Source organism: Nesoenas mayeri (assembly GCF_963082525.1).
Source record: "Nesoenas mayeri genome assembly, chromosome: 5".
Classification (NCBI taxonomy): Eukaryota; Metazoa; Chordata; class Aves; order Columbiformes; family Columbidae; genus Nesoenas; species Nesoenas mayeri.
In genome coordinates this window covers 52,847,207-52,918,229 of record NC_137548.1, presented here as the reverse complement: position 1 = coordinate 52,918,229, position 71,023 = coordinate 52,847,207, and the positions used below count along the sequence as shown (strand labels likewise).

At 47.4% G+C, this 71,023-nt stretch overlaps 2 protein-coding genes across 3 annotated transcripts; one reads left to right on the top strand and one right to left on the bottom strand.

Moving 5' to 3' along the window:
• Nucleotides 1-10,335: 10,335 nt before the first annotated feature.
• TSPAN32 (tetraspanin 32) lies at nt 10,336-41,389 on the bottom strand. Of its 2 annotated transcripts, none has more exons than XM_080346064.1 (8): nt 41,258-41,389; nt 39,108-39,222; nt 37,736-37,833; nt 30,894-30,968; nt 17,754-17,855; nt 16,076-16,168; nt 14,421-14,504; nt 10,336-12,253 (listed from the first exon to the last, which is right to left on the bottom strand). In XM_080346064.1, exons 1-8 carry the CDS (start codon nt 41,321-41,323, stop codon nt 12,158-12,160), a joined length of 729 nt encoding a protein of 242 aa, XP_080202190.1. In that variant the 5' UTR covers nt 41,324-41,389; the 3' UTR covers nt 10,336-12,157. The 2 variants fall into 2 exon arrangements, with proteins under 2 accessions (XP_080202190.1, XP_080202189.1); XM_080346063.1 differs by lacking the exon at nt 41,258-41,389 and adding an exon at nt 40,858-40,983.
• Nucleotides 41,390-49,139: 7,750 nt separating this feature from the next.
• ASCL2 (achaete-scute family bHLH transcription factor 2) lies at nt 49,140-49,891 on the top strand (the record flags this gene model as incomplete). The annotated part of the gene is made up of 1 exon (XM_080345600.1): nt 49,140-49,891. The coding sequence occupies exon 1, from the start codon at nt 49,373-49,375 to the stop codon at nt 49,889-49,891; it is 519 nt and encodes a 172-aa protein (XP_080201726.1). The 5' UTR covers nt 49,140-49,372.
• Between the last annotated feature and the right edge of the window lie 21,132 nt (nt 49,892-71,023).

Genomic DNA, 71,023 nt, shown 5'->3' with positions numbered 1-71,023 from the left:
TGAAGAGCAGGCAGTCCCAGCGGCAATCACAGCCACAAAGTTGGCATTGAAACTGCTTCTGAGGAGCTCAGGATTGCCTTTTTCTTTTTTTTTTGGTCACTCTAGATTTCTCTAGATTTTCTTTCCTTTCTGCCTTTTTAATTTTCTTTTATGTTGAGAAGTGAAGGAAAACAGAAAATGAGAAATAAAACATTTTCATACCCTCCAAAAATTGTATTAGCAAACAATCTGGTTTGGAGCCAACATAGTCCCATTTCTGGGACCCTCTTTCAGGCTGTGTTGGAGCATGTGCTGCCCAGGGCTCAGGTACAGGGCTCTGGCAGGGGGAGGAGGAACACAGCCCCACTGTCTCCTACATCAAGAAGCTCTCAGTTACAGATTAAACCCTACTGGGTCTAAACTCAGTTCACTCATCTCACTGTACCAACAAAGTCCTCTCCAAAACTTGGAAGTGGAAAAGGATATCAAGATTTGTCCTTTTTTTTTTTTTTTTAAAGCAGCTCAACTGGGTCCATTTGAAAAAATTGACTTTATTGTAGAGAAAGAAAAAAAAATCACACCACTGTGGCACAGTGTCAAGATAACTTATACCGTTTCCTAAGATTACATATGATTTCAGATGTTGTATATTCATTTGTCATGCTGTACTTCTTGCTGTACAGTCCATAAAATATCAGAGCTGCATTTCAAAGACTCTCAGTGGCTTTATCAGCTCTTTATAAAATGCTGCTGTATAAATAAGTAAAACTAATTTGCACAAATTCAGTCTGTGTATCGGTGTCACATGCCGGTATCAAGTGTAAGCGCTATGAATACGGCTGATGACTTCCCTCTTTAGAAGATGGGCTTGGTTGGAGTGCTCAGCAGTGCATTCTGCTAAGGCATAGTCATTTATAGAGCAGCCAGCTGCATGCAGGTCTGTGATGTAGTCTCAAGCCTTGCATCACTGAAAGAAAAAAGTCAAAAAAAAAAAAAAAGAAAAAAAAAAAGAAAAAAAAATACCCCAAATAGCACACCCCTGCCCTGGAGCTGCCATTTGAATTTGCTTTGGCAATTGGGTTTGCAGGCAGAGCAAAGCAGCAGAGAGGGGAGGCACATGCAGTGTTTTTCCTCTGTCTGCTGGGCTTGAGGTCGTTTCTTCTTTGAAAAGGGCTTGATTGCTTCTTTTCTTGTGGACCTGTTTATGAAAGTCAGTATCATGGTTGTGGTTTCTGGTGTCACTAACATCTACGGGTATGAGTCACCAGGGTCCGTTAGAGCAGATGCGACTGGAGCTGCCTCCCAGCCCCAGGGTCAGTGAGCAGCCCCTACCAGCAGCACCCAGTTCCCACGGCTTCCAGCCTGCTTCTCCCAGGGAGGTGCCCACCAGCCTTGCAGTATCTCCACCTTAAAAACCCTTGTGTTTTATAAAAAGCGATGGAGGCGGATGAGGGTAGAGAACTGACCCACATCCTCCTACCTGGTACTCATGCCTGGAGAGCTGGCACCCAGAGTGTGAAAAAATTAGCACTAAGGTAGGCTCTACACACCCAACACCCAGGCTCTGGGTAATTTGGGAGAGTAGATGGGGATCTCTTGTCTACTGAGAACCATGGGATGGCCACTGACGTGGTACTGTGGCTGCACGTCTTGAATTTGTGTGGCAATCACCCTGACCTCCTCACAGCCAGTGCAAAAATGATGGACAAGTTGTAGTAATAAAATGCATATAATTTTGCAAGTGAGGTCTTATTTAGCTTTTAACCATTGCTTCCTATTTTCTGTGGTAAATATGACAGAAGTAGGCTGCATTTCCAATGTACTTGTGATCACAGTATCACAGTATGTTCTGGATTGGAAGGGACCTCAAAAGATCATCTAGTCCAATCCCCCTGCTGGAGCAGGAACACCTAAGTGAGGTTGCACAGGAACATGTCCAGGTGGGTCTTGAATGTCTCCAGAGAAGGAGACTCCACAACCCCCCTGGGCAGCCTGTTCCAGTGCTCTGTCACCCTTACTGAGAAGAAGTTTTTTCTCAAATTTAAGTGGAACCTCTTGTGTTCCAGCTTGATCCCATTGCCCCTTGTCCTATCATTGTTTGCCAACGAGAAGAGCCTGGCTCCATCCTCATGGCACTCACCTTTTATATATTTATAAACATTAATAAGGTCACCCCTCAGTCTCCTCTTCTCCAAACTAAAGAGACCCAGCTCCCTCAGCCTTTCCTCATAAGGGAGGTGCTCCACTCCCTTAATCATCTTGGTTGCCCTACGCTGGACCCTCTCCAGCAGTTCCTTGTCCTTCTTGAACTGAGGGGCCCAGAACTGGACACAATATTCCAGATGGGGTCTCACCAGGGCAGAGTAGAGGGGAAGGAGGATCTCTCTTGATCTACTAACCACCCCCCTTCTAATACATCCCAGGATGCCATTGGCCTTCCTGGCCACAAGGGCACAGTGCTGGCTCATGGTCATCCTGTTGTCCACCAGGATCCCCAGGTCCCTTTCCCCTACACTGCTCTCTAATATGTAATTTCCCAACCGATACTGGAACCTGGGGTTGTTCCTGCCCAGATGCAGGACTCTAAACTTTTCCTTGTTAAATTTCATTAGGTTATTCCCCGCCCAACTCTCCAGCCTGTCTAGGTCTCGCTGGATGGCAGCACAGCCTTCTGGCGTGTCAGCCACTCCTCCCAGCTTAGTGTCATCAGCAAACTTGCTGATAGTACACTCTATTCCCTCGTCTAAGTCGTTAATGAATATATTGAATAATACTGGCCCCAGTACTGACCCCTGAGGTACTCCACTAGATACTGGTTTCCAACTAGACTCCGCACCATTGACTACCACTCTCTGGCTTCTCTCCTTAAGCCAGTTTGTAACCCACCTCACTACTCTATTGTCTAGACCACACCTCTGCAACTTAGCAACTAGGATGCTGTGGGAGACTGTGTCAAAGGCTTTACTGAAGTCAAGGTAGACCACATCCACGGCTCTGCCATCATCCATCCACCTTGTAACATTCTCATAAAAGGCTATGAGGTTGGTCAAGCATGACTTACCCTTGGTAAAGCCATGCTGACTGCCCCTAATAACCTTCTTATCCTTGATATGCCTTGAGATAGCACCAAGGACAAGTTGTTCCATTACTTTCCCAGGGACAGAGGTGAGGCTGACCGGTCTATAGTTACCCGGGTCCTCCTTCTTGCCCTTTTTGAAGATTGGAGTGACATTTGCTTTCCTCCAGTCCTCGGGCACCTCTCCCGTTTCCCAAGACTTGGCAAAGATGATGGAGAGCGGTCCAGCAATGACCTCAGCCAGCTCCCTCAGCACCCGCGGATGCATCCCATCTGGACCCATGGATTTATGGATGTCCAGTCTATTTAATTGCTCCTTAACCCAGTCCTCATCAACTAAAGCAAGCTCCTCCATTGACCTGGCTTCATCTGGGGTCTCAGGGGTACAGGGCTCCCCAGGACAGCCTCCGGCAGAGTAGACAGAGACAAAGAAGGCATTCAGTAATTCTGCCTTCTCTGTATCTTCCGCCACCAGGGCACCCACCCCATTCCTCAGTGGGCCTACATTGCCTCTGGTATTAGTTTTATCCGCTATGTATTTGAAAAAGTTCTTTTTGCTGTCCTTGACCCCTCTCGCCAGCTGTAATTCTAAGGAGGCCTTGGCTATCCTAGCTGCCTTCCTACATCCTCTAACAGCAGCCTTATATTCTTCCCAAGTGGCCAGCCCCTGCTTCCATGACCTGTAAACTCTGCTCTTCTGCTTGAGCATACCCAATAGATTCCTATTCAACCACGCAGGCCTCCTGGCTCCCTTCCTTGACTTCCTACGTGTGGGGATGCTCTGATCCTGAGCGCGGAAGAAGCAATCTCTGAATGCAATCCAGCTCTCTTGGGCCCCTTTTCCTTCAAGCAGTCTTGCCCATGGGATTTCCCCCAGCAATTGCTTGAAAAGGCCAAAGTTAGCCCTGCTAAAGTCCAGGGTTGCAATTCTACTTGCTATTCTGTTCCTGCCACACAAGATGCTGAACTCCACCATCTCGTGGTCACTGTAACCCAGGCAGCCCTCAACCTTTACTGCTTCGACCAGACCCTCCTTGTTAGTGAGGATGAGATCCAGCAGTGCACCTCTCCTAGTCGGCTCCTCCACCATCTGCATGAGGAAGTTATCATCAATGCACTGGAGGAACCTCCTGGACTGTGGCTGGCTGGCTGAATGGTCCTTCCAGCAAACATCAGGGAGGTTAAAATCACCCACAACAACCAGGGCATGTGACTGCGAGGCCACTCTCAGCTGCCCATAGAAGGCCTCATCAACTTCCTCAGCCTGATCTGGTGGCCTGTAACAGACGCCCACAACAGTGTCACCCCTGCCAGCCTGCCCCTTGATCCTGACCCATACACTCTCAACTCGCTCATCATCCACTCCTGGGCAGAATTTAGTACATTGTAGTTGCTCTCTCACATAGAGAGCAACTCCACCACCACGCCTGGCTGGCCTGTCTTTTCTGAAAAGGGCATAGCCATCCATGACCACATTCCAGTCATGTGAACTGTCCCACCATGTTTCTGTAATTGCCACCAGGTCATAATCTCCCAGCCGAACATAGGATTCTAACTCCTCCTGCTTATTCCCCATGCTGCGCGCATTGGTGTACAGGCATTTCAAGGAGCGAGCAGAGCACTCCCATTTCTCCCTAGGAGCATAGGAGGCCACCTGGTCCTCATCAGTTCTAGAATGCTGCCCCACTGGGACAAGCCCAGCTACAACCCCATCCCCCTTCGAGCCTAGTTTAAAGCTCTCCAAATGAGCCCAGCTAATTCCTGCCCCAGCATTCTTTTGCCCCTCTGAGATAAACCTTTCCCACGTGACACTGTCCGGATTGGTGTCTTATAGAACCAACCATTATCAAAAAATCCAAAGCCCTGCCTGTAGCACCACTCTTGGAGCCAACCATTTAGATAATGAATTTTCCTATTCCATCCCACATCGTCACTTGAAGATGGAAGGAGTGAAGAAAAGATCACTTGAGCCCCTGAGTCTTTCACCATCCTTCCCAAGACCTTGAAATCATTCTTCATTGCCCTCAGACTACGGGAAGCAGCTTCCTCCCCATCTGTCTGGAAGACCAGCAGCGGGTAGTAGTCTGTCGGGTGCACCAGTCTTGGGAGCTCTCTAGCAATATCCTTGATCCGGGCTCCAGGTAGACTACAAACTTCTCTAAGATGAGGGTCAACTCTGCATATTGGGCCCTCTGTTCCTTTCAGAAGGGAATTTCCTATTACTATCACCCTTCTTTCTTTCTTAATAGAGGCAGTCTTAAGTTGTGGAGTCAACCACCTCTTCCTATGTGATCTTGTAGGCAGGCTTGGCACTGCCTCCTCACCTACCTCTTCTTCCAGATCCAAGGCCTCAAACCTATTATGGAGGGGCACCTGAGGAGACAAAGCAGGCAGGGAGGGGGGCTGCCCGTGACGCCGAATTGGAATACGCTTCCAACCCTCGTCGTCTTTTAGGTCCCCTACCTCTGCCCGACAGCAACAAGGGTGGGGCCGTCTCAGTACTTCCGCCTCTTTCCGAGAGGGCAGGAGGTCCATCTCCTTTTGGGGGGTACCTCCCTGGGACCTTTCCGACTGGCACGTCAGGGTGTTACTCCACCAGTCAATCTCCCTTTCGCACTCATCATATTAAAAAAAACAAACCAAAACAAAGAAACAACAGCAGCATCACCAAAAATCTTTAAATAGGGCATTTTGGAGTTGCATGAAAAGAAGGTCAGAAATCCATCCTGCAGGAGACTAATAGTCCCAGAACACAGAAGAGTAACTTCCTAGGCAGCCAACACCACGGAATACTGTTTCTCAAGGCAGGGACCTAAGCAAGGGCAACCTGCAGGGCAAGAACTGGCCTATGGCAGTGGGAAGGTGAAGCTCCATCACCCTAGGACACACCAGTCTGCACACCTGGAGAGCCAGCCAGTGCTTTCATTTTGAGTAATTTAAACTAATACTAAGAATCTCAATCATGTGTCTAAGAGGACAGTTTTTCACTGTCCCCATGGGAGCAGCTCGTGCCTCCTCATCCGAAAACCCCTGTGCCTGGCTCTGCAAATTCAGCCAAAGTGTCGCGATAGCCTGGGGGTCATGTTTGCCTTGCAGACTTCAGAGGGGAGTTGTGGCAAGCAGAGACTTGTAGCTGTGCCTGAATTTTCTGTTTCTAATAAATTCAACAAATGGTTCCCATCTGTGCTGTCTGTCTCTCTGCCATCTTTAAATATTTATATCAATGTATCTATGGTGATAGGTCAGGTTATATAAGGAGGAGGAGGAACAGGGGGGCAGTGGGGAAGAATAGCATCAGCTCCCACTAGAGCTACGGCAAACCTGAGTGGGTTTCCCCACTCCACACAGGCACTCCCTCTTCACTGCTCACCAGCCCAGAAAGTGAACACTCATTTTTCTCAGAGCATCAGAGAGGGCCAAACCACAGCTGGGTTTAGCTGTGCTTTGCGAGATGCCATGTGGGAGAGCAAGAGCCCAGCCCATTGATGCAGAGAGCTGCCATTGTATAATCAATGTATAATTCATTAGTAAGTGAATAAAGACTGGAATAGCTTATTGCTGATGTAACGAGGCTAAAAAGAAAGCGAGCATGATCGTAAGCAAGCTGGTGCACATGGGGGTTAAACACTTAGTGATGCTAAGAGGAGAGAGGGGGGATTTTGCTGTGGGACAACATAAACAATCCAGCTAGCTGGCTGCCAGCGAATCCAGGGAGGGCGATGCAGGGATACGCATCTGCCTGGCAAAAAAGCTGAGAAGGACCTTTCCTTTCCACTTGTTGGAGTCTAAGGGAATAGCACCTGGCAGACAGGAGGGCGTTAGCTCTGGGTGGGCATCTCAGGCCTTGGCTGAAAGCGTTTCTCCCAAGATGTGCCGATTCCTCGCAAGTTGAGTGACCACCTTGTATCTCTTGCAGATAAAGAGATTTTTTTTATTTTTTTTTTTTCCTCACGATCTTCCTGGCTGGGGTAGATATGTAGCTTGCCACCAGGCATTGACTTGTCTAGCAGACCCCCAAGATGCCGGATGACTAAAGACAGCACTGAGTTTATGCTGGGAGCGGGAGAGACAGCATGACGGGGAGCAGAGCAGCCTCATCATCAGGCCTGTGACTGGTCATGGGTTTGGCAGCAATGGCTGAAAGCTGCAAAACATGCATGGCCTGTGTTTTTCCAAAACAGTCTCCGAGGCTCTCATCTCTTCACTTCCACACTCTCCTCCACTGTCCCAACCCTGTAATGGCTCCCAGCAGACAACGCTGATCTTTGCTGCTGGTTGCTCAGCCTCCCAGAAGAGGAATTATGCAGTTAAGAAAAAAAATCCTTTTCACCCCAGTATAGCATTTTACTAAAAGAGAGAACTGCAATGACACTTCATGTGAAAATTGCAGGGTGTGTGTCATCTGATTGTGTATTCAAAGCAGCTTCAGACCTTACCTGCCTTCAGCTGTGCTGGTGGAGATCTGCATGGAGCACCTACCACCTCTGACTGCATTTCTAGAGGAGAATTATAGCCAGCTGCTTTTGCAAATGCCTGCTTTTGCACCTGGTTAAAAAATAATGTCTATCAACTATTTTATATGTCTGCAGCTCAGAAATGCAGCTCTGCCTTGGCAGGAGGTTCCTTACCACCCCAGCACTGCAAAGATCTATCTGATTTTGCCAGTTCCTAAGGTTTTGGAAGGACTTGGTCAGCAGTATCTCCCTCCTTCAGGATCTTGCTGCAAGCATGACCCGGAGTTGCACAGCAAAGGGGCTGTGGCATGAGGAAGTTGTGTTTTGATGGCAGTGGGAACTGGCAGACACACAGTCAACAGGGCAGGAAATAACAAAACATTTTGGAGCCAAGCCAGCACACCACAACGCTGAGATTCCCACTCTGCTCACAACTGAATCCCTCTAGAGAAACAGTGAACTGCTTATCCTGTGCTTTCTACAACTTGTCTGAGTTCCTCAGGTTTTTCCCAGGTACTAAAGAACCCAGTCTGCAGAAACCTTGAGCATCCTTGGCTGCTGTGCAAAGCTGCACCCTGCTCACCTGCAATTCTGCATGAGCAGGACATTGAAACAGTGGTATCTGCTGCCATCGGAGTAGGTGCTGGTAACTCTGCTCTGGTTCATAAACAAGCTGTAGTCACACAACCCATGGGCATGCCGGGGCCCCACGTAAGGCCTCAGGGGAAATTAATGCTCTTGCTGGCAGGACCCAAGTGATGCGTGGGCAGCGAATGATGAAGAGCAGCACAAAAGGGTTCTTGTCACTGCCACTGGTTGATGCTCTTGAACCCTGTAGGTAATCGTCTGGCCTCAGGCTGCTACCGCTTCTTGTGTCTTCAGATAGGACTTGGGGTTTGTCTAAAATCAAAGGAAAAGCATAACTCACGAGGACAAGCTAACTCATATCCATAGAGAGATCAAACTGCAATTGCCCAGTTGACCTCAGTGGAACTAATAGATAGTTGTTGGAGCTTAATTGACAACAAAATGGAGCCAATTCACAATTAAATACTTTACTTTGCACCTTTGGTCTCTCTTAATTTTTTTTTCCCTCCTACATAAACAGTGATTTCTTTCCTACCAGTTTGAGTGTTGATATGCTTATAACAACCAGCTTCCGCTTCTGCAAGCCCTGGGAAGGCTCGCTGGCTCTACAGGTGTTTCCTAGCTTGGCTGCCAGCTTTGCATCCCTACTATTCAGCTCTGTGCTCTTATCCCAACAAAATCTCTCTCTTGCTCTTTCAACACCAGGTAAATCTCAGCAGCGCTTACAAATATGTTCCTGGGGTTTTGCTCTGGTTACACAAGAGCTGTAATTTGCCCATAGCAAGCAGCAAAGTAGAGACTAGTAAGTGCAAACTGCAGGACAGGGATTTTTTTGTTGGCATGGGTGTAAAAAACCCCTCACAACAGACACCTACCTCTCAGCTTCCATCCTGGGCACTGCCATTTCTACAACTGCGAACATAAAGGTAACACTATACTTTTTTGCAACAGGTTTCTAAAATTTGAGGAGTCAGAGGTATCTGCTTTCCTATTCTTGAAAACGACAGCAGGATGCCATTGCGGGCAGCAGGAGGATCCCACAGCACGAGCCCTGCTAGAGGACAATGTCTGGCTGGGCATCACTCTGCCACCCAGCCATTCAGGCTGCTGCTCCTCGCAGGGGAACTCCAGCAGTGGGTGAAATGGGAATAAAGATCATGAGATGGCCAGTGCGTACATACAGAACAAGTCTGGGTTTTTTTGTTTGTTTTCTTTAATTATAGTTTTTTGGAGTATTTTGAAAGAAAGAAAACTACCTTAACCCCATAGTTGGCTATCAGAGGAAGGAAGGGGCTTCTGGCTCTCTGAGACAAGAAATTGCACAATGTTTCCAATCTGCTGCTTATTGGGAAGAAGAAATTACCACTCTCCAGATATATTATCCCTTTGTGAGATTATTTGGTGCAGGTCATGTTCTTATCCCTGCCACGCTCACAACAGAAATCATTACAGAGGTGTGAAAACAGGAGCTATGCACACCTGCACAGCCAGTGCTGGAAAGGCACCTGCTGCTTTTGGTGAAGTTGCAGTGATCACAAGGGGTTCAAGGGAAATGAGACCTGGGGGAGGGGGATATAACACACTTTCAGGTTTCTTTATCATATATCTACTACTCCTGTCCCTAATCATCCCTTTCCATTAAAAATTGACCTGGGAAGGAGGAGCACCCAAAGCTTTAGCAGTCCTGGTGATGAGGCTTTAACAGAGATCTTTTCTACCTGACTTTAAAGTTTATGAGGCTTAACCAGGTAACCCACACTGATAACATACACTCCACTCATTTGCTCAGTCTCCAGTGTTTTTTTACGTGGTAGAACACTATCAGTTGTCCTGCCAACACAGAGCTGTGGGCAAAACTTAACTACCTAGTGCTTAAAAAGTGAAACACTAGAGATTTACTTCATATAAACACTCTGCTCTTTACTGCTTACATTTGTCCTCAAGTTTTTTTTCCTGCCCCTGCTTGCATCACTCCTCACAAGGTACATGCCTGCTCTGCCAGCAGCTGGACAAGGGTAGGATGCGGCTGATGAGTGGCTCCTTTTCCTCCAAAGGATCAACACCATCTTCTCCCTCTTGGGTGCTGCTGGGCTAGGTGACCACCAGCTGCCCAGGGAATATCTCTTACTAGCACATGAAGGATTACCGCAGGCTTTCCATGACACAAACCTCCAAGCAATGCAGGCAGCCTCATGCATGGCAGAAAAAGAGAAGGAATGATGGCCTTTTGCAAGGAATTCATCTTTATTGAAGCAACCATGAGTCACATGAGCTGCCAGCTGGCCTGAGGAATAACAATAGCAGTGACCTGGACAATAGCAGCTGGAGCTCACAATGGAGATTGTTTATCTCCAGAGAGCAATATACTTTATAGTATATATATATACAAAAATGAATTTTTCCCTACTGCTAGAAAGCAGGTATGTTGGCAAGTGTATATCACCACTAAATCCCTACAAGACTGAGGCATGTTGGTGACTGCCAGGAGGTAGCTTGAGTAACACTTGGAGCAGCCTGAATTTGATTCTGCTTCCAGCAAAGTCAATGGTGAAGCTCCACTGGTCTCAAGGGAGAGGGATTGGGAGCAATAGCGCTTTCCCCTTCCTCAACACAGTTCTTTCCAATGCAAGATATTTGCAGCCATGTTAAGATGCTAACCAAGATAGGGAAGGTGCTGTGGGCTATACTGCTGTTCTTGTACACGAAGCAAGCCCACAGCTGAGTACTAGGACCAGTCCTGAACATCAGTATGGGGTTTTCCATGTTCATCTTAATAAACAGCTGCTACTTACTGTTTTTCATGTCTAAAAGCCACAATGGTGGAGAGGGGTGAGAGCTGGTTCTGGTTCAACAGACATTTCACATAGCCATGTAGATGACAGCAGGTGCTAAATCTGTTGCAGTGATGGGTTTCAGCTCAGAAGTTGCTCTGCCTCCTTGCAATGAGGGCAAAGCACACCAGGAAGCTGTTGTTTGAGCTAGATGGAGAGCGGAGTTCTTCAGCTGATTGAGGCTTTTTAGATTTCTGTTTGTTATTGATAAGGTGATCAAAAGAGGACGTGTAGTTGGATGTTGTATTGTTTGACTTGGCTGGAGATCAGTCCTATTCTCTTACAGATTTAAAGTTCAGTACTGTGTGTATGTGTGATATCAAAGTCCTTTTGTGCTGCACAGCAGCACAGTGGGTTAGTAAAGCTAGATAAACACACAGCTAAGGCTGGAAGTTGAACAAGCTCCTATGAAATCAGTGTGGTATCATGGCCTCGGAGGCTGACTAAATCCTAAGAATTAAAAATTAATAGTGTATTGCATTAGCAAGGAGGAGTAACAGAGGGGATATGTTCTTCTGCTGGTCATTTGTTTAAAAGCTCATGCACTGATCTTTTTTCTGATCTCTATCAAAAGCTATATAAATCTGTCAATATTTGAAAACAACGGAAAAACAGTCGATGGTCATTGGATGCCTACATACTCAAGCATGATCAGAAACATGCCCGAAGTCAATCATTACGAGTGTCCAAGCTAGGAGAGCGCATTTCCCATCAGAAATGGCACACTTTTTGTCTTTGTACTTGCTGATAGCACAAGATTGGTCCTGGGCTGTGATCTAAAGCCATCTTCCTAGTAACATGGCATCTTTGGGGGTCATGGGGAACTGCTTAGATGACAGTGCAGGAGAAGTTTGGTTTAATGCTGCCATTTTTAGTAGGCTTTTCTCTCTGATTTTTTTTTCTTTTTCCCCAAGGGGCTGTTTGTGTCCTGCTTACAGAGCTACAGCATCTGTGTCCCCTAGTGAGGGGCTCTGTCCCTCTGAGCCCAGGTGCATGTCTCAGTCCTTGCCCATTTTTGGCAAGATGTGGGACTCCTCCTCCGCAGAGCATTGTCCACCCCGACCAGCTCAGAAATGCACGACAGCCAGTAGTGCAGGAAGGGGAAACGAGTGACGTCCCACTGTCTGCCCCCACACACCACCTTCCCAGGGGACTTTGTGGGTGACTTCAGACTTCTTCCTGTGCCAAGAGCTGGCTCTACCTGGTAGGGATGCCCAGGCAGTGGCTTTCTACCTTTCTCGCAGGATGTATTTGCCTTTACGGTCCAGGTTGTTGCTGAAGTGGATGGAAAACCAGAGGAATGAAGTGAGAATCATCCCATAAACCTAAAAGGAAATAAATTAGACAGGCACACAATTAAATGCTGAACTGATCATGATGCTCCATCTGTGCAAATAAGCAATCATAAAAGCTCCCTGTTAGTCTACTTGGCACTTCTGAATTTACGTATCAGGATGCTACCTTTTTCTTAAAACAGAGATGTTTTTCAGTAAAACCGTGAACACCAATTCCAACATGGGAGAAAAAAACCCACAGCATGCGGTTAAAACATCTGATTGGAATTAACATAGTACGGCTCAAACCCGGTCCTAAAAATACCAAGAAACAAGATGAAACCAGGAAATTCAGATTTCAAATTCCTGGCACAAAAACATTCCCCTATGTGAACAAACATATCTCTCTTGTAATAGCCTATTGCAGAAATAACACAAGGGAGAAAACAAAACAAAACAAAACAAACCTCATGTACTGTTTGGAGTAAAAAAACTCAACAAAACAAAAAACCCTAACAAAACCCAAACCCCACCCCAGGCATTTGCATGGTAGTGAATGCAGAGGACAGTATGCTTCCTCTGTATTGCGATATTTTGCCTGGTATCATAAATCAGGATTTACACAGGCAACATATCAAAGATAAGGCTACTGTGGGAAGGATAATGAGGGCTGCAACAACGTGCTCTTTCCTAAGAGCCTGTCTTAACGTGCAAGCGCCTTTGCCTGTGGCTTGATCTGGGGACATGTGTGCATTGTTGGTCAAGGGACAGTGACATCAGAGCAGCTATAGTGCACTTCCTTTGCACCCTGCCGTCACAATAGTGAACCGTGCAGCGAGATTTCCTCTCACAGACACTTCAAAAGACAGCTGCCTTATCTGACTATAGCATCAAGCTGTGAAGAAAAGATATAGATAATAAAAATGCTCCCAATTTTGTCTGTATATAGCTGCAATGATATTCCTCCTATACCTGAGAAAAATCAGAAGGCGACACCACATGACTTTACGTTTGTAGCCTCATAGCAATGCCTGATGGTTTTCCCAATTTACTACTGGCAGTATAAAATACAGTATTGTTAGTTCCTCTGGGTTTTGTTTAGATGGACAAGAGTCTTCTAACCCATAATTTTGCCAAGGCAGACAAGAGTAATAAAACAATCTCCAATTACACAGTCAGGAAAGGCAACCCCAGCTGGGGAGCAGCATGTAGATATCACAGCAGACCAAACCTCCCTTCATGGTGAAAACACGAGATTCCTGGTGTGCAGTCTTTTCTGGCATGCTCCACCACATGCACAGGGCCCTTGTGTAGAGGTAATTACAGTGTTATACCTCTGCCAAGTAGTGGGTGGGCATACAAGCAGGCTCGTTTTAATTAGTGGTACTCTCCAGCTCTGAAGGGACAGCCTCCACACAGCCACGGAGCCCCGTCACCACAGGACATACACTTCTTGCAGCATTTCATTTTTTCTTTTCTTTTCCCCAAAATAAGACTCATAAATTCAGCACAGATCCTTTCTACAGAAGCCATTTTCCAAAGATGATCCTATCCTGCCTCTGCAAGGTCCCAATACAGCACCTGGGAGCCCAGACAACACACTGCTCCTCTCCTTTGCAGCCTGCTCCTTACGTTATTCACCCATCCACTGCCTGAAATGCACCTGTATGAGGTTTGTTAGTAGTCCTTAGTATGATGAGACCTTCCCTTTCTGCACAGCTCTCCAGCTGGTGCTCACTGGCATTCAAGGCCTTGCAGCCCCAGCCACACAAAGCGACTTCAGGCAGCTGGTGAGTGCTGGGCAAGGGGAGGCAGCAAGTGTCCTGAAAGATTTTCCTGCATCTCCTTTTCCACAATTGCTGCTGGCTTCCTACCTGATCTGCAAGCCCTGTTCCAGGTGACATAGCCTCTCGCTTGCAGGAGATGTGCAGGCAGGTCTGGGCAGGTGAAATGCAAATGCTGCTGCCATGCCTAGTTTGGGCAGAAAAACTGTGCAGCAAGCCTATTCCTGCAAGAAAACCCCTATGGCCATTAGCCTAGCCGAGACAGGTCCTGGGTCTTTCTTAATTTCTATGGTGGCATCCACCACCACTTGCTTCTCTGCTGCCAGTCTCCAAAATAATCTGAAATCTTAGCTTCTGGGTGCTAGTTTAGGATATGCCTCCCTTACTGGAGCCTGCGCCTTCAGGCCAAAATGCACAGGAACAGACATAGCTACCATGAAGCCGATGGTGACACCCAGGAGTGTGGAGATGAAGTCCATGTGCTTCCTCAGGAAGTCTCGGATCTCTTGCAGGCAGTCCTGGGAGGAGAGAGACACCCCTTGCAGCACAGCAGCAGCAAAGTGGGGGGTTTTGTCCCCCCAACAGCACTGGCCACCACCCCGGATAGAAAGGGAAGCAAGAGGGGGATGCAACATTGCACAGCTGGGCTCCTCCATGGGCCACTCTCCTTTCTGCTGCTTGCTGCAACTTGGGAAGAAAAACATCTGTGTTATATTTTCTGTTTCTACAATACGCCTACAATTTTCTTGGTATGATGCTCTTTGGACTGTGGTGGCCATGCAGGTACACAGCTAAGCATGGTCATGCATAAGGTTTTTGTTTCCACTCAGTGGAAAATGGAAAGAGGGCAATGAAAAGATGGAAAAGCAGAGCACATCGTAATGCTAAATACATTCCCCAAAGATACTAATGAACAGCTCAATTTCACAAGGTGTCTCAAGCATTAATATACATTAGCCTTAAGCATGCCAGCAGCCCCAGGGAAATCCAGGAGGTGTTAGCCAAGAGAGCCATTTAAAAAATGCAAGAGCATGCCCTTGATGAAGTGCTTTTCAGAGCGAGGTAAGAGTGCTCAAAGCCAGAGAGTGAATGTATTACAGTTACCAAACTGCGGTTCCCCAGGTTGCAAAATGCATCCTCCCACCCACGTCCCCAGCTTGCAACTGGAGGAAATGCAAACCATTAGCAGGGGGGGAACAGAGCCACCCATACAGTAACCAGTTTTGCTCTGCTCTCCCTTCCTGTTCTTTGAGACAAACTCGACCCTGCTTTGAGATGTGGCATTCCCAGAGGCAGTGCTTTGCAACACTGCCTTGTGGGCAGACGCGTGCCTGCGCATCATGACGTTCTGTTAGCACTTGACATATTCACCTAACAACATTTTTGTACAGCTAAAGCAACATACTTCAGCTGATTTGGCTACTCCAGTGGAAGAAAAATAATCATACAATATATTTGCTCGGAGGGTATGAAGTCTGCATTACAGCCTCAGCACAGAGGTAGTCTCATACTGGTGGCTTCTCTGTCAGCCTTACTGGGATACTGCAAAGAGGAGGAATGAAATATACTTGATGAAGCCACTGCTGGGCATCATCATCTTGCTTCATGAGTTTCTCATTTTAATGCCTATTTAATGCCCTGGAAAAAAGGAATTACAGCAAATTCCACATTTGCTGCTAGTGGAACACTTTTTAAGCCTCAGAAACTAGTGTTATGTGGAAAAGTTCAACAGCTTTTTGAGCTCAGACACATGGCTCTGATATCTCACGCTCTGTGCACGCACAGGAGATGAGGAGGAAGCTGGAGAGAAGCGACAGACTGCAAACTCAAGCATTTTGAAGGCTTTCTAGGGCTGAGAATGTAAGAGCATCTGCAGGTCTGTGACCCGCTGATCCACCAAGGCTCCTCCAGCAGGTGAGATGCCTCCTTATTGAAACAACAAAACCCCAACAAAACAAACCCCAACACTTAGCAACCCCAAACCACAAAAAGCCACAAGTCTCATTAACACATAAACACCAGTGAGGTTTTAACAGATAGGAAGTAGCAGTAAAACCCCAGTGTGGGGTGGAAGAAATCTTTCCCTTACCTGTCCTGCATTGCGTATCTGGCCGGATGGGCATGTCTTGTGCTCAACGTTGCTCGTGTCCCCAAATGGAGAGTGCTTCCCACAGCACAGGAACTGGAAGAGAGGGAGAGGCCTGCCAGCTGCCCACTGGGGCTCTTGTCTTGCTGCGACTGCTGGCCATGGGCCACCCTTCCTCCCTGCTGGCCCAGCCAGGGCTGCAAAACCAGGGCTGCAAAGGGTGAACCATGTAGGTATGCAAGCAACAACTGCAGCAATGGAGGTTAAATTCAGAGGAGAGGTTTGAATCTGGCCCCAAACTTGTCCGTGTTTCTTCAGGACTGCTGCCTTGGGCTGGGGCCATGCCCTCTCTTCATGGTCACACCATGTCTCACAGAGGCTGCTCTGGAAAACCCAGGGATGCACAGAGTCATGTTTCGAGTGCTTGTTATGGGCTGGGAGAGTTCCCCAGCAACAGCCACTGTGGAGCTGGTTTCCTATAACCAAGGTCAATCGGCCAGCTTGGAGCTCTAGCAGAATGGGGAAAAAAAATAGGAGTAGAAGGGCTGTTTCTCCATCAATGAAAGTGGTGAACATAAGCAACCAATGAAGTTGGGTTTCATGCCTGGTTCTCCTTGCCGAGGAAGACTCTGGGTGTGCTTCTCCGTAAACCTGCAGAGCAAGGACCACCATGCCTGGTCATGCCCCTAAGGGCCACCACCATTGTTGCAATGAGAAACATTTGCCCTTTTCTGTGTTTTGAGAAACACAGATGAAAGCAGCTTTGGAAAGTACTTGTTACGATGTCTTAAGAAAACACAGAATGATAAAGGGAGTTGTGTGGGAGGTGTCTGGAAACATGCGAGTGGAGCTGGCCTTCCCGTCCAGCCCTGCTGTGTGCCATGAACTCACTACCCAAACAGGGCCTGCTGCGCAAGGAGATGCAGCTCCTTCACACAGCGGGGACTCAGGAGTTTCTTACCACAGGGGACATCCTCACTCATCTCCTGTGGCTTTGAGGGCAAGCATCCTCCCTGTGCTCTGGGCAACCACCCTTGCACACCTGCTAAGCTACAGAGAAGTCCCCTGTGCCAACAGCATCCTGGGTGGTGTTTTTTGGGAGCTTGCTAGCAGCCTCCAGCTTTGCAAGAGGCCACGTAGCCTCCAGTACTCCTCAGCCACAGGGTCAAGGGTAAACAGAAATAACCGAGTTCACATCTGCTGGACAACGTGGAATTCCCCCCCACCTCTACCTGACCAGGAACACCAGAGGTGTGTATCTCCACTTTCTCATACTACAGATAGGGAGCACAGCAGAGAGTCTGCTAAGACAGACAATATACAGGGTGTTTCAAAAAGATGGACCTGATTTCAAAGCAGTAGTGATTTCAAATTTGGTCCACCTCTTTGAAACCCCCTGTATATATCAGCTACAGTGTGGAAGCTTTGAAGATCTTGCACCAGAGCGATGCTCAGGTAGGTCACACTTTTTTCCTGTTGATAATCTGGTTGGTCAAACCTGGGAAAGGAAGAGTAGGAAGGGAAAAGCGGACTTTACAGTGGGCTGGAGGAGTCGGTTCCCAAAGGAAAATGGCATTGCAGCATCCACAAGGCAGAGCACAGGCATCAGCCCCAGCCTGCTGAAACCACCAGGAAGATACCCCAGGGCAAGACTTTCTGTTAAGGCTGAAAGACAACTTACTGCTTCATGGATAGCAGTCAGCTCATGCCTCCTGAAGCTGGAGGAGTTCCTCCTCACCTCCTCGTACACAAAATCGTACACATCCATCATGCTGTCTTCCACCTGCGATGAAAGCAGAAATCTTTATGTGCAAAACACTGACTGTGGTCACCTTTGAAGGGAAATATGCTCCTCTTGCATCACCTCAAAAGGTCTCCCAGGTATAGGAAGACAAGTAGTGCAGCTATTAAATGATTACCATGCAGCAGTGTACAACCCATCACACACCAAAGGGCATCTCCAGCATGGCAAGTCCCATGAGAGAGGCTGCAATGCTGCATGTGTACCACTGTCTGCTACATGTGGACCCTTCAGAATCATGTCAGGATCTCACCAGCTGATGGCTGGAGCTTTTGGTTGGTTTTTGATCTAGGGTCAGAGTGTCTCCTGGTGCCTGTGACTGTTGTGTCTCCAAGTCTCTCTGCTGGACAGGGAGGACACTGTCTCCCTTTCCTGATTGGGGGCTGTGAGGACAGGCACACATGACTGTGAGATGCTAAAACTAAAAGGTGAGAGGACCTCAGATGTCTGGCTTTATCCCACTGACAGAGGAGTTCCTCTGAATAGAGCCAAAAAAATAATGGAGTGATTCAGTGGTGAATCAGACACTAAATATTTATCAAATGTGTGAGAACTCCCAGCTTGACAAATCCCAGCCAACTCCCACTTGGGTTTCAAAGGAAAAAATATATGACAATTGCCTTCAGTGCCTAGAGTCAAAACCTTATTTCTCCCTTTTGTTTTCCCTCGCTTCCTCGCCAGCACCCACCTTAGCAGGTCTGCAGGCAGCGCTTGGCTTTCAGGAGGGAAAATCGATCTGTGAGACAGATGGAGTGGGTGGCTGCGTGGGGAGGGACGGGCACTCCGGGAGCAGAGCCATCTCTCAGCAAGGCTTTTCAGCTCAGCCTTAAGGGGTTGTGCTTGGAAATTACTCTAGGGGAGGAAAACCCCAATGCCGTGTGCCTGGGGGCGAAACCGGGGTCATTCGAGGTGATTACAGCCGTTACTGCAGTATTGCTCTACCCCTCTGGCTGTCCAAAATGCAAGCAACTAACAGAAGCTGATAACCAGGGAGGGTAGAGAGGTAGGTTGAGAAGATTACTTATATCCGACTTGGCCATGCGCCACCAGCAACGGGGTTTAAAGGCTGACATTGGCAGATTTTCCACAGCTATCAACATGTCAAAGAAGTGGAGGGGCTTGGGGTTTTCTCTGGATTTATCTGCAGCAAAGCTTCTGCCCCTCGGGATGCCCCATCACCTGCCACACAGCAATCAGTAGATGAGGCAGAAGCAACCCAGCTTTAACAAGACATGTCTGATGACAGACAAGGCACAGATACTCTGAGACAAGGTAAAAGTCCTCCATAGCAATGTGCAGGGTGCTGAGCTACCCCACACAAGTGAGGAGGGAGGATACTAATTTTGTCACCCCCGTGTACCAGAGTGCATTGAGCAGGGTGGGTGCAGCAGTAGGACAAGATCATCAGCAGACTTGTGCACCACCCTTCTCCCGAGAAAACCTGGAACTCCAATAAAAAGGAAAACAACCAAGCTTTTCTAACTACTTGTGGGACATGAATTAGCTTTCCAGTAGCACCAATTAAATAAAATGATTCAATAACAAGTGTCCATTTCCACTGAAGAATTGGATTAAGAATAATGACAAAAAATAATAATCTTTTGACCTCCTCTTGTGGCCTTGTGTTGCTGAGGAAGGAAGGAAGAACAGAGCAGCTGTCTTCTTAACCTTTTGAACATCCCAACTCTAGCCTCAGATCCAGGAATAAAAACTATTTTGTGTTGTGACAACATACATATGGATCTCACAGAATAATGGTTCTGCATGTGCAATTTTTGCCTTTTCACATTTATAATTAGATTCAGGATGCTGGCCTTCACTCCAAAAGACCTGAATTTGGATAACTTAAAAAAAAAATTAAGAACGGGTTCAAGTAACTTGCTAGGTTCAAGCAAGGGTCCAAGGGTTGAGAGCGGTACTGAACTTTAACTACTTCTAAAGGTCTACTGAACACAGGGCCAGGAAATGTTGGGACAGGTACTTTTAAGCCCTCTGCCTTACTTGGACACATGCCCCAAAGCTTCATGAAAACTGGCAAAAATGCTCCTTTGCAGGGAATTTGCGCCAGATCTGTCTGTTTACTTTACAACTATATTCAACTTAAACCAAGGCAAGATGAGACTTTTTCCCGTGATGTTTCATCTGCAAAGACCATCACAGGCTCCCTAGCAGCACAGCAGGTTCTGACCGCGCCACCAGAACCAATTCACTGTGCAGGAAGGTCAATGATTATTTGGGTTTTGTCCTGATAACAAGCCTCAGCGCCCAACTGAAGCAGATCTCCTCCTCAGCAGCTTTTTAGGTGGTCATGCAATACTAAAGACCCTGGTAGGATGGCACGCGAGCTGCCCAGATGTTGGCAGCTGCATGAACTCACAAAACGATCGATTTGACCAGGATAGGTCCAGCCTGATGCAGTGGTGCACATTTGCACATTCCTTATTATTTTAAGTACCACGCAATGACATCGACCGTTGCACCTAAGGCTGTTTGAAGGCAAGGAGTGGAAAGGAAAGAATGGAAGGAACAAGATTGCCATTACAAAGCTATGGCAGAAAATTATTCCAACTGTTGGAAACAATAAGGGAAGAAACCATGAATGGTGACCATATCATGGCCAGCTCACCTAGAGTGATGGTGATGATGATGAGGGTAATCTCCAGGTACATAATGACTAATAAAGATTACTTCAATTACACTCTCTTTCTGAGCTCATTTGTGAGCTGGCTTCTCAGTTATTTACTGATTTTTTAAATTTTGTCAAGCAGTCTCCAAGAACTGAAAGCACAAATGATTAAGCGTAAAATGTTTTATAGCAATAATTTCCTTTTAGAATGCATGTCTGGGCAAGCCTAAGAGTACAATTTGCTGATTAATCATTCTCAGCATTTCTATCTAGCAATTATATCCAGCTATTACCTGAATATGCTATTCAAATCTTGGTAAGAGAATATCAAACTATAAAAGCATTTTTAAAAGAGTGAATTGACTGTAGTTCCTCTACATAATCTTTCTGATTTTTTCTCAGATCATTTGATTTTGGAGAGGGAGAATTACTGTCTTCACACAATGTGGTGATCTGCTTTCAAAGATTACTGCAGAGAGCTTTCTCATTTAAATATTTCAAAGGTCAGTACAAAATAATAAATCTCAGTATTTATCAATGGGTGTTTGCTTCTGTGCAGGCAATCATGCCACCAAACATATGAGAGGTCTGGTTTAACAAGGAGACATTCAAGAGCAAGAAAGATTACACTGAAAGACCATCATCTTAGCAACTTTTCTGCCTGGAATGGGGTTATGTTTATACTTAGAGCTGCAGCCAAGCTCTGAAGCACTGGTCACACATGGCAGCATCTATCCAGCCCAAAATGGCATGCTAACTGATGCATGCCTAATGATGTAAAAAATAAAACTTGAAAGCATGAGACAAAGTCACCAGGTGGTTTCATGAACTGTCCTTATTTGCAACATCATATGACCTAGCAGATGTAAGTAATCCCTATATTTTCCTTTGGTCTGGGACCTAACACAGTGAAGGGCTAGACTGCAGCACTGTTTTGTGCCCTGTTCAGCAGATTGACACCTCACACTCCACTCACAGGCAACTTTCAGTTCATTGCCTCAAAATAATTTTATTTTTCTGTTTCTTACACCAGGTGTTGGAGGAAAAAAAAAATGAGGGTGCTCTCTCTCATGGTTAAGCAACAGGATGCCTTTTGAGTTTGAGTGCTTAGGCTGATAGTGTTAATAACATGCTTTAAGAAAACCACAGCTGTGCCCCATCGCTTAACTCAGACAGTAGTTAGCACATAATGGACCATACAGCTGGAGAAGAGGAAGTCTGTCTGGGCTTCTTTTTGAAAGGTCTTACACTCCCCCCAGACATTAGCATTATTATGGTCACAGTGGATTTTCCTGTTCCTAGTGACATGCTGTGACCCATTGCTGGAGGAGTATGCCTGGATGAAGCTTTCCCTTGGAAGGAGACTGTGCCTGTGGTGCTTGTCAGTAAAAAAAACTCCAAGAGCTGAAGATGAAGCATCAGCTGGGCTTTTGCTTAAGAAAAATCTCCAAGTTAAGTGATATGGAGGTCACACCTTACAGTCTTTCTTTTCCTGGAAGATGCTGGGTGAAATGTTCCAACTCTAAATTAGTCAAATAATTGCTGCTTCCCGTTTCTGTCTGCATTTCTTAATGAAACATTTATTTAGGGATGATATTGATGGCTTGTTGGATACAACGAACGGAAAAATCACCACAGAGATTGATGTGGCTGACTCCAGCTGACTCAATAGAGTAGGATTTTTCACTTAAAGTAAAAGAAAGAAGGAATTTTGAGATTGTTTATCATCCTCTATATCCTTTATCCCCCAAGAAGCAGAATTTATGGCTGCAGGAAGGCATTTACTCTAAGCCATTAGCATCTTTTCCCTTGGCTATTAGAAACTAAAACAAATTTCAGTCTTACCTCATTCAAGAGGAAAACTGACTTAGGTTATTGATTAAGGATAATTTTTTCCTGTAACTGGATTTGGAACAGAAAGATCAGACAGGGAGGTCATCCTTTAGTTCCTGATCCCTTTGCAAGCCAGAATTGTCAATGAATTTCCCTCCCACTGCCAGTGAATACCCATGCTCAGGCAACCTGAACTAGTTGCTTCAACCTATGTTGAAAAACTGATGTAGATTTGTACCGAGAACAGTCTGAGGCCTAATCAGTGAGCCATCTTTGCAAGAGTCACTGTCCAAAAATGTCTCTGAAGAGCTGGAGCTCAGGGAGAACACTGTGAAAGGAGCTATCAGGATTGTTTTGAAGACAAATCCATATTTCTCCTTTCTGCTTAACAGGAAAACTCTTGACACAGCAGAGGAGGAAGGCAAGCATGGCAACCAGAAGGAGGATCCTCCTCTGCTGTGGCTCTCTGGGCCTTTGAGGTACCAAGCCCAGCACATGTGCCGCAGCCTCAGCAGAAACTGCAACCTCAGCACTTCATGTTCTTTCAGTGTCGCCAAAAGGGATGTGCTCACTACCATCACTCAGAAATATCCCTTCAGCAGTGGCTACCGCAGAACCCCTCACTTAGATATGAACTGCAAGTTAGTCAGTTAAGATGTGAAACTGGAATAAATGGTTGACCAACTCGAAATCCTTCCTTGCTCCAGTAAGACAAACACTTCTGCATTTCACTATCTCTGTCTCGCCTTTCCTCTATGGTGTGCAGAAATACACGTGTTCACCACATGTCACAAAGGAGAATTGCTTGGTTTGGATAAAGCAATGATGCAATTGCAGTGAAACAGAGGAGGGAAAACTACTCTGAGTGCTTTAAGCCAGGTTTCAGAGCAACTCCCACCACGTGGATCTAGCACATGGTAAGATGGGCTTCCCCTGTTCCATGCTCGACTGGGCTTTCATTGTTATATCTAACACAGTCATTACAATTTGCTACAGCTTTGTATTTCCTCAATAGCACATCAGCTCCTCTCCAGCCTCCCTGAAGCAGATCAATCCCAGCTGCAGAAATCTGGCCAGTGCTGCAAACCAAAGCAGCCTTTGAGCTCCCCTGTTAAAAACTGCACAAGTTAAGAAGGTGCAGCTCCCCTCTGACTGCTGGCGGCCACTGGAGCCTGCTGATGCGAGAAGAACCAGATGAGGCTTTTAGCTAAATGGTTTTCACCTTTTATTTCCAATATCTAGATACAGATTTTACATTTCTCTGTCTCTCTATATATATATCTTAAATGAAAATGCACTTCCCCCCACTTTCTGGTATCAGAAAAGGACCTCTGACCATCTTTTGTTCCATCACTGAGGGAATACACAGAAGGAGACAGAGCAAAAACCATAGTGGAACAAAAATTTCAGGAAAAGCAAAGCCTCACAAAGCTGTGAGTGACACCAGCCTCCGTGTATCAAGGTCCTCTTGGGGGTATAGGGGTGTGCTTTTTTAAAGAATCAAAAACAAAACCCCAAACAACCAACTAAACCCCTTTTCTCACATGCAGTTCTTGAAACCAGTGCCAGGCAAGACTGTTTCCTAACAGAAAAGTATTGGAAAAACACTGAAAACTGTTTTAGCTTAGAAAGACTTGTATCAGCAATAGAACGAGCCCCAGGGCAGCACTGTCACCACGGAGCTGGCGGTGGCTGCCCTGCCATGATGAGCATCCTGCAGCCATGTGAAGGCTGGATATGCCATGGTGACAGTGACCATCTGAGTGGCTTCAGATGACACTGCTGGAGACAGGAGCTCCAGCTAATGCTCTGCCACGGAAAGCAGCAGAAATGGGGCTGCACAGACTCAGTGTCAGCCCAGTGGTGAATTATAAAACCCATGTGTACAAATGCCTGTGTGGCACATCAGACAAAGGAGACCAGAGTCTTGCTGGGCGGAGCAGGCTGTTATTGCACGATGAGAACATTAAAACTAGGAAAGAGTCACAATATTTAAAAGCACTAAGGAAGGGGGAGGGTTTTCTCCCTTTTTTGGTTTTCCCATAGAGTTCAGAGACTGGGAAAAGCTTGGTGCTTATTTTCAAGTGTTTGTGCCTGGCAGAATAACAGCAAGAACAAGGAGGACATCACATTATTCACAGTGTTTTGGAAGACAAATCACTGCTTTTTCAAAATGCTTCTTGAAAGACCCCCATGAGTGGCTACAATCCCCATCCAGCCCCACTGAACCAGAAAACAAAAGGAAGCTACCAGTATGCTTCGGGTCTGGTTTCAAAAGCACCTGAACACACCTTCAGCTTGTGTTAAAATCCAATTGAAATCTCTAGGACTTAAGCCTGCCTCTAAACATGGCCTTCAGATGAGATGGACTACACCCTGTAGCAGTTTGTCCCAACACACACTGCTAGCATGAGTGACAGAAACAAACATGCCCTGGAAAAAACACAGACTGGGTTTGCTGCTGGAAGGACCTCTACAGTTCCATTTAAGAAATTACCTGGAAAGCACTGGGTCACTCCTTGCATACCTCCAAAAACAAGTAATGCAAGTGCACATGCTGGCTTTGAGCACACAAAACCAGGATTTTTTTCCTGGCAACCCAGACAATGCTGTGTCTGACTTTGCAAAAGTGCTGGTTAGAAGGAACAGCCACAAACAGAAGACCAGCACTGATCCCATATGCAGGGAAGAATAAAGAAGCTGCTCTTTTCAGGATCAGGCTCCAGGTGTAGCCATGCTTGTTATTTAACAGCTGCAACTGTCAATCCCAGCTTTGCACCCTAGGCTCTGCTAGCAAATCATCACATCAAATGATGCCCCCTTGCTCATTTACAAAGGAGAAAGTTTCAAGCAGAGCAAGACTGCAGGAGAACGGAGTGTGCATGGCTTGTTTGTGTTCCCCATCCCATAAAAAGCTAAATCCTCACATTTATTCTCTGAGTATTATGCAGTGTAACGTGAAGAGGCTAATGCCTTCTATGCACGTGGAGCCAAAAGCCCCTGGTGGAACCTGCATTTGAAATCACCCAGCAACTTCACAGACCATCTGAAGATTAAGAGATTGCCACATCATTGCAGCCAGTGCAAATCCAAGTGACACCTTCATCTACAGGATGTGGGAAATCGGGCCTTTATACCAGAAGTACAGGCAACTATTTGCACCAGTGCTTAGTTTCAAATCTTTGCCTAAGTTGGGAAATCACAATTTAATTGGTTTTAAGCTAACATTTACCTGCGAATGAGTATCTGTAATTAAAAAGCTCATTCTGTTGCAAAATTCCTTCCACATTGCAGCAATTTTATTTTTGTCACTTCACCCTGCCATCCTGACCAGCTTATAGGGCCAGATCGCAGGGCTGCAGGAAGGATCTTCTAAGCTGCTGCAGAGAAGAGGAACAGCAGAAGATGGCATGACACTGAATTTCCTCTGGCCTCTGTCACAGCAGGGCCCAGAATGAACCCCCAAACCTATTTTTGTGTTGGCTAGCAAGGATACCAAAAATCTTCTATACCACAAATGCAAAGCTACCTTTTCCTCCAAGTTTATAAAGCAGTGGTTAATGGGTGAGGAGAGAAGGAAAGCTGGGGAGCAGGAGGAAGAAGCAGCAGCCTCCTGCACCAGCTGTGCCAGATGTGGCATAAGTCTCTCCTACATCCTTCTCCACATCCCAGGTCCCAGCTGCATTAGGCTGTGCTGGAAATGACTAAGAGACTTCCCCTGAACAGGCAGTGGTTTGTGGGAAAGGAGCTGCCATAAAAATAACTTTGCAAAACAAGACTCAGCTCTTTGGATTCAGGAGCCAAGTCTTCCTAATGTGGCTGAAAACCAGCTGAAAACCTCGATATTTCTGTGGTTACCACAGCTGTTCCATCAAAGGTGCTTGCATACAGGTTATCCTCCCTGCTCTCCATTGTATGTCGATCTCTCATTTGTTTTGATTGCATCAACACTGTTGGTCCTCAGACAGGTTTGTGACACCTTCCTACCGAGACCACATCTCCCACCAAGACCATATTTTGGCCCAATGGCCCATAAAGAGGGCAACCAAATGTGGTCCTTATCCTCATGGAGACCCTTGTCTGAACTGGGTCAGAAGTGGGAAGGGATTGATTCTCTCAAGTGATTTGTGCCAGGCAGTAAAGCACACTGGAGTTTCACAGGGCTTTAGGGGCTAGGCTGGGCTGTTTCTGGAGCCGTGGCCTTAAGAGCGTGATGGAACAGAGGGGAAGGAGGAGTGTTGGGTGCTGCAGGTGATGGTGGGGCTCAGCAACAAGCCAAGATAGAAAATACTGACATATGAATGGCTCAGCACTATAGCTAGCAGGAGAAAAGTTACTTCAACAACCTCCAGATTACAATTATTTTAATTTCAGATTTTCCTCTGAGCAGCTGACCTGCCCAGGAAAGTTTTGACACCTCTCCAGGTCACAGCAGCACCTTTTCTGTTGGTGCCATTGGCTGAGAGGCAAAGTTTTTGTAAACCAGGAGAAGACCCTAACAGAAAGGCTGCATTACACGTGCTGGTAAGACAGGTAGAGGATCTGGGATGTTACTCTGATTTATTTGTTCCTCCCCATTTTGTACACCATTTGCTCTGCAGAACCTACCAAGCAACTACATTTTGGGAATAGGTAGGTTATTAGTTCCTTGCTAAAAGTATTTCAATGCAGATGGATGCAAACCAGCCTCAGAAGGCAGTATGAAGGAGGCCTGGACCTCTCAAAACCCATTCAATAGAGCAGAATGATTATGATACTGAACAGAAGGTAAAACATAATAAATCTACCCTTTTAGGATAAAGCATGATAAATCTCAGATTCATGATTTTTGCATGCATGGTATAAGTTATTTTAAGAATAAAGACTGTGGTGACCCTGAGTCTGTTTGGGATGCAGGTAACTTGAAATTAAAACACATGGCATCTGTCTGAAAGAATTGGTTCAGGAACTACAGAAGGTCTCAAAACCAGAAAAGAATGGGAAATGAGAAGATTCACATTTTGTTTACAGTGCCCAGGTCTGAAAATATCAAATATTTACAAATAACTTATTTTTTTCCCTGTCCTGTGTAGCTTCTCTTTAAGAGGTACTGTGAACATGGCTCTGAAAGAATCACAAAGGCAAAACCGGCAACTTGCTTTCATCATGTTCAAATGACATTTCTAGCTACTGCCTCTTGAAAACAATCATCAAAACAAGTTTTCAACTGAAAATAGGGCTTTTCCGTTTTAGTGGATTTTCTGTAAGAGTGGTCTGCTTTATGAAAGAAATATAGATTTTTAAAATTTATATATATATATATATATATATATTTAAATTTAATCAAGAGGAGTAAACCCCTGAGAGCATCTGGCATGGTTGGGTGCAGGAGGGACCTCCCGCCCCTGGGGTCCAGAGGGAGCGAGGGCTCCGCCGTGCGCTGCAGCATTCGGCACCTCACCCGTGGGGAGGGAGAGGACGGCTCTACTGATGCCAGCTCCCACCTGGCATTTCCAAATGGAACAGGCTGATCTTCTGCCTGGTGTTTCATGGGAAAGTCAACCTATTTTGCATGGGAGAAACGCAAATATTCAGTTTAGCTATGAACATGAGGGTAATAGCCCCTTGGTGCTCTCAGAGGCACCTGCAATGGGCATGTTCATCCATAATTAGTTTTATGTCCTCAAGTTCCCTTCCTTTCTTGGTAACTGTGTACATCCCATCAGGCTTACAAGACACCTGTCAATTTAGCTGAGTTTTCTTTTTTTCCCCTATATTACTACAATTAACTCTTTCTGGCAGAATCAACATGCAGTAGGCTGGGGAGGATACCTGCTTTAATTTTGCTCTTTATTTTGAGAAAGATAGACAAACAAACTGCTCTATAATGGCACTTCAGGTGTCTTCCCTCTGCTCCGCTCAGTTTTCCGTACCATGGCACTATCTCTCTGTCCTAGAGGGGCATTAACATCTGCATTTCTCCCTCATCTGCATTTCTCTCACTGGTGAGACAGGTTAGCTTTCAAGCAAAACTGAATTTCCACGTTTTGTAAGTGACTCTCCTAACCCTAACTAAACATTTCCTCATTTATTATCCCCTGTTTCTGTTTGCATTTTAGGAAGCAGTGGAACCAAAGAGGATCTCTAATGGTATTTTAATTTTTCTGTTGTCAGAAATGCTGCTATTTTTCTTTGCCCAACAAGTAAACATTTTACAAAACCCCCTCATTTTGCCTAGTAGAAAGTGTTTTGCCTAAAGAAACCCAGCAAACTACTGAAGCTAACCATAACACGTGGGTACCTTTCTGGGTAGGGCAATCAAAGCAAAAAAACAGGATAATAATTTGAAGTAAAACCAGGTGTAGTGATTAAGACATACATAAAGTCATTCCCCTCTAAGTATTTTCAGCAAAATATTTTGTTGAATGGCACATCCTGGTATTAACTTAGTATACAACTTTTTCTTGTGACCTTTTTATACCTTACTCCCCCTTTGTGGAGTAAAAAGAATAACTAAATAGTCTCTTTGGATAATGCAATTTCACAAGACCAACAGATTTTCTGGTGCTATTTCTCCTTCAGTAACACAACTTTTGTTTCAATCTCTCATTACAAAATTCTGCAGAAGAAGGAAACTGTGCTTGGGTCTCCCTTCTGTGTTGGTCACAGAAATATTTCCATATTAAATTGTTAGCATGTTTTGCCTGAAACCAGGGAAACTATATCCAGAGGCTGTGGCAAGACTCTTTTTCGTGGGTACCTCAGCTCTGAATCCACTTCAGCCAAGTAAGTGTAGAGATAAAAGATGTTGCTGTGCCATCAGCACTCACCCTGATGTTTGCAAAGAAGCTGGACAAATTCATGGAGGAAAAATCCACTGAGGGCATCAAAGGCACAAGGAGGTGCCACCAGCAGGCACCTGCGCCTCCAGCTGTTGGCACCTGAAAAAGCATTGCTTTGTGCTCGCTGGGTGTTTATGCCCCTAGCTTGGCAAACAGCGGGTGTGCCTGTCTGGGAGTGGGTACCTTTGGTCTGATCCAGCATAGCTATCTGCATATTTCACAGGATTTTCAACTATTGTGGCCACTGGTTAGCTCTGGGCAAACTTTCTGAAGAAGCAGGAACCTTACCCCTCCCCTTAGCCTTGATATTGCCCTTCAGGCTTCTGCTTCCAGAAGGACTGGATTTTAGTTTTTGCACAGGACACTGAACCATTATGGGACAGGGCTTCTTGTCCCCAACAAGTGCAATTCCTGCAGTTCTAGCATGCATTGAGTTTCCAGGTTTTTGATGCAGTTGTGCTCCTCCAGCACAGAACAAAATGCCTTCTGATGCTCTTTTCCTGATACACTGTTCTTCAGTCCTCCACAACATCTGTAGCCCTAAAGAGATGAGCTGGCAGCATCAACATGACCCTAATCCACTGGCATGATGTTTCATATCCCCCATGTCCTTATCGCTGGCCAGAACACTTCAGGTTGCAGCACATGCCTGTGGCTGGGGAGGAACGAAATGGAGACAGGGACCAACGTGCTGCATGAAATGTCTATCAAAATCCTAAATGCTTATCTGAATTACTGTTAGATCATTTGGATACTTGCCCAAAGTATCTATGTTCTGCTTTCAAAATGCTTTCAAATTTTTTTTTAATTTTTTTTATTTTTTTTTTTAATGTAGGGGAATTAAGACCAAGCAGCAACAAATCCCTCTGAATGAGAAGAGAAATAAATATACAAAAAGCAAATTATATCAGACTGGGAAAGGGTTAAAAAAAATATAATCCTCTTTAGGCTGCTAAAAATTAATTTCAATTTCTGCTTCCCCCAGCAGCCTGGTACCATAGCCCCAGGGGCACCCCAGCCCCAGGGTAAGGGTACCCACTGTGATACACAGGGCTGTCCCTCAGGAGCTCTGTGTGCCTTGACTCAGTTTCCCAAGCACTTTGCGTCTCCAACATCATCTACCACACCACCAGAAAGCTCTGGGTTATCAATTAAAACCCCCGCTTTCTGGCAAATTTGACCTCATACAAACTTCTCTTCCTGGTCCAGCATGACAGTGACCCAAACCACAATTTTCACACTAGTGTTTTTACTGTGCCACTGCTGCCGGTTAATGAACATGCCCCCTGGGTGTTTCTCCTGGACACTGCCAGAGACAACGTGAACAGTCACAACCTGCCACAGCCTTAGAATAAATAATTGATGTTAGCAGGAACCAGAGCTGGGTGGAAATGACTTTTCAAAAGTCAGTCATCTCAAGTAAAATGAACATCCTCTGCAAAATAAAATCCCAAAGCTAATTAAAATGAGAGCTGCATTTTGTTTTGCCTTCAGGACAAAGTGTTTGTCCTGCGTGAGGGTTTCCATGGCTTATCCCTTCAGACAACCCCATTGGAGAGGCAGCCGATGAAGGCGGCCCTGTTCTTGCAAAGGACAGATGCAACAGAGCGTGCATCTGATAGACCTCGACATGGACGGCTTTATTACCACCAGATGTCCCTTTTATGGGAGAAATCATTGCTACAAAAATATCTCCATCTGACGAGATGCTGGTGGTATTTCCTAGCAGCCGATGCTTACCTCCGTGCTGTGCATGTATCTCCAGCAGGCAGCTGGGATCAATCCGCAGAAGGCCAGAGCAAAACACAAAAATCCCTGAGGATAAAGGGGAAAAGTACCATCAGTTACAGCATGGGGAGAAAAATACCCATTTGAAAACACTGTTGGGACCCATTTAATATGCTTGTTTGAGCAAGTTTAGTTAAAGTTAAAGCTCATTAGCCCCTTCTTTTAGTATCCCTCATAATTCTGCTTCCTTAAAAGAAGTAAGATAGATAAGGATGTGATTCACCAACAGGAGACCTCTAATTACACTTGACTGTTCCTCTTGGAAAAAAAAATCAGAGAGAAAAACATTATATTTACAGTACGCTCCTCTTCTGTAGCAGGACTGTGCCACACAATAGCACCTCCTTACTCACAGGGTTCAATTCCCCATGTTTAAAACTAAGCTATCCATTTCAAATAGGGGAAAATCCAGATGAACAGTCCATAAAGAAGTGAAAAACTGGGATGAAGAGCAATCTGCTCTGGAAAAGGAGCTGGACCCTGAGAGCAAGGTGGCAGCTGGATGACGAAGCCGCCTTCCTTAATTCAGCACCAACCAAGTTAGACAAAAGGACGTCAGAAATATAATTAAGGCCAGCAACTGACCCTGAAATGTTTAAACAATAATGGCAACAATGCAAGAGGAGGCTTGACTTTTGCCTTCTTCCCTATGCTTGCAAAGCTGGAAGTTAGATGTGTTGTCTCTTTATTTGAACAAACCTGATCCAAAAAAAAACCCTGATGTAAACAGCGCTTGCCTGTTGTGACAGCTGGACCAAAGGATCTTGTTCACATTAAAAAAACCCCAACAAAACTAAAAAAGGAAGAAAAAAAGCGCCTGTGAAATGTTTGAAAGCAAAATGGGCTCATCAAATATGAATCCACAGCTTAGTCTTGGAATGGCAAAAGATGATGAATAAGCACCAGTGGAAAATTAATGCCCTTACAAATTTTTCCATGCAACTGTCCCTCTTTCAATACAAAATTATGTAGCAGGGGAAAATTACCCAACTGACTGAAGCTTATTTTTATTTTTTTTTTCTACGAGTGTTTTAATAATATGATATAACCAAAATAACTTAAAAAAAAGGCTAAAATCTTTCATGAAAGTTTATCAAATTTAAGCTTAAGGAGAGGAAGAATAGCATTGCTGCTACCAATTCTGCTTCACAAAAAAAATTCTGCTTAAAAAAGCATGGCTTGAAAACAAAAAAAAAAGCCCCAAACACCTCCATATGCAGCAAGAAAGGAAAATGTGTTACTTTAAATGCTGGAAATGAACGTGAACATGCGAACAAACTGCCTTTTGCTGGTTCTTGTCCATCTGCTGCCTGCTTTCCGCACTCTTTCAGGGCTGCCTTGTTTCAGGCTCTGCATCAGACGCTGAGGAACACCCTGGTATGGCTCTTGTGAAAAACCTTAAATTACATATGTCTGCTCTCTCCTTTTATTTTTTTTGACAGCTGCCTGGCCAGGTAGTGAGATCACTTGCTGCCTTGCCAGAAGCTGAAATAGGATAACAGAACTGGGGCTCTAAAGGAGGAGAAAGTCCGATCAAATGCTGATGTGACAAGGGGTATACAAGTAGCAAAGATGGGGAAGAGCATGGAGAGTGAGTTGCTATGGACCAAAGCATAGAAAGACCAAGCCCAAACCCAGCTGGGGTGGGTGGTTCAGCCCCTGCAGGTACAGCATAAACTGAAGCGGGGAGAGGTGAAGTTATACAGGCATTTCAGGTTACTCCTCACTAGGACCAGACCTTGCATTTTGCACCTCCTCCAACAACTTCCCCCCCGGACAAAGTCAACATTTTTACCAAAATCAAGCTCAAAGACAAGAAAAAAAGAAAATAATGGCAGATGAAAAAAACCCAGCACTGACAGCGGTGTGAAAGCTCTTCTGCACATCATTACAGCAAAGCTTTAATTGAGAGGATCCACCATGAACCTGGAGAGTGAGAATAGCAGCGTGCCAGTGGCACCACCTCCGTTTCTCCCTTTGTGCTCTCCCTTCCCTCCCACACCAGCTCCAGCACTTACAACCCCAGCAGATTAAAATCCTTCTCATCTTCCCTTCCTCTGCTCCACCCCACATCTCAGTCCTTCACCTCCAGCATCAGGTCCCTCTTTTTCTCTGTCTAGCTTGCCTGGAAATACCAAGACGCAGCCCCTCGGAAAGGTCCCCCTCCATCTTGCTGGTGTGGAGCAACTATGTGGCTCCAAGAACATCTTATAAATGAATTATACGCTACTTTTTCCCTCCCAGCCAAAAGGCCTTTGGAAGAGCAACTTTCTAATTACATTATAATACATTTGGAAGTAAAAGAAAAAAGCAACGCAGAGTTAGCATACGAAATGTGGAAGGGTCGAGGCTGGTTCACCATCTCCCAGCCCCCTGGATCTCCTTGGAGCTGGCCGTGAGCTGCTGCCTGCTCCCTTTGCAACCACATCAGCCATGCAGAGGGCTGTAACCAGCCAGACATCAATTACTCTTTTATGAATGACCTTGTTTCCATCCTTGCTGCAAGGGACAATTTGTCTTTGAGAAACTTGGCAGAATTTGCAGAAGCAGCATCTTGTCTGTTGGCGGGTGTATCTTTTAAGTCACCTTTCTGGTGCTTCCCCTTTGGTCTGCCGTGGAAGAGGGAGGGATCCTCTTGCTAAGACTGAGCTCAGCAGCTCTGCCAAACCCCTACACTCCCAGAGAGGGAACTGATCTGTTCCCTGCTCAGCTCCAACTGCTTTTTGGTGCTGCTGTGGCCACTACAAGGGCCAGCTCCCTACCTACTTCACAGCCCAGGGGTGGAGAAGGGGGGAACTAATTTCAGATTGCATCCATCAGGTTGCACCCCTCCCTTCCTGACCCAGTTCATCTGAAAGCACATGATATTTTTGCCTTTCCACATAACAAACATGAGTGAGAGACCTCAGTCCGAAAGAGGAATCAGTGCTTGGCTCCAGCTGAGTACATCAGCTCTGGCTGTGCCTGCTTCCCGGAGAGCACAGATGCCTTGCACGGGAGCGCTGCACCACAAGGGAGAGCACAGGAAACATAAATTGCAAAAGCAAGATGCTGAAGTGCACTACTGTGTTATTAAGGACCCTTTACATGTTTGCCTACAATGATACACCTGGAAACAGTAAAGCAAACAGCTTGTGTGCTGGCCCTATTGGCACATCACTCTCCATAAAAAACTGGGCTATAATGGGCACTCATTGAGGCTTTTTAAGCGCAGAAATTGTTTGGAACTAGTGCTTGGAACAGCTACTCCATCCTGAACACAGATTTTCCTCTAGACAAGTGTTTTTTAGGCTGAAAAGTTCAGGTGTAAGAATTTCAGCTGGGATATTCTGGTTGGCAGGTTGATCTTGTTTTTTTTTTTCACTCTTCTCTCTCCATCTGACCAGATATCAGCACAGGATGCCTTAAACCTCACTGAAGCCAGAGTCTTTGCTTTGTTTAAGCAGTACTAGAAAAACTGCAGTTTTCTTTCCTTCTCCTCCCCTTCAATAGCAACATGGTCTTCAGGGGTCATGAGAGCTGCAGGATGTTTACATTCAGGACTGAATGCAGGATGGACCATGGATCACCAAAAAGCAGGGCTTGCCAGAATTGAAGGACAGTCAATAAACCTGCCACTACTCTCCCTGTGTAGGGGGAGCTTCGGGGATAACAGTCCAAGATTTCAAAACTTCTTCTTTTTTTTTTTTTTTTTTTTTTTAATCCTTAAGTTCTCAGTTACTCTCTAGAAAATAGCTTCCTAGCAAGTGTCAGTGGATGCACAGTGGCACCTATCTGGTGTGGTGATGCCTCTAACACAGCTACAATATGAACTCCTGAGATATGTGTGCTTCAACCAATTTGACCTGTTGTGATTTCTAACCACTGTGCACCCATCACCATAATTAGAACAGCATCAGTAAAGCCTGTCAAGACTGGGGCCCCTCCCCTGTATGCACACAAGCCTCCAGATACACAGGCAAGGTGAACGCTTGTAATTTATGTAGACAAGAAAAAAAAAAAGTTAGTGGGGAAACTGAGGCACAAAAAGGAGGTGGAATCCACTCAACAGCTCAGTGATCAGGGCAATGCTCCTCTAAGCCTGTCTGCATCCTCACTAGCATTTCCCCAGGGCAGCTGGTTTACCAAGTGGCATTGTGGTGGATTAGCTACATCCCTCAAGCATGGCTGGGTTTCCTATACAGCCACAGATGTCAGGCACCAATGCTCTGGTGTCTTTCCTCTTTGATTAAAGAGTGATTTAAATGGTCTTCTAAACAAGACACATGCTCTGCAGGGGAGGAGAAGTTCTTTAAAATCAATAGCAGAAGAAGGTGAAAAATCCTCTCTATTAACAGGCAGAAAAAACCCCTACAAGCTAGGGGGGTTGAACACTTCTGCCAGCTGCAGCCCAGCGGGGATCAGCAGGACAGGACGCAACACCAAGTTCCAGAGCCCCACAGGGGCCTGTGATTATCCCTCACCGCAGCCATCAGGGGCTGGGTCTCCCTGCCTGCTTTGCTTGCTTGCGGATCAGAGATTACATGTGAGTTTAGGGAAGGAACTGCTGGGAAAACAAGCAACGGGCTGGCCCTTGCTGTAAGGTACTGATAGTTAGAACAGGGGGGACAATTTGGAGGAATAAGCAAAGCTTCCCTAGGTGATTTAAGATGCTGATGAGCTGCTTGAACAAGGAGGACCAGAGAATAAGATTTCTGGTGACCAGCTCTTGGGTATTTCCCAGGGCCTCCCGTTAATTTCTGAAGGCCTGGGGACATGCTACCCCCGCACCCCCTGCAATGGCGATGCTGGATGCTCCCTTACACAGGGCATTTCCCCCTGCATCTCCCGGTGCCGAGTGCCTCGGCCCGGCGGGCCCGGGAGCGGGGAGCTCGGCGGGACGGGAGCGGGGAGCTCGGCGGGCCCACATCTCCCTCCAGCGGCGGAGGATCACTCGTGCCGGCCGGTCCCGCGGAAGCGGCCCCTCGCTCGGGTGCGAGCTGCCCCTCTCCCCTTGCATCCTGCAACTCCTTGCACTCTGCCCTGCACTTCCACACGCCCTCCCACGCTGCCGGAGGCGGTGGAAACGAAGCTTCAAGGCAACCAAGCGGCATCCCGTTATCCCCTGCTGAGAGCGGAGTGGGCTGGATGTCTCATTGCCACGGCCTCGCCGTAAACACCTTGCACCCTTCCTCCTCTTCCCACAAGGAAATGGTATCGTGTGTTTAGTGCAATGGTAACACCAGAGACGCAAAATGAAGACGGCCACCTCCCCCAGAGGTCCCAAGCTGTAAATGTTAAAGCAAAGTGAACAGGATGCCCTAGGAGCCACAGAGAAAAGTAGATGGCTAGTTCGGGGTTTCTGCCATTGAAGGGTTTCTTTGGTGGCCAGAGCCTGGCTGTTACACCAAACCAGCCAGGCTAGGGGAGTCTATGGGGGGCTGAAGGAAAGGACCTGCCTGTCCCCACTTCCACAGCAAGAGGAAAGGAGAGCATCATCAGATGGCTCTCAGAGGAGGACAGCAATGCTGGACTGCACAGGATATGTTTTTCTTCAACTATGCCTTCAGGAAACAGCTATAATTTAAACAATCTCTTTTACCTAGTGGCATGTCACTGACCATGCTGTACACAGAGTAAGGCAACCAAATAAACATCACAGAGGAGCTTGTTTTCAGACAGCCTTGACAATCTCCCCTAGCCTGTACATACCCATCTGTTGTTTTAGGTGTGGTAATTGCAGGCACACATTAAATAATACTTCAGCAAAAGAGAGGGGAACTATGCATACTCTGCTAGCAGTATGCATGGGAAACATGTCACTAAGGCTGCTTTGAGCTTCCTAGAAAGAGGAAGACCGTATATCGAGAAGGTGAAAACATTAAGTTCAGTAGCTGCTTTACACTAAGTTTTAAAGGTGTCTGCTTCTCAGTTCCACCATCAGTATCATTTTCCCCTATTACAAAGATTAGATATATCTCTTAAAAGCTAGTTTATGTATGACAACAATGCAATGATTTCGTATTAAGCACAGCTCCATGCACAGCAACCTACCTGTTAACTACTGCCCTTCACACAACACAGGCAAACATGCAGTGAGCAGCATTTTCCACTCATCCTTCCAGTCCTGAGGCTGGAAGTGGCTCACTTCAGACTGAGCTTTATGTGCAGGCTGTGGTTTTAAATGGAGCAGAGCTCACAGTCCTCTTTACCAATGCTGGCACGGTCCAAGCCCAAAAGCACACTTAACTGTGGATGATGGAGAGAAGAAAGCTAGCATTTCACCTCTTGTGGTACCCTTCCACCTTCTTTTTGGGGATGAAACAGAGGGTCCAGCTCCAAGCCCCTGTGCCTGCTGCCATGCTTTGTATGTCCTGCACCACCACTGCAGTGGATGTTTTGACTGAAGAGGGATGATGTGGGCTAACTCTGCTGTCACAAGTCAGAGGAACAATGTGGGACTCAAAATTGCACTAAGGTTTCCCCACACAAAAAAATATGCTAGGAATCATCATCGCTGCTATCTCTTTGGCACATAAGCACCTCCCTTTGACCCTACTCTGAAAGCTGCATACACAGCTCCTTGGCGAAAGAAACAAGGTGCAGAAGGATGCAATCCTCAGCTGGAGCAGATCTGCAGAGTCATGCCTGTTACAAAAATGTCCCTTTGCAGCACAGCATTCAGCAACAGGATGTCCTTCCCTAGGCGTGCATACTCCTGGACAGAAGGCAAACCAGGCCCCAGCACCACATTTCAAGGGTATCAGCCCAAGGTTACAAAAAGCCCCTCCCAGGCAGTCCCTCCAGATACGCACCATGGCAGTGAGGCATTGCGATTCCCGCACCGTGGCAGCAGAGCTCAGCAGGGCTGCGAGGATCAAGGTCATGCTGAGGCAGATGCCAAAGTAGAAAGCTGGAAGGAAGTTGGACATGGGAGCTGCGGTCAGAAACCAAGACTTCAGGGCTAACAGGGTCTGATACTTTCGCCTGGAGAAGGGCCAAAAAGGGCAATTTGGGGAGCTGGTCCACGAGGACCAGGTTGCAGAACTCAAAATGTTTTATAATTTATAATTTACCCCCCATGTGTATATACTTTCTTGTCTGGCAGGGCTGTAAACCTCTGAGTGGTTCACACAGCTCCAGCAGAGCACTCTAAAAGGGTGACGGCCCACCCAACAGACCACAAGCTGTCAATCGTTTTGGCACTCAGATAAGGATCCTCCCAAATGAGGGGTGCTGACATGCAGCAGCTGTCCCATGGCCCCTATCAGGACTTTGTGTGCCCCTAATCTGGTGCAACACTCGCCCTCCAGTTTCCTTCTGGCTAAGGCAGGGTCAGAGCCGGTACCCCAGGGCAGGGCTCAGGGGCCACAGCCACTGAAATGGGCTTTGCAGCCCTCACTCAGGGCTAACCATGCAGGGTTAACACTTGCAAGCAAAGCAAGTGGAAGCATTGCTGGAGATGGGTGACTGGGAGAGCCTGCAAGGCTGGGTTAAGTGCCAATCTATATAATCCCTGATGTGTGTAGGAAAGGGCAAGAGCCGTACTTCAGCTTTGGGCTAATGTAGTCTTTACACCTGCCTTGTTAAACTGAAATTGAGAACCAGGATCTAGAAAGGGTATGAGCATGTTTAAGCTCAGACTATATCTTGGAAGAAGCAGCAGAGGCAAGTAGAATATTTTAGCATTTGGGTTGTTCTCATCTCTTTGCTCTAAACTTGTACCCAAGATTCAGTTTATATTTCTCCCTTGTGTAGGGGAAAACCCCCACATTTCCTCCAAAAATAGGTGTTTCTGTGCTTTTCTCCTCCCAGCCTCAATTTTCTATGCTCTGCTTCAACTCCTATAACAGTTCCTCTCCCTGTGCTCCCAGGGCCCTTCCAGTCCCACCGCACCTTTAGGTTCAACTTTGAGGTCCTGCTGAGCCTTCAGTGCAGAACCAGGGAAGGATGGGGAGACAGTGAACAGAGGGACGGGAGTGAACACAGAAGCACCTGCATGCCCTGTGCTCCCACAGCATCCTTCAGTGCCAGGTGAGCAGGTCTGATACAGGAAAAAGTGTCTGTGGGACTGTGTTAGCCCTGATGCATCCTTTGTGATGCCTCTGCACTTCCTTCAACTGCTCTGGGGAACTTTACAGCTCCTGGGTTCACTGAAAGTCTCACTGAGATGTGACTGCAACGTACCTGCGTAGTGGATGAACCTGTAGGAGTTGCTCTCCAGGGAGATATTGCTGATGAGGGTGAAATGGAGCCCGTAGTGGGTGACTGTGCTCAGCGTGGCAATGGACAACCCCAGCAGCTGGAAAATACAGTTATTGGGAAGGGATTGACAAGGCAGCAGCTCCTGCTGAGCGCACACAAAGCTTTGACGTGTAGATGGATACTCCCAAGCCCCACACAGATGCGGACAGCCTGATCATTTGAAGCCCACTGTATGTACCCCTAAATTTACGTAAAAGGACAAACCCCAGACACTTAAACATACTAAAGCTCTATTTCTCCCTTGCATAATGTGTGCATGTGACACCATGCAGCCCACGGTCTCTTGGCCAGTGTCTGTGGATGAAATTCCAACCACATGAAGAAAACCCACACCTGTGCTGTCCTACCCCACTCTACAGAGTATGTACGTGCAGTTCTGAGGGATGACAGCTTCAACAGTGGTTTCAGTCAGGGATGATGTTCTCTGCTTTGATCTTTGCAATGCTAGTCCCATTGCCTGCTGTTGGCTGTATTTCCTAACGTAGAGTGCAAAGAGCTGAGTCCTGCACTACTCTAAGTAATCTGTGTTTATTTCTGTCTCTGCAGCATGCACTGGGCTGTCCGTGTTTCTGTCCCATCCCCAAGAGCACTGGTATGCCTAAGGCACGGGGTGACTAGCAGCACATTACCCTCTATGTTGCCAAGAGCAAGTCCAGGTGATGGAGAAGGAGCATTTCTGATGGCACCTGGCTCTAGGGCAGGGCTCCTTGTGGCATGACCAGTGGCAGAGCTGGGACAGAGGCACCAACAGCAGGACAGTTAAAAATAGCTACAACTATACTGTAATGAACCTGGAAAATACAAGATGTGAGGCCACTCCTAGCTCCTAAGATAAGGTTTCATACTTTTGTGCCTTTACAATATGGAAACACAAGGCAGCTATCCCTGCATTAAATGTGACAGCTCAGTGTCAACATAATCCCCACATTTTCTTCTAGAGCAGGCTAACAGCTGTTGCTGGAGAGTTATAGTTTCAGAGACTAAATGCATCCAAACCATAGAATTTTCTGCTTATGAATAACATAATTTGTGGCACCTACTGATCCTTCATTCTGTGCATTACTGCGTATCTCAGTCCACACTCAGCAAAATGCTAAGTGCAATACCGGTGAACTCAGATAGCCGGGAAACACCAGTCTAAAATCCTCCCAACAGCAAAAATGTGATCCTTGACATCCACAGCAGCTGTGCCTTAGCATCTCCTCTGAACACCTTTGGTAGCAATCCTGCTTTGATTTTCTCAAAATGACATATTCTGCTATTTGGAAGACCACTACAGCCAGTGGTCCTGAAATGTTGAAATTTGGACAAACTATAAATTCCATGTGGCCAAAAATAAGGCATTACCTTTTAATGACACTCTTTCCAAGCCACCATTTATCTTTGAACTAAATACAGATTATTATTATTATTATTACTTTAAGCTCTCAAGTATTGATGAAGTGCAAAAGCAACAAGCACATAAAACTTGAAAATGTCCAGGAGGAGCATTCCCAGGTTTCCACCATTTCCCATCAGCTCTGACAGCAGATGTCAAGAAGGTCCCCTTCAATTTGCTTCAGGAGCTGCTGGAAAGGGTCCCTAGAATCACTTCCACTTTGCAGTGTGGATCCACGGGTCTCACAAATACACTTCCATCAACATACACACTTAGTATCCTCACTGATCCCACCTGCAGTTGACCACTCTCCCAGCAACAAGTGTGACTGCAGCAGCTCCATCCTCCCTCTTCTGCTCCAAGGAGACAGAAGCAAGTAACATTTTTTTCCTGAAAACCACCCATTCTGCCAGCAGCAACCTTTCCTTTCTGCTTCGAGACAGCCGCCAGGTTGTGAAAGAGCTGCAGTGGCGTGACAGCCCTGAGAAACCAGAAGTCTATCAGTGGAGGGGGGGCAATGCTGGCGGCCGGCGATAACCACCCAGGGTGCAACGATAACCCAGGCAGTTGGCTTTGCTTGCCCTCCACCCGCAAAAAACAGAATGTGGGAAAAACTGGCTCTCTCCGAGCGGGTGTGGGAAAGACAACAGTTCACCCCAGTTCTGCAGAGATCTCCCCAAACCCGCCTGCTCACCATGACACAGAGGCTGGTCGCCAGCAGCTGGCACTTGGTGGTCCTCATCCCACACCTCGGCCTCATGACTGCTTGTCCCCAGTGAGAGCTGTCAGTTGGTCCCTCCAGCTCTTGATAAAGCCTGAGTTTCCACCAAAGGGAGGCATGGCCACAGCGGGGCCTCTCGGGAAGTGTAGTCCCCACCACGTGCCAATGCACCTCCTCCTGCCTGATTGTTAAATCCTCCTCAGAGCAGCTGCCTCTGCCTGCGCTCCCTGTGAGCTGCCATCAGCTCCAACATGCAGAAAACTGAGAAAGGAGGAGAGGCATAGAGAAAAACAGCCTTTCATGGACTTCGGAGCAAAGCTCCTTAAAAAAGCTTTTGAAACTGTTCAGTCAAGGTTCAGTATCAAAATACCCTGTTTTTTGCTTTTACTGGGATATAGTTTTGTTTAATGACCATTGTCACTAGCTATATATATATATATTTTTAAATCTGCATAAATAGTATATTGGGAGAAAGGTTAGGAAAATGTTATTTAGAAAAAAAGAACCTGTTGTTTAAAGAAGACATCAAAACTCTCAAACAGATCTGCGTAACAGTCTTCCTTCCCCATTTAAAAACTACTACATGGCAATAACCTTTGGGGACACTCTATTAAAACTTTTATTTGCAGATGAGGGAAAAAAATCCCTTTGGTAGTATTTTATTTGAGAAAATGGCTATATGTAAACATAACCCCCTGCTCAGGAGGTCCATGCTGTCCACGGACATTTTGACTCTCTCTTTTCCCCTATCCCAGCAGTGAAGACTCCATCAGCCCACAGCTGCAGAAGACTCAGGTGACTTCTGGTTTTCAAAACCAGCTGCCAGATACATATTTCCCTAAAGTAAATTGCAAAGAAGCCTCAAGAACAATCTGTCTAAAGCGAGATTGAATGACTGAGTGCCTTCATCATCCCTAATTTTGGAGCTAAACTGGTGGAAAAGAGGTGAAACAGAATAACGGAAAATAGCTGCATTCCCCCCAGGTGGCAAAGAAAGGGGGGAAAAAGGGAGAACCATCCCACATCAGTAACTGTAGCTACAGGAAAATAACAGAGAAGAAAGAGGAGGGGAGTGAAAAAGGAACATGCATTTTGTAGAGCAAATAGAAGCAACAGAAAGTGAGTTGCACAGGAAAATTATGTCATGATTTTCTGACTACATCACTAGCCTTCTTGCAAGCTTTCTTGCAAAACATCTTGTTTGCAACCTCTTGAGACACCAATGAGAGCTGCCACAGCTGTTTCCAAAAAGAGGTGTTCCCCATAGCTTGTGGGTTCCAGCCCTGGTGGTGCTCCCTGAAGCCCAGTAGGAGACACTGATGTATCCATGTGCACACAGAGAGCTTCCTACTCCAGCCACCAGCTGGAAACAACTTGACAAAGACCAGCAGATGGACAGCAGGAAAGAGGAGCAGTGAGGAGAGGACTACAGAGGGAGGCCAGCAGGCTGGGTAGGCAGCTGATGGCCAGCCATCCATGTCCAGGAGCAGGAACCAGACACCATCTGCAGTAGCACAGACCCCCAGGGACAGGAGCACAGCTGCAAGATGACGATGTCCACATGGTCACTGCCATGTGCCAGGTGGGGAAAATGCCTTATAAAACACTGTGGTGGAGTCAGGACTATGTCCAAACACAGAGATGTTAGCACCCGTCCTTTCTTCTGGCGCTAGGGGACAGACAGTTGTGTTGTCACCTGCATTTTCAAGGGGAATGACCACCAAGAGTGCATGGGTATAAAGGCAGCAGGTTTGGTCCACAGGTGGAGTTACAGGTTAAATCTGGGTGGCAAGAAGGTATGAAGCACAGCTTTGTGTATAAAAACAGCTACAGAAACCCGACCGAGAGCAGTGGCGAACTGGAAGTGAAGGCCCAGCATGGTGCACACGGTGGGCACACCTGGAGCTTGTTCCACTGGAAGGGACATGGGAAAAACCATGCAGCCCAGTTTTACTTTCCCCTAGACCCCAGTTTCCTTCCCCAACCCTAAACGCTCGCTACCGGAGACCTGTGCAAAGCCAGATCTCACACTAGAGGTCCCCACAGACCAACAGAAACCCTTCCCGAAGGCCTGGATGTCTTAAGTGGGCTTTCTGAAGAGAATAAATGGGCAGTTCCCTTCTCCATTCCCCAAAGGTCTCCTCTGACTGTTGCAGGAGCCTTGCACCTCAGTGCAGAACCACCTGAAAGGTAAAAAAATCACCATCTACATCCCTTGGAAGTGCTTCCTAGTCTCTCCACAAAAGATGCTCTACCTCCTTTTGTCTTGAACCATAAAAACAGGCACCTTCACTGCCTTACCAAGCTCTCAGAGCAGGTCTGTAACTTTAAACACATGGGTTTCAACAAGTGTTTTCTCTGGTTTGGTTGTGAATGCCTGTTCCTGGGTAGTTTGTCCATGTCCTCTGATGCTTCAGATGCTTCTCCCACCTCCGGCGCTTGGTGCTCTGCCTTTGTGCCTACTCCCTCAACTACCTGCTCTGGTGCTGCGCTGGATTTGGGGGTGGAGGCATTTTCAGCTGTTTCTTTTTCCTTTATCTTATTCTTTATTCCATAGAGGTATGGCTTGAAAGATTTTTGTTTGGAGCAGAACATATGTGAATTTCTATCATCAAAAAATAATAAAGAGCAAAACTAGTTCCTCCCTCTCCCCAAATGAAAGTCAATAGTAGGAGCACTAGTAGACCTGGGGCATTACAAGGCTGGGCCCTGCCTGAAGGAGGCACATTTGGCGCATGCAAAAGCACCACTGAAGTGACTGCTGGGGGAGCACATGTGCTCATTTCACCTGTGGCCATCAAAAGGGGGTCTCTACAACACTTCCCTTTCTCCAGGATTAAATTGCCTCTGGGTGCCCTGTCATTGGCACACGCTTGCCTTGGCAGCTCTCTGCCCAGGGAGCCCTGTCGAGAAGCAGGGTGTCCTCCCAGCCCTGTGCCAGTGGGACAAGAGGCAGGGCTCTGGAGGCATCCAGAGGAATAATCCTGGTGGCTGGTCTGTGGGCTGGATGGCAGCGTGGCTTTTCTGGCAAGACTCAGCCTCTTGCCCACCCTGCTGGATTTTATCAGTTGGTCCCTTTTGCAAGAGCACAACTTATCACTCCCAAAAGTGGTGCAAAAACCACAAGTGACCACAGCTCCCATCTGCAGCTTCCTCCCTTATCTTTGGTAATGAGTTGGAGCACAGAAAGCGGGTAGCAGGGCTGAAAACACCCCAGGGAACCCAGGTGCCCTCTTCCTCTAGCCCCAGCTGTGTGGGTGTCAGAAAGACCTGCCACCTTGTCCAGAAGGAAAGGATTAAATTAAAAAAGGGAACAAAGCCAGATCATATTTTTTGCAGAGCTAAAAACCTCCAGCCCTCTTCCGAGCTGGAGGGAAATGCTGCCGACACTGTCAGATGGCTGTCCTTGAAGACCTGGGGTATTTGAGGTTTTAATGCTGCATGGGGTGAACTTAGGAGACCAAACATAAATGGAGGAGAAGAGGCTGAATTCACACTAGTGCTTTCTCGCTGTCCACTTTTCTGGCTCTTGCTCCATTGGCGCAGCCACCAACGATGCAACTGCAGCACCCCAGCCGGGCAGCAGGTATGAGAAACCTCCCCGTGGGCTTTGGGTGCTGCTACTCATGCTCCCGCGAAAGGATGGGCTGGAGGCTGGGGAGAGGAGTTTGCCCCAGGAGGCAAAACTGCACCCATTGTCCAGGCAGGTCCCTGCTGCCTCTCAGAAGCCTCCTCCTTTGCCAGCCCACACCGCCATTAGGGAAAACACCTCTCCTCCATGGTAGAAAATAGCTCAAAATGTGGCAGATTTACAAGTGACGCTGGCTCAGCCCATTTAGTCCCTCTACTACTGCCTGTGACACAGCTGTATTCACCCTAAAGCTTGCTCGTAAATAAAATATGCCCGTATCAAACCGCAGTGAAGCTGTATGAATGACGGGAAGCCAAGGAGACCTCACAGCCCATGTCTGCCTTCCCGGGTGCATCACAAGGATTCATTGTAAAGGCTGCTTAGCATTCATATAGCATGTACACACAATCAAAGCTAAAAATCAACTTTTAAACCCGGGGCTGTCTCTTTTCAAGAAAGGAAGGAGAGGAGAAAAGGGGGAGGTGCTGGGCTTTGCCAAGCTTCAGATGCACCGTACAACTGCACTGTGCATGGAAACAAGGCTGGCTGGAGGCTGCCTTGGAAGAAACAAAACCAGAGAGAAATCATAAAATCTCCAAAAGACTTTTTTATTTATTATTATTTCTGAAGTATGTCTCAGAAATCCTCCAGTGATTCTCAAGCATTTTGAAATTCATTGTAGGTGAGCAAAAAAAAAAGTCAGAAGAGTTACTATAAAAAGTTCATCAAGCCCAAGAAAGACAGGAAATTGCCTTCAAAGAATAAACTCAAACGAACGTATTTCTCTCCCAAAAGTGAAACAACTGTACTCAAAGCTGTAAAGCACACCCTCCCTACTTAAACTAAATTCATTTTTCTTTCCCACATGGTATCTAATTGCAAACTGTAACTGCCCAGGAGCCAGCTGTGCTGGTGATAGATCTAGAGACACAAGTCTGGCACTCCCAGCAAAACCAATGTGAGCAGAAGCCATCCTGGTAAGCAGGGATTCACCTGCTCGCCAGACTGAATGGGACTGCTTGACCGACGCTCGACGTTAATTTCTGGTATTTGCTCTCTTGAGCCTTATCACAACGGGACCTCTACTACTTTCCACTGAGGTCCAGCCAAGTTTTGGCAAAAAACCCCAGGAGCTCATGTCAGCTGCCTGTAATGCACAGCGGGACTGACCCAGCACCTTGTCTGCCACATTCCCACCGACACAAGTGCCAACTCAGGTGGCAGCATATTGCCCTCACCTTTGGCAGATGCAAGAAATAACACATAGCATCAGAGCTTGGAGGCCCTTCTCCACAGAATTACCCTCTTTCCAAGCAGAGTTTGCCCACTTTGCACCTTGCTGGACAAAGCCATGCAAGGCTGCAAGGTGTTCACACCAACCATGAGTCTCTCACTTTTGCCTTACCTGTGCCAGGAGAGAAGAATTCCTTCTCTCCACCCTCTGGGGTCGGGTAGCACATAGCTGGATGCTCTCTCTCCCCAGATTACAATCAGGAAGTTGATTGTGAACATAGACAGCATTTAATGATGTCTTGTTCTACTGGATCTTACATAGTCATTAACTTTATAAACAGATTTCAAGTAAGATTACATTTCTCAGGGTATGAGATGTACCTACCTTCAGACTACTGGAAAAAGCATGTGTGTTGTGAAGAAAGCACTTGCTTTATGCTGTGCAGAGGCCCAGACCAAACAGCCTCATCTGGCTGAAAACACACATTGCCGTCAGCAGCCTTGATGCAAATTTGGACAAGTCAAGTTCGTCCCTGAGCTGAGCACGGAATCACTGAGACTGGAGGCTTCATGCTCTCCCCTGAGACGGGATTTACTGGTGTTTGAATGCTGCATTACTAATGGAAAAAATCCCTGTAGTTATTTTCATATGAAAAAAATCCAGTTATTACCCTGAAGTGTGGCTCTTCAATACAGAAGGTTTTCTCTTGGACAGCTTTGAAGACAGAAGCTTCCTCTTTCCAGCAAGAAAACCTTGCATCAGAAATTAAAGACAGGGTAATAAAAGAATATTGATTTTGCTCCACTGCAGTAACGCCCTTTCTGCCTAAGCCACTACTGCTAGAGAGCACGAGGTAAACCCCCTGCACTAGCCAAGCCAGCTTTGCAGATGCTGAAGACAAGTGCCAATGCTATGTGGCTTGAGCTGAGCGAGAAACCCTCTGGCCGCTCACACACACAAGCACGTTTACACGTGCAAGCAGTTCCCCTGCACTTCCCAGGAGCCCACAAGGTAAAACGTTCCCACCTGTGCTGCATGCCATGGGCTGCTCCTCGTGGATCAAACTCTTCAGAGGAGCCACATGGCTATTCATGGTTTTCTCACCAGGTCTATGGCATGGCCAAGAACATCTCAAAATGCACTGAATTTTGGTGCTAAGCCTGGTGAGTGCTTGGGTGGGATTTCCAAACACACAAAGCACTCACAGGCTCCTTCCTGTTGCTTTCAGGGATTTCAACAAGGCTGCCTGTGATGCTGCAGGGAGGTTAGCTCCTGTAACCCACTGCCATTGCAACTGATCCCCAGGAAACATATTTATCTTCCAACAGAACGGAGCCTTGCTGCTCCCTAAATACCCCGCACAGGCAAAAAGAAGCTTCCCCAGTGTCACATCTGAAAACCATTGATGGCTCTTTATATAACTATTTTTGGCTTAGTTACACCCTAGGAACAGCACAAGAGCAGTTCAAGGTAGCCAGGGGGATACAGATCCTTACTTTGATACCTGAATCATGCTGCAGAGCCTTGCTGGCAACTACCTGTGTGGTGATGGCTCTGCCGTGGGCATGCATACGTCCCTGCCACCAAGTTGCTGCCAGAGACACCAGCCTTGGGCATCCTCCTGGGATGGGGTTATGTTCTCTGCCAAAAAAAATGAAGCCCTGTAAGTGACTGCCTTGAATTTTCCTTTCTGCGCACCTCTGGATAGAGGGAAACCCTGTAGAAGGCAATTAGCATTCTCTAATTAACAGCTGCTGCAGATGGTCACACCGATAGGCCACATGAGCACCAGCTTGGTGGCTGACACGGGGGACAAGGCAGAAAGGGCCAGAGGTGACCCCACCAAAGACAGTGAAAGGATCTGTCAGAGGTGTTTTAGCATCACACTGTTTTGGGTTTGTCTTTATTTAAAGGCTGGGCAGGAGCAAAACCCCCAGAACAACACATCATGCAAGCCATGCTGAAGTCCAGAGTGGACAGCCACACCTCAGCAGTGGGTGCATGTAGCAGCCCCCGATTTGCTCTGCTTATTGAGCACACCACCATGCAAGTTATTTCTCATCGCAAGGTCCCAGGATATTACGAAGCAGCTCCTCTGTCTTCCCCATCACAATCTGCTACGTGGAAGCACCTCACCCTGCTGCTCCTCTGCCAGGAGCTGTGACAGGCAGCCAGGGGAGATGGCTTGCCATGGGACAGGGAAGCTCGGGTGCAAACCCTGGCCACAAAAGCTTTGCATTTTTCTTCTCCTCTCCATGCCTTTATCCTTGGTACTCTCATTTAAGCTTGAAAAGCTGGCCTGCAAAGAATGACCTTTGTAAGATGACTCATGCAATTGCTATAAATTTTGATTAGTGTTATTTTTTTTTCTGGTACATGTAACAAAGCAGAGTCCCGGTGTATCCCGTCGCGTTGCAAAACAAACGCTAACCGGCAGACCAGTGCCTGCACGGCTCCGAAGCCGCTGGTTAATAGCAGGGACGCTTCGCCTCGCCTCTCCGCGGGGAAAGTCCGACGGGGAAGCCGCACTCCCGAGGCCACCGCTGCCTTCCCCGGCACTGCCACCAGCGAGGTGCCCGGGCTGGAGGGGGAAGAAATGGCACATATGGAGGAGCACGACTCGGGACTAGCACCGCACCGGGGTCACGAGTGGCCCCGCTGCTTGTGCGTGCCCGCGCCGCTCTGCGGGGGGGTGGGAGGCGGGGCGAGAGAGGAGTCCCTCCCGGGAATAATAATGAAAAAATAAATTAAAATAAAGTATTAAAAATCTAAGAGAAGAAGCGGCGACCAAAGGAAGAAGTTGCAGCAGGAGGGAGGGGAGCGCACCCTCCCGCGGGCGGGGCGGCGGAGGGCACGGGAGGGGGTGGTTTGCCGGGGTTGGCGGCGCCACGCGCCGGGCGCGCGCGGGGGCGGGGGCGCGCGCGGGGGAGGGCGGGCGGGGGGCGCGGCGGCGGCGGGCGCGCGTGGCGCGGCGTGCGCGGCGCGTGCGGCCGGCAGGGGCTCGCGAGCGGCGGCGCGTTGATAAGGGCCGTGCGGCGGAGGCGGCCGCAGAGGCGCGGAGCGGCGGCGGGAATAAACACACGCGCGCTGCCCACCCCCATTTGCCTCCCACTCCCTTTGCATTTAGTTTAGTGGTTTTGTTTGCTTGAGGTGTTTTTTAAGTTTAAGTTTTTTTTTTTTTTTTTGCGCGCTTTCCGCCAGTTGCCACCGTGGCCAACCGGCGATGAACGGCGGGGCTCTGCCGCCGCTACCCTCCGCCGCCCCCCGCGGCCGCCGGCGGCCCGCCTCCCCCGAACTGCTGCGCTGCAAGCGCCGGCTGGCCTTCGCCGCTCTCCCGGGCACCGGGGCGGCGGCGGCCGCCGTCGCCCGTCGGAACGAGCGGGAGCGCAACCGCGTGCGGCTGGTCAACCTGGGCTTTGCCGCCCTCCGCCAGCATGTCCCCCACGGTGCCGCCAGCAAGAAGATGAGCAAAGTGGAGACGCTCCGCTCCGCCGTCGAGTACATCCGCGCCTTGCAGCGGCTCCTCGACGAGCACGACGCCGCCGCCGCTTTCCCCGACGGCCGCGGGCGGGCGGCCGTCGCGGAAGGAGGCGGCAGCGGCGGCTACTCCTCCGCTTCGCCTTCCTTCGGCTCCTCCGTGCCCGGCTCGCCTTGCTCCTCTGAGGAGAGCGGCTACGACGCGGCACTCAGCCCCGAGGAGCGGGAGCTGCTGGACTTCACCAGCTGGCTCGGGAGCTACTGACCCGGCGGGAGGTGAGGGGGGAGCCGGAGGGGAGACGAGGGTGTGCTGCTTCCCCCATCCCCCGGCGCTCGGGGGAGCGGGACACGTACCCATCGGGGTTCTTTGCAAATCTCTCCGCAGCCGCGCTCAGCCCGCAGTACCTCAGCGCCCTCGCTCTCTGCAGCAGCCAGCATCCCCCAAAACACTCGCCCCCGACCCCGGCGGGACCCGCTGGCTGCTTTCGCGCCTCGTCTCCAGGCTGTGGAAAGTGCAATGGTGTCAGTGGCTGGCGGGGCTCCGCGCTACCTGCGCCGGGGCAGCGGCTCCACCGGCCCTCCGGCTGCTGCGACGGACAGGAGGCCCGGGCGACCCCGCTTCACCTCACGGCTGCTTTCTGGTGTTGCTTTGGAGGGGTGAAAAAACAAAACAAAAAACCACACAAAACCACTTGATGCTTCCTTGTTTCTGGCGGAGGAGGGAATTTTTTATCATGTCAGATTCTATTTTATGTGTAACTTGAACTGCCTAGGGGAACACTGGTGTATGAAGACTTATTTTTGTACAAGAAACCTTAGATAAAAGGGGTGAGGAGATGGGTCTATTTTTAGCAAGTCCTATTCCCTTGTTCTTGAACACTGCCAGCTAGAATGTTTTGGGAACATACACAGTTTAGATAAAAAGGTGTTGTGTTTTTTTTCTCTCCAAACACTTTAGTAAAAGACTGTACAGTTATATTGTCTTAATGTGGTGTCTGAGTTTGCCTGGTGTGAAGGTCCACTTCTCTGAAAACTGAAGTTTTGTTTTGTTTTTTTTAAATGTATTGAAGGCATTTTTGTATGCACTTGCTAGGATTTCTTAAGTTGTATATATGCAGTTTTTAAAAGAGTATCATATTTTATGTAAATTGACTTTATAAATAAAAATCTATTTATAAATTACTTCAGAGCTGTAAGATGCATGTGTTTGATGGAACTGCCCAAGGTAACTTCTGCCTGAGGGGATGGCAAAGGGGAGTAGTGAGTGATACAGCAGAGAGGCAGTTCTCCTGAACCAGATTTAGTGCACAGAAGGGAATAAGGAGCAGCAAGGAAGGAGTGGGTATCAGGAGGCTGTTTGTCCTGACAGCTCCTCTCAAGTTAGTTTGGGGTACCTTTATTCAGTGGAGCTGCATTTCTGAGGACAGTGTTGCCATTTAACATTCACACATAAGCAATAATGTCCCACTCTGACCTACTCTAACTTCAGCTGTATGTACATGCACTTTATCTAAAAGCAATAAGCGAACATTAATTGCTCCTTAGAAACTGCTGTCAGAGTCTCCTGAGCTCTGTCCATTACTTTGGGTTCATGCTGAAGACCTGCTTCAGTGGAGGTGAGCCAGAGGGAAGACGGATTTCTGTGAAACAAAACACAGTGATGATGACATGAAAAACTACACCAGAGGCTGTTACTTCCCTTAAATAGCCCTAGTGAATGTTACTAGTCAAATGGAGCAAAACGAGCTGGCCTATAGAATATGCTGAGTGAACACAAAACAGAAAGGGTTATTAAAATTGACCTACTTTTCAGGGACTGCATGTATAATCTCTCTGCTGCACTAGTACTGGGAAGGTAGATGTTTTCAGGAGAATGATCACTCAGCAGTCCCAAATTCAGTAATTGCAGGGGGTGCTCTGTTATCCCTATCTACAAGAGTATTCCACATATATGATTCAATTTGAAGAGAGAAGGAAAAAAAAAAAAAAGGAAAATGCAGGCTCTAACAGCAAGTGGAATTTAGGAACCTGAAAGCAAAAGCAGTAGTTATTGTACTTCACATTCATTCCTTAATCAAAGTTACTTCAATAAACATGCCCTTTGTAAGGCTCTGGGAATTCAAGTGCTTAATAAATTGCTTGCAAAGGTTTTTCCCTGTATGGCTCTTCAACAGCCCCACAGGTAGGAGTGGGAGCTGTGAGATGACCTGGGTGTTAAGTGATCTGCTACACTGGTGGGGTAGGGGGTGACATGGTACCCTTCCTCACTGGGGGTTTACAAGCTTTATCCTCACAGATGACCTCCAAAAATTCAGTCAGGCGTAAACCCATGCAGGTTCTCACATAACAGATTCTAAAATATCAGCATGCAATTTTTTTCCAAGCAATTTAGAAAAGTCAGGACTGCTGAACTTATCTGCACAAGTGTTCCATTATGGCAGAGTGTAATTGTTTAGAGAGTTTTACTACTGTTTGGCAGGGTGTTTGTTTTCCTTCCACAGGAGCACTGATAATTTTCATATTTGCAAAAGCAATATTTAACTCTCAGTCAAGTGACTCCCAGCATCGTTTCTAGGTTAATCAGATCGCAGCAATATTAAAGCAGCATCAACTGTAACTATTTTGGCAGGATATCAGCTGCGACCAGTTTTCACTTAAGTAACATTAATATTAGGGGGAAAAAAAGAGCTTAGTCAGCATCACAAGTTACCTTAATGCTGTTAGCTTGTGTTTCAGTAGAAACTGAATAGGGAGAGAGCAGGAACGTACAATTTACTTTGAAAAAAAACCAAGGCAGTCACGAGTATTCCAAACACTTGAGAGGAAAGAGGGTGCAGGGAGAAGGATGTTGGCCTGTTTTAGAAACACAAGATGTGAACCTCATGAGGTTCAACAAGGCCAAGTGCAAGGTCCTGCACCTGGATCGGGGCAACCTCCAATATCAGTACAGGCTGGAGGATGAAGGGATTAAGAGCAGCTCTGTGGAGAAGGACTTGGGGATACTGGTGGATGAGAGATTGGACATGAGCCAGCAATGTGCACTTGCTGCCCAGAAGGCCAGTCATATCTTGGGCTACATCAAAAGGAGTGTGGCCAGCAGGTTGAGGGAGGTGATTCTGCCCCTTTACTGTGCTCTGGTCAGACCCCACCTGGAGTCATGCATCCAGCTCTGGAGCCCTCAGTACAGGAAAGACATGGACCTGTTGGAGAGGGGCCAGAGGAGGGATACGAAAATGATCAGACAGCTGGAACACTGCTGCTATGAAGACAGGCTGAGAGAGTTGGGGTTGTTCAGCCTGGAGAAAATAAGGCTCTGGGACACCTTATTGCAGCCTTTCAGTACTTAAAAGTGTCTTATAAGAAAGATGGAGACAGACTTTGTAGAAGGACATGTTATGACAGGATAAGGGGTAATGGTTTTAAACCAGTAGAGGGGAGACTCAAGTTAGACATGAGGGAGAAATGTTTTACAATGAGGGTGGTGAAACACTGGAAGGGATTTCCCAGAAAGGTGTTAGATGCCCCATCCCTGGAGACATTCAAGGCCAGGCTGGACAGGGCTCTGAGCAACCTGATCTAGTTGGAGATGTCCCTGCTCATTGCAGGGGGGTTGGACTAGATGACCTTTGAAGGTCCCTTCCAACCCAAACTGTTCCATGATTTTGTGACAGTGGAACTTCTTTCCCCAGCCATGGTGACCACAAGTCACTAGCAGATTCTCATATCAAGCTGCTAAGGAGGCTACACCAGAATCATTCTGCCCTTTTAAGAAAGCATCAGGAAGGATGCAAAGTAGTTTCTTTGACAGTTGCAGAGACAGCAGGTACCTTCAGCCAGCCTGACTTGCTCCTGTTCTCTTCAACTCCAGTCACCTGAATACTCCTTGGACCGAGCTGAGAAGATTCCTGACTATAAAAGCTCACACCTAGAACACTATTTATACGAAATAGTGCCAGAGCAAAAATGTGGAGATGGAAGCCCTCTGACCATGAGAGTCAGCTCTAAGCAGAAAGAGTAACACTAGATCTGCTTTCTCAGCCAGGTGATTCCCCTCCATGGAGTAGCAACCGCCACATGACAGAGGGACTTTAATTGCCTGAGTTAGCTGCTGTCCACTAAGGGCTGCTGTGGGGGCTTCCAGGGAGCCTGAATGGCTGCCTAAACTGCTAGCTGAAGCACTTGCAGCAGGGATGGGCAATGTCTCCGCGAGCACCTAATTTCTCTTTAGATGTATAACTAGAAATTCAGTACTTCACATGGAAACATCAGCTCCCCAGGAAGACACAAACCCAGACCCTAAGTACAGGACTGTCCCAGAGTCAGATTCAGGCAGAAGAAATATGCTGAGGAATTCTGAGAATTAAGAAAAAAAAAAAGCTGCAGCAAGCCAAGGGCGCCAGGAGGCACAGGCTTGTGATTATGCAGCTACAAACTGTACTTCTGTAAATCTACATCTATCTACATCTACCAAGGGGTTCCCATTTTCCTGAGCAGCATTTCACAGATCACAGTCATGTCTAATGAAGCAGAAACAAGTTGCAGGATAGTGCCAGGATTAGATGCTCCTCTCCCTTGGCTGAAAGAACCCTTCAATTTTCAACCACATTCTTTGGCATTTTGAGTTGCTCAGGCTAAAGCTTTTCTTGTTACCCAAAGCACATAAAGCCCAGCACATGTTAAAAATACTTCCTTGCAATGAACCATGCATTATTGCACTGTAGTGTTTAAATGAGGTAACCCATGAGGGGTGGCAGCACCATGTTCAGCTCCAAGGCTATGCTCCTTCCAAATTTCTTCATGTTATTACAAAAAAGTCATTTTGGAGGAAAAGGGTATGCATCTCACTTGAAGACTCAAGCACCACAAGAAGCTCTAGGAAACAGGCACGAGCGTGCCCTGCAGCATCTCCATGGCAGGATGGCATTGCTGCGCCTTCTTGCAGGGCAGGTGGTTGTGGCAGAGCCCCCCCAGCACCTCAGCGGTCTCCAGCAGATTCCTGCCTCAGAGCACATTAAGAGGTGAGAGTCCAATGGAAGAGGGATTTCTCCTGTTCCTACTACCACATGGTATCACCAGCAAACACCAGCTTTACTACAGATCCTCCCGTAGAGAACAGCCAATGGTTGGTTTCAGTTTATAACAATGCACTTCTACACGAACACCTCATGAAGATCTTGTTACAGCCCAAGCACAGCAGGCAGTGAGTTGAGCTGCTGCAGATCAGCTTTTGCCTCCCCTCTCATCTGTGGGGAGCAGCTGCCAGGAAAATAGTTGTCTTGCCAGCCCCTGTCTGTGTACCAAGACTCTTCGCCTGCCATGTTTTGTGGGCAGACGGCTGTGTGCTAAGACTAGTCCTGAGGTCATTTCACTCTTTTCCTGCAGGTCACAGAATAGCCAGCTAACAGTAACAATTTTCAGTAATTTCTTATCTGGATTGGATGCAGGCCAGGAACCTGGGAGTGCGCGTAGCTGAGAGAGAAAGGCAGAGCTGGCCTGGCTGCACCCCGGTTTAGGCATCAGCTAACAAGGGTTCATTTTTCTTCCCACAAACTACCGTCAATGAAGCATTAGCAAAAAGTATACCTAGTAGTAATGAGACTAACACGATTAATGCAGCACCAGCTGTAATTGCAAGTTAATGTTGCACCCTTAAGTGGTTATTGAGCAGTATAACAACTTAAAATCCTGGGGACACCATGAGCCCCTGGCTCCTTTTGAGCTCTGTGCACGCCCTGGCACACATGAACAGAGGAGCTGTGCCAGGTGCTTTCAGAGCATCCCTTGGCACCCCACCACAGGCTTTCTCAAGCCAGTCCCTGGTGCTTGCTCTTTGGTAAAGTGTCTGAGGACATGGAGAGGTTTTACACATGCCAGTGATCAGTCTTCTTATTATGTCCAAGTAATTTCTTCCATTCATTATTTTCCCATAATAAAGATGTACTGAGGAAGAGGAACATTAGTATCCTTAGCTTAAGGAAAGTGTGGCAAAAACAGAGATTGGGGTTTTCGCTGCATTTTAAATGGAGATTCTCCCCTCTTCTTGAGAGCCTACAATCAACCAGAGATCATTGTTCAGATCAGGATGAATAAACTCTCATTTTCTGCAGAGTGTTGCCCACCCCCTTACTCCTGTTGTCACCACTCTTTTGTCCCAGGGCCCAACAAGGTTGCAAAAGAATAACTGAAGTGACTGGCACAAGTCCTAGCACAGCTGTGCTACACCCTGGTGAGGTAGGAGAGAGATCCCCAGAGAAACCCCGGCCAGCTGGTAGGCTCCAATACCAGCATCTGCACACGAGTGGGAAGAAACCAAGACAAGACAGGCATTTAATACCTGTTATCAGGGCTGTTTTACAACAGAGGAGAAATAAATGGTCATGTAGAGGAACATGGAAATGAAAAGGAGAAAGTGCAAGAAAGTGATCAGGAACAGAAGGCATAGTGCATTAAATCAGAGTAAGAAGCACAGAGAAATTACTTCAAGCATTAGGCTGTGACATTCCCCCCAACTGTATAAATGTTCCTTTTTATGAGTACATCTTAGTAAGATCAGAGTTATAAACAGCAGAAAAGCAGAAACTTCTAGTAAGATGATTGTTTGGCTGCAGGGACCATGGCAGCACTTCAAGCTTTGACCTACGAGCATCCACCTTGCTTCTGGAGAAGACTCAGTTCTCTCCCTTCTTGATCTCCTTTCATCTCCTGGCCTCAGCCCCACCACTTAAAGCCTGAAGTACAATAGTTATCCAGTCACCAGACCCAGTAAATTGTGCTTGCTTTTTAAGTTGTTTGTTTTTGTTTTTTTAAAGGGGAAGAAAAACCAACAGAGGCATGATAGCCCCAAGGGGAATTTTCTGTTAAAAGTCACTGCCAAAAGAATGACCAATTTGTAAGTGAAATGTTGACACTTTTATAACGCAGCAAATATCTCCCCCTTGAGTGAAGCACTTCAAGATTATTTTTTTAGAAAGATTAATTTTGTCAGGATATTAAATACTAGGAGGAAGTGTTACAATACTATAACATATTTTCCCTTTCTCTCTGCTTCCCACTTTCACACACAAAATTCCTTCAAGGTTCGTCAAAGGACCCACAGTCCCTTTAGCAAAACCATACACAGAAAGAACAGCTGAAAGCCACCAAGTGAGTAAAAATCTAGTTCAGAAGAATTAATAAATATGACCACCCTCTTCCAAGTGCAGTACCTGCAAAGCTCCACAATTCCAGCACCAGCCTGCCTTCAGCATGGGCTTGCTTATATTGAGGGGAAGCCAACTGGTCTTGGTGGAAGTGGCTACTCCCTTTGGTGAAGCACCTGTGCCTGATTCCCTGCTGAGGGGGCTCTGTGATGGCCAACTGGCTGCCAGCGCTGCTTCTCCTTACCTGGGAGATGCCTGGCACCAGAGCAAACTGGAAAACGGAGAGGGTGAAACCTGCTTTAAGCAGCTTGAAATTTGCAGTGTGCACTGTATTTGGATCTGATTTGAATGGAGGAGAGGTTGGGGACTGGGTTGCAATATGCCTTGGTATGGCCCTGCATTGTCTCTTTGCCTGACTTCCCCAAACCCCCACTCCAGCAGCTGATGACTGTCCCTCAGGCTGCTTCCCTGTGTGCTGCGCAGACCTGGGAAGCTACTGAGATAGTTTATACCCTTCAGACTTTGGTCTTGCTAGAGGACAGCCAGTAAAAAGGGTTGAGAGCAGAGAGGCTTTTGAAGTGGGGAGACCACAAAGCTCATTTAGGATGCATACACCACCAAAAAAACCCCAACCACCAGACAGTAATAACTTCAAACCAGTGCTGACTGGAGTTGAAAACAGCCATGTACTTGCAGAAAAACTAGTGCTTAAGCCAAGTTCAGACGTGGTGTAAGCTGAATTCAACTCTGTTTATGACGCTGAAGAGAACTAATGGCTGCTGGCAGGCAAGTCTTGCCATTAAAGAGAAGCACACAAATTGTTAAAGGGACCTTTGAGCAGTCTTTCAGGCCCAGCAGAAATCATAACCAACCCTCTCTGTGCAGCAAAACCCACTGGAGAATGCAAGCACAATGTCTATGTTTTGCACATCCTATGGCTGGTTGGGCCTGAGCTACGTGGACAGGAACCCTGGGGTCTGGGATTTAGGACAGTGGCTGCACTTGGTGTGCATGAGGCAGAAATCACTCAGAGCTGGACGAGGAGCAGAGTATGAGGACTTCTGAGGCTGCTGAGGGCACAGGCTGGGGTGGGAGGTGAGGCAGACTGCCTGCAAGTTGTTTGCTTCTGCCATGTTTGGGGGCACAGGATTGGGGACCGTTCCTTGTGAGTGAACCAAACAGCCACCTGCACTGTGCTGCCACCTTCCCATCCCAACTTCTTACCACCATCAGCCTTGACACAATGAAGTAGCATCATCATTGTGTCGGTGTGCCATTGCACCAGTGCATCCTCGCACAGGATACGATAATCAGGTCTTGTGGCTGCTGTATTCAGCCACTGCGGAGGAAGCTCGGTACAGAGACAGCAAGGAGCATCCCTGAAGAAGCTCAGCATGGGCTACTTCAACCTGCTAGAAAGACACATTGCATGGCTGGAGCAGCTCTGGCTCCAGAGAGAGCTACTGCATAGTCAGGCAGAGGGTCGCGATGCACACCTGCTTGATAGAAGCAACCTAAACAGCTGTATAGCTGTTTTCTAGCAAATTATTATAAGCCAGAAGAATTAAGATAAGTGCAAAGTAAGTTTATTGTGTTATTTTATTCATGCCTATTCAGATTTGGTTTGTTCTATTTTAATAAGGGTAGTGAGTTGAGGCTTCTGTAGGAGAGTTAAAATGATTCACTTAAAGCATTGCTTGTTAGTGTGCGGCAAAGCAAGTAATGAACTTCCAACTAAGTTCTGAGCTGAGCATTATGGAAACTATTAGTTTCCAGAGCGGATTAAGATATTTATTGAAAAGAAACTAAGTGGAGAATTTATTGCTGTTCTCTTTCCCCTGAAAATTTATTGTTTGAATTGAGATTTTTTTCCGTGTAGCTTTTTTCTTCAGTAAAAAAGCAGATGCAGTGAATAAGAAACATTTTAGAAGTACAGTATTTGGGTTACAAAATGATCCATTTCATGAGCTATTTGATGGGAAGACTTTTAATTCCAAATGTTATACATTTTATTGAAATCTCCAAAGTTTTTCATGGTCAAAACACACAACAGACTGTTTGCTGAAGCAAAGACTCCACTTTGGGGCAATGTATTTTAGAATTTCAATTTTCTGGAAGTTTTGGAGCACCTCTGAATTATAGCATTAAGGTATAGTGGTGAAATCTGGGCTACCATAAAAATCCTGGGCTCTGCCTCTATTTTAACAAAGTGCTAGCAAGTCCGTGTTGGAAAAAGTCAGGTGGCCATGCAGGTTGGAAGAAATAACATGTATGGTGGGGTTTTGGTTTTGTTTGCTCGCCTCGTGTTTTGACTTGAGGCAGTAGGACTCCGGACCTCCTTCCTTAGTGAGGGGCTAGAAATGTCAAGGAGATTCAAGGCAGGAGGGGCAATGCCCCAGGCTGCAGCCACCACTGCGACTTGAAATTATGCCCAGCAAACCCCATAGGAACAGCTGGGGGTTTCTGTAGAGGTGTGGATACATGGGACAGCTTGTCTCCAAAAATCCTCAAGCCATGAGGGTAGCCTCGATGCCCCAGCTTTATGCTCCTGAAGCACCTCAGAGGGCAGGGGTCTGTATGGTATGACAGCTCCAGGCACTGTCTGCCCAGGATTCAGCCCTGCCGTAGGGTTTGCAGTGCATGGGAGCATGGTACCATGCTGAAACACAGACCCATGACTTGTAGGGAAGGGGTCTCCTCACGGGCTCCCTGAGTCTATTTTCCTCTACCGCTGCCTTTGATCTTCTCCTCACCACTACTTAAAATTAACTTTGCATCATGTATCACCTCACTTTCTTTCTCGGTACTTTTATTATGGGAGAAAGCTGGAAGTGAGAGGTGGAACAGAGTAGTGAAGAAAGAAAGAAAATGGAAAAAATGAAAGAAAGTGAGATGCTGAGGGGGGAAGGGGTAGGAAGGGCTTGAAAGGGCTGAGGGAACACAGGAGCAGGGTGGCCCCAGGCGCCCTGCATTGTGCCCAGCTTTATCCATCTAAATAAAGGGACTGTCCTGACTTGTGTCCCAGCTGGGAGAGGTTTTGTTGTCTTTCAGGTTTTGGTGTCGTTCCCTCCCCTGTTTGCTCCTCCTCCTCTCTTCTCCCCCCTCCCTTTTCATCCACACTGCATCAAAGTGCCCCTGTCTCCCCAGGCCTTTCTGTCCCCTCCCCGGATGCACAATATCCCCTTTTGTGGCCATCACCCAGCCGATATTTTCTACCTCCTTATCCTCATTTATCCTCATATCTCCAGCTAAATAAACCCCTGGGGTGAGAGGAGAGTGGAAGCAGGAAGGGAGAAGGCTTGCGGGGAGGGGGCAGCCCTGGGGCAGATACTCCCTTTTGCACACCTATGAGCCCCGCCGAGGCAGGGGTGTCACTGGGGGCACCAGCATGGGGATGGTATGAGGGGTTGGCCTGTGTCTGGGTGTGGATCAACCTGCTCAGCATCCTGCAGCAAGCTGGGGGTGCAGAAAGCTTTTGAAGATTTGGCCCCAGAAGAGAGTGCATCCTCTTTCCCACCTTATGTAAATGCCCATGGGAACTGGCCCTGTGGGAGTGGGTAGAACCAGGTTAGGGCTGGGGTGGCAGAGGCCTTCAAGGCTTGGGCATGTGTGCTTTTTAGGAACAAATATCCACCCACAACATACACCGGGGATGTTTGCTGGGGAAAAAAGGTCACATTTGCTAGTCCAGGCACAGCAAGAGCCTGCCTGTAGCTTGTCCTGCTGTGCCTGTGGGCTGCTCGCTTCCCTCCTGGCCTTTCACTGCATTTGTTTCCCTTTGGTTACTGCTGTTTTATCAATTCTTATTAGTCTCCACTTGCTTTGGCAGAGCTCAGTCATTTTCTGGGGCTGTGTCCCTAGACGAAGGCTTCACCTTTGCTGGCTGCAAGGGATGGCGCCACAGTGGGGTCCCTTCAGCCAGCACCACTCTTCTTTTTCATTCTCAGGTCACCAGAGAAACACATCCTGTCCTGCCAGCCCCTTGCTTCCCTGCAGGCAGACAGGCAGCGAGGTGGTGCAGGGCATCCCGCTTTCCCAGTTCCCAGGCAGGGATGTCTGCCCATGGGGAGCTGAACCCACCCTTAGGAGTGATGGCAGAGCACTAGATGTGGCGAAGAAGGTGGTCTTGTTCGCAAGTGTTTCCCACAGGGTTATTTTTCTTCCAGAACAGGTTTTAAGCATCCATTGCACTAGGGTCTCCTGGCATATAATTGTTAAAGTTGGTGAAAGTATTTAGAAGTGCAGCTCCACTGGGTGAAACGAGAGGCACATGGGGTCTGATCAGCCAGAGGCAGAGTCACACTCCCTGCTGCTGAGACTACATGCCCAAGGCTGAAGCTCTGCATTAAATGGAGTCAGCCTTTTTCTCCAGGGTACTTAACAGGCATCAAGATCTCCAAGAGAGAGATAACACCTGTGTCCTGAAGTTTTTACTGTGGCTATTTTCTTTTAGAAAACCATGAGCGACTGTCGGTTTGAACCCATCCCAGCCCCACATGCATCTCTGAGCAGCAACAAACACACAGAGGCACAATACAGCGCTCCAGCTATGAATTCCCAGTAAAAGCCCTTATTTTGCATGTTTGATGCTCTCAGGCTTTGACATTCAAGCGGCTGCATCTCTGCTGAGCTCTGCTCCAGCCGTGCATCCTGGCTGCCCTGGAGAGGCAGGGCTGAGATGGGTGCATGAACACCTCCTGTCCCTCAAGGCAGATGGGGACATCAGACCAGGCTTGGGTGATTTGCCCCAGCTGAGCATCTGGCTCGTGTTTCTTCACCGTTTTTATTTGTAAAGGGAGAGCTCAGATCCATGCGGTGCCCCAGGTTGTCCAAAACAGAGAACTCTCCACCCCAAAGTCCTTGTCTTCATGTGTTTCAGATCCTATTTTGGCTGCCCAAGGTGATACAGTCAGATCCTAAATTAGCCTCTTATAATCTAAATTGAATTTAGAACCAGAAAATCCCCTGCTTTCAGATGTTTCTGGTTACACAATAACCCTGGCTCTCCTTCTCAGAGGAGTGAAATGGCAGGATTTTGAAATTCCTTGTTGGTTCATGTTTGCATATAAATGCTGATTTTATCTTTTCTGTACACAAAGTAAACACAAAGCTGTTTTACAATAATGTTGCCGTTGAAACATGCACCCAGGATGGCAAAACAACCCTGACTTAGAAATGTTTTCAGGCTCAAGGACCATGTCTCCCTTCACATAAAGAAGCTGCTCATTCTGAGATGTCCAGCCCACCCTCATCCCTGCTGATGCAGTTCAACAGGCAGATTTCGTAAGGCAGAAGCAAGACCCAGAAATAAAAGGGTGGCAGTGATGGTAAAAGGTGCTGATTCACCCAGGCTGCCCGAGATGGTGAGGAAGCCTGAGCACAGGTTCCTGATGGAGCTGAATTTTTCTATAGACCCCCATAAGCCATGGACCAGGCTGGAAGTGTCCAGAAACACTGCAACTGGGTGATGATGGCATTCATTTTCACAGGGACTTATATATATATATATATATATATATATATATACATATTTAATGCTGGTCTACACAGGGAATGTAATTCAGATTAAAATAGGGAGTTGAAGTAACGTAGCTATTGATAATTAACTCTCTGGGAGAAAACTCTCATGTTAAAACGTCCTCATTGTGAAAGGGCTAAATGCAGCTCTGGACAGGAGCAAAGAGAAAGAAAGAAGTGTTGCCATGAGGAGATAACTGACATTGACCAAATTAATTCAGCATAATTCCTGAATTAGAGAGCCCTACCTGGGGATCAGATATGGCCGTACTTAAAAAATGACCCTGTCACAATCCTGACAGCCTTAGTTTTGGGAGGAATATAATAAAATCAAAGAAAACCACATTTCTGATTAATTTTTTTCTCTGTCAGTAGATGTTGCAGAAACTCTATTTGAAAGTCAATAGCCTCTGGTGAAAGAGACGTTTGTGGGTGCAACTGGAGAGGTTAAAAATCCAGCCCAAATATCTCCTTTTGGCCATCTAGGAGTGTGGCGTCTTCCTTAAGTTAGTCATTTGACTAGTCATCTACTTTAATAGCCCACAAAGACAGAAGCATTTTCTGAGAGCAATTCATTCTGCTTGCTGTGGGATGACTATTTGACATAGGATCAACCGCCCCTGGGTGATGCTGTTCCCTCCTGATGGCTACAGGTGGGTTGGTGGTGAGTTGATGCGTCAGTTGTAGCCAGCTTTAGGTGTTCACAGGTAGATGGGTTGCCTCCTGCCCTATATATCTGAGTGCTCATGGAGGCTGAAGCACTTCCCCCCATCCAAGAGGTCATATCTGAAATGACAAGTATTCAGCCCAAAGTTCACTGAAGTCCAGGTTGCTGTAGTAGTGGCCTTTGCATTTTGTCTACAGAAATGCATCTGAGGCAGTATTGGAAATGGACCCTGCTTTATTGCTGGCGGTCACGGTACCTGACCTAAAACATGGATCAGACTGAAAAAGCCTGCAACCTCATTTACTGACCATCAAGTCTTCACTTTTAAATGGCACTAAATGCATCCAACAAAAGCTGAGCAACATATTTTTCATGTCATATGGGATTCAAATGCTACTGCTTTTGACATTGCAAGTGCAAAACCTGAAAATGTCAAACAGCTGCCTTATGTGAAACAATTAAAAAAGTGAACTTGCAGGATATTTCTGCTAGAAAACACACTTTCTTTCTCGTTGTTTTGGACAAGAGCCTTAGGAGAAGGACTGCACACGCTCTTGAGGCACTAACTCCTGCGGCCAAGGCCAAGGACATCAGGAGGTGGGATGAAGAAGACAGCTGAGAACATCAGATCATTTAGCAACATTAATTGTCTTGCAGCGCATGTCAAAAGCAATTGCAGTGGGACAAGCAAATCATCCCAAGCCTCTTGGCACAGCTGCCTGAGCAGAGCCCATACCTCTGCAGTGGAAATCATTCTTGCTTCTATAATGCGGCAGGTTACATTGCAGCATGTCAAGCCCTGCTGCAAGCCCTCGCTGTCACTTGCAGCCAGGTAGTTAATGCTGATGTGGAATTTTTTTACTACAGGAGGAGCCTCAGCCTGCCTAGAAATGTGAGCATTAGCTAGAACCTGAATGAAAGAAAAAGTATATTAAATTGTCAGGAATGACAGAAAATTTACATGCTGGTCTCCTTTTTCTTAAATGGAATCAGTCACTCTCTGACATGAACTCCTCATCTTACCTCATCTGGGTGGCTTTTACTGCCTTCATTCTTCCTATAGAAGCCACAGATAAATTTCAGTCCATGAAGACAGTGGAAACTCTATTAATTGCTGTGTGGCTCGGAGAAAAGCCCAACCCTACCTTGCCCTGAGCCCTCCTCCTTGCTAGAATCTCAGATCCTGATCCCTCACTGAAAGCCATGGGGAATTTCAAAGGGCCGGAGAGAACTTCTCTCTGCCTCCACTTCTGTCCTTTGCATTGCAGGAGGGGATGTATGTACTAGACAGTGAGTGCGAGGACAGATGCACTTCTCTGCCTTTAAAGAAGACCTATCATATATATTTGCTATAAGCAAGCAGATGTGGCAGCTGTGTGTCTCCCAGCCCACGCTGGTTGGGTGTCACTGCTCCTGTCCTGGGACCCTCTCCCTGTCCCCACAGCCCCCCCAGCGCTCCTGCCTTACCTCCAGCCTCTCTGGGCAGTGATTAATGGTGCCCATCAATCAGGCACCGCTGCGATGAATGCGGCAGGCAGTTTGCGATTAACCTTGGGGAACCTTGTCCCCCTGCTCCCCCTGGCCATCCATTCCCCTCTGGAGCCCCCCGCTGAGATTATCGGGTGAAATGAGGCCGGCATGCGTATGTAAGGGGCCCTGGAGAACAGATCTTCTGGTCTTTTCATATTGAAATGGCGAGGTCTCAATCGATCCTTTGAAGTTTGTTCTGCAGGGGTAAAAAAGGAAAACAACAAACGCCAGTGTTGCCCCAGTGTTGGGACAGTCAGGGTTAGTGGCAATGGCTGTGCTGAAATAAGTTAGCTCACCTGTCTCGTGCAGTATGTGACATTCATTTGGAGAAGAGAAAGTGCAAAACCGTGGGGAATTACCATAAGGGACAGAGTTCCACTTGACCTCACCCTGTTTTCTCTCCTGTTTGGATAGTATCAGGAGACTCTGGCTCTGCTACTGCTGTAGCAACACAGGATGAAATACAGTCCTTGCTTTCAAGAAATGATGGTAATGATGTCTTAGTTTGTTACAACATCATTTAATGGCTTCATCTGGGCTTGTTCATCCCTGCCACTGGAGAGGGGTGGAAAGGGAAGGGTGCTCCTATTTCTGCCTGTGCTGAGTGCTTGTATATGGGGTTGCTCAGTTGAACCCAGGCTTATGTCCTTGCAAACATCACCATGGTTTGCCCTGACGTGGCACAGTGCACCCCGCATGCTGTTGGGCCAGACGTGGCATGTCTATACGAAGGGAAGTCTCCAGTGATCTTTTTTCGTGTTTCTGGTGGAAATGGAGCATTTGCCCTGAGCTCGGCCCAGCCTCAGCAGTGTGCATGAAACTCCCTGGCACTTTGGCTTGGCACTCTGTGGCAGGCTGAAGAGGAAAAGCCAACAAGACCATTTTAACTACACCTGCACTAAACACCCGGCGTTTTGCTGCTGTGCTCTGTGTCAGTGCAGGATATTTCTAATTGAAGGTGTTTAAGGCCAAAGTTTACCCCTCTGGGTCAAAGAGTCTGCTTGCCTGCCTGCGTGGTGGTGGCTCATGGCTGGGGTTTGCATTTCTCGGACAGGCAAGGCTGTTGGTTAGGGATGAGCATCCAATGGGCCACACACAAGGGTGTGTGTGAAACAGCCAGTACCTTCGTTAGGGACCAACCCAGGCCTTGTAATTCCAGGAGGAAAGCTCTGGTGGGAGAGGTCATACTCTGGCAGGTGGGATGCACTTCTCCTTTCCGTCCTCCAACAGTCCTTAGCACTCCCTCATTTGCTTGTAATCATCAAGAGGCTTTGTTGGTAAGAAGTAAAGCTACACATGCTCTCAGTAGAGGCTCAAGGGGCCCATTTAGGCCTTGTCCTTTGCAGATAAGTATGCAAATTAACAAACGAATGGCAATTAATAGCCAAATCCCCTTAAAGAAACAGCCTCATACCTCTGAACAGGGTTTTACCAAATATTTGTCTCTTATTTGAATTCACATTGAGAACATTTTGAACTGTGTTATTCATACATATAGTTGTATACATGCAGTCCTGCATGCATGCAAATGTTTGTGCATTCAGTCATGTTCAGGAGGAGGAGGGCTTGCATTGCTCATGGATTTTGGGGAGCCACTTGGGTTAGCATCAGTGCTGGGGGGGAGCAGGCTGACTCGCTGCCCATGGAGCCCAGGAAAGAGGCTGGAAAAGTGAGGTCAAGCTTCACCATGGCACCTGGGAAGGTGGGGCGAGGTGGGGTGAGGTGGGGAGGGTGTACAGCTATTAAGATCTCCCTTCAAATGTTATTAAATAATATTTTGCTTCTGCAGCACGACAGGTGTGGAGGAGCAGGCAGGTAAACACAGCCCGGAGCAGGGCAGCCGGCCAAGTCTGTTTCCTTACATAAATCTCTCCACTTCAAGGTATGCAATTAATCCCGGCTCCAGCCTCTGTTCACCACAGACCTTCTTTGTACACATGATGTATTAATCACCAGAAAGGACTTCTGCACCTCTGCTATCATTCCTGCTTTGCAGGTCTGCTGCAAAGAACTTCTAGGACCAGCAGAGACCCAAGGACGTGGTGGCAGAGGTGGGCTGGTGAGGTCATCTCAGACCAGACAGCCAGAGGACGAGCGTGGGTGCACGTGTGGGTACATGCACATGCGGGTGTTTGTACCTTTCTGCCATACTATGGTGAGCTGCAGCCCATCTGACGCTGATTTTGCCAGCGGATCCCCTGTTCCACCTTCCCAGGAGACAACAGATGTTAATAAGTAACAGCTCCCCACCCTGACTTTTACAGGGGCGATTACAAGAAGTTCTCATTAAAAATCCAGGAGGACAGCAGATCCCCATCAGAAAGCCTGAGCCTGCAAGAGCCTGCATGTACATTTGCATCCTCAGCATACCAAGGTGGCCGGGAGAGCCACAGCCCTATCTCCCAAATCTCAATGGAAGGAGAGGGCATGGCTGGTGGACCAGTGGAGCCTGCATGCACCACGTTGGTCCCCAGTACCCCCGTCTTGGCCCCATTTTGGCAAGCCCAAGCCCTTCGTGCTCCCCAGGGTGAGCTCTTCTGGAAAATGTCTCTGTGGCCACTGTGGTGCCCAGCTTGGACTAAGAGCCCAGTGTGGCCTGGCAGCTCAGGTGTCAAGAGCACTCCATTTTGTGCTCTGCAATGCATGGTGTGTATGTTTACATCCCTTTTTGAACAGGCAGCAACAAGACCGTAGGAATTACACACTTGCCTGGACCCTGGTGCCAGCTCTGATGGCCCCTCTGGTCCGTATTTCCTCAATAAGCCCTGCAGCAGAGCAGGGCATTTCCTGGAGGCACAAAGCATTAGGGTGATGGCAGGATGAGGCCGAGCAGGAGATATCTGAGCGCCGGCCTTGCCTGTCCATTTTTTTGCCACCTTTTCAGCTGCAGATGTTGCCTGGTCTCTTGGCGTGGCTCTCCCTCCGCTCTCCTCCCTTTCATTACCTCCTTCCCAATTGCCTTAGGAAGAGGCCAGGAACTTGAATTTACCTGGCTCTCTGTCAGCACGTACAGCCCTTCACTGCCATGGCAGCGTCTGTGGCTCAGATAGGTCAGTGGGGTAGGACTAGGGGGAAAGCAGAGGGAGAGGGGACCAGATGGCTGGCGTGGTTGAGCATGTACCCAGAGTACTCCTATCTCCAAGGCCTCATAAAGATTACAGATGTGCTTCTTCAAAGCAGCAGAGTTTGGAGTGTGGGGCAGGCAAACAGCCACCCTGCTCCTGCCGGGGCCACACGAGCCTGTGGGGATGCCTTTCCACCCCATCTGCTTGCCAGGGGTCAAGGGCTGAGCCTTCAGCTGCCCCGATAAGTGGAGTGGGAGGGAGACACAAGCAAGGCTGGAGCTCCATGTGTGCTTCCAGTCATCTCAGCTTGGTGTTCAGCACAACATCCCTGTCTGGGAATACATTTGGATGGGGGACCTGGCTGGCAGGTCTCCTGCTCCAGAGACTTTACCCAAATGCTGCTCAGAGCCCCTCAGAAGCCAGCTGTGACACCAGGGTGAGGACTAGGCACCTAATGCTTGTGACTCCCCAGCTATACTTGAAGTTCTTTTGGATGTTGCCAGCCAGTGCCTGGTTTATGCTGGGGAGGCTTTGCAGCCTGCAGGTAACCCCCCCACACCTGAACCTGCAATGCCCCCCTGCAGCACTGTGCTCCTCAGGGGAACCATGTACACACACGGACACGTTACTTGCTTCAGGGGCCTGCCAGCTTCTCACCTCCAGCCATATGTAATTTTATGATCCTATTTCTCAGCCTGCTTGCCCAAAAGCTTTCCATTTCTAGTATTCCTTTGGCTTTAATGCTTGTCCCTGGATGTACTCAGCTTCTATTCTCAGCAAGGTAAAGATAGCTACTAGGCTTCTCTGCCTGCTGTTTCTCTTGCTGTAACCTTTCCCTCAGGTGAGAGGCAGGCTGCAAGATGCTGATTCAAAGTCATTGAGTAGGAACTTGAGCAAAAAGAGACTTTCCAATTTGCACTGCAAAGACTCACCCGCCCAGCCACGGAGGGCAAGGCACAGTGTGAAGGCAGGGCACTAACAAAGTAGCCACTCATCCCAAGATAAAGCCACTGAAGACTGACATTAATTAAACAAGGAGAACATTTTTGTTTCGGCATGTTTATTAATTATTATGATGACTATTCACAGTTTATATTGCAGTAATGCCTACAGGTCTGAATTAGCAGCATGGAGTCACTGTACTGTCCGGTGAGCAAGCACCCACATGGGCAGAGGACCTGCCCTGAAGAGCTTACCTACAAAAGCACACCCAGACTGCTCTGTTTTAAGCAACAAGGGACAGAGATGTGTTCATGGATCTCGTCCTGACACACTGGAGCATTTCTGCCATGGGGCCACCAGTGGGGGCCCCAGTTTGGCGAGACCTGCAGAACTTACCAAGTGGTGAGGAACCAAGTCCAGAAAGGACACTGATTTACCATGTCACCTATTTTTGGCAGAGTCATTAGTGGCAAGGGGCTCCGCTCGTCAATGTAATGTTTTCTCCCCTTCAGGCTATTTCACTGGGCTGTGGTGCAGAGGGAGATGGAGATGGACAGAGAGGGAGATGGAGAAAAAAAACAAAACTAAAAAAACAACAAAACCCAAACAACAACAAGAAAAACAATCACCCCCCCCAAAAAAAAAAAAAACCCAAAAAAAAGACACAACAAAAAACAAACCACAAAACCAAAACAAACAAAACACCCCACCAAAACCCAAAAATGTAAAAGGGAAAACCAAAGAGGCATGACCTTCTACACCCTGTCAACGGTTGTTTATGAGCCCACCAAGGGAGCCTTTTCTCTTTTCAAGCAGGGCTGAGACAGGAGCAGAAAGTGGGAGTAGATGTGAGGGCATCACAGCACTGCTGGCACTGTTCTCTGCAGCACCCCATCACCACCAGTTCCCATGCAGGACAGGGTGACAGGGAGCACCTTGCAGGTGAGAGGGTGGAGATGTGGCTCTCTTGGAGGACAGGAGGCAGCCAGAGGATGAGTGAATGAAGCCCCAAATACATGGCTTGTAGCCCTGGGCAGTGTTGACAGCTCCTGCAGCCTTTGTGGGTTGGAATATAACAGCAATCCCAGAGCCTGGGAGATGGCAGAGGCTCTCCGATTTTCTGGGCATCACTAATTAAATAGGGGTGTTTCCTCCAGCTGCCATCTATCGTTGCTGCAAAGGAAGGCAAGCCCTTGCTTGGCACCCTTGAGCAGAGATGGAGAATTGCTGTTGAATTGCAAATCTCCTGCATTTCTGACTACCTCTTCCTCTGTCTCCCAGCCTCCCAATGAGTTGCTGCTGTTTAAAAAACAGCTGACAGGCTTCATGGTGTGCCCAGGACAGCAGAGTGACCTGGGGAGCACTGGACACTCTCAGCACTGGGGCTGTGCAGGCACCTGCAAGTCCTACTGCTGCTGCCCTGGATGCTCCTCACCCTCCTCCTCTCTCCCAGGGACCTCTCTGTCCCACTGGGTCCCGCCACCCCCTTTGGCTGATTCTTCAAATAAGAGCCAGAAGGAAAATGTTATCAGCTAGTAGCTTGAGTCCCTGAAGAATAAATAGCTGGCAATCCTCAGGCAACTGTCTAGTGAGGTCACCTTAAAAAAAAAGCCTGAAAATGGGAACTTTCCTGATTTTTAGTTGTTTTTATTCCATTTAAGATGAGGAAGGAGATGACAGCTCTCCCCATGCCCTGGCTTTTGGACAACATCCTTGCACTTGGGACACTGCTGGGGAAGGAAGGGGAGCTCTGTGTGTGGTGGCAGCTGGGATCTGTGGAGGATGAAGCCAGGGAGAAGCCCCCAGGGCTCTGTGCTCATGCATCCCACATCTCTGCATCTCCATGTCCTCCAGTGGGACAGAGCCAATCCCAGCAAGCGGGGCACCCACGAAGTCCCAGGCAGTAGCTAGGGACCTCAGGAGCAAGGGGAATAAGAGCATGCATGCCCTCTCTCTCATTTGCTTCCCTTTGTCATGCTAATAACGAATTAGTTTTTTCTTTTGAAGTTTCCTTCCTCTAGCCCCAAATAAGCTGCCTCTTCACCTTGTCCCCTCTCTCCCACCACCTGAGCTTTTCAAACTCTATTTCTTAACCCATGCCCAGCTCCTTGCCACCAGCTGGGAGCTGGAAGATCACTCCTGCCACGTCTCTTGTGCTGCTATCAGGTCCAACCTGTTCAATTAGTGGTGCCCCAGGCACTGCGGGTTCCAGCTTTCCCTTTCTGCTTCATTTAATTTGAACACACACACACCTCTCCTTGCCTCCTCCTCCCTGCTCACTTCGAGGCCCCGGGCTCTATGCTGTGACAGGCGCAAGGCAGGGCATCACTTACACACCTGGAATATGTTGCAACAAGCCCAGCAGCCTTTTACAAGGAAGTCTTGTGCCCAGACAATGAGTTAGAAAGTCCTTTGCAGGGCTGCCTTTCTTGGTTAAAAAAATGTGTCACTAAAATCCATCCAGTCATCTTTGTTGCTCCTTGGGGGACTGGTTTTCTACTCTGCTTTATTCTCTTGGGGTTTTTAACCTTCCCCCA

What these genes read in the sequence shown, in the direction of transcription:
- TSPAN32 (XM_080346063.1), bottom strand. Translation starts at nt 40,968, where the DNA reads ATGGGTGGTTTTCAGGAAAAAAATGTTACTTGCTTCTGTCTCCTTGGA. An exon ending in GGGAGAGTGGTCAACTGCAG is followed by an intron (nt 39,223 to 40,857) that starts GTGGGATCAGTG and finishes TGTATTTTCCAG; the next exon opens with CTGCTGGGGTTGTCCATTGC. An exon ending in CAGGTTCATCCACTACGCAG is followed by an intron (nt 37,834 to 39,107) that starts GTACGTTGCAGT and finishes ACTTCCTTCCAG; the next exon opens with CTTTCTACTTTGGCATCTGC.